At 33.7% G+C, this 72089-nt stretch overlaps 6 protein-coding genes across 11 annotated transcripts; 4 read left to right on the top strand and 2 right to left on the bottom strand.

Annotated features, from left to right (window-relative positions):
- The first annotated feature begins 14350 nt into the window (after nt 1–14350).
- On the top strand, nt 14351–15454 carry LOC105774496 (ethylene-responsive transcription factor SHINE 2). Its single transcript, XM_012597002.2, has 2 exons — nt 14351–14524; nt 14637–15454. The coding sequence occupies exons 1-2, from the start codon at nt 14445–14447 to the stop codon at nt 15178–15180; spliced, it is 624 nt and encodes a 207-aa protein (XP_012452456.1). The 5' UTR covers nt 14351–14444; the 3' UTR covers nt 15181–15454.
- A 10490-nt stretch (nt 15455–25944) lies between these two features.
- LOC105772431 (uncharacterized) lies at nt 25945–28121 on the top strand. The gene is made up of 5 exons (XM_012593691.2): nt 25945–25997; nt 26149–26262; nt 27537–27616; nt 27755–27879; nt 27966–28121. The coding sequence occupies exons 1-5, from the start codon at nt 25945–25947 to the stop codon at nt 28041–28043; spliced, it is 450 nt and encodes a 149-aa protein (XP_012449145.1). The 3' UTR covers nt 28044–28121.
- A 7562-nt stretch (nt 28122–35683) lies between these two features.
- Nucleotides 35684–38281, top strand: LOC105773593 (SPX domain-containing protein 2). Of its 2 annotated transcripts, XM_052633002.1 has the most exons (4): nt 35684–35788; nt 35889–36246; nt 37251–37377; nt 37696–38281. In XM_052633002.1, exons 2-4 carry the CDS (start codon nt 35953–35955, stop codon nt 38130–38132), a joined length of 858 nt encoding a protein of 285 aa, XP_052488962.1. In that variant the 5' UTR covers nt 35684–35788; nt 35889–35952; the 3' UTR covers nt 38133–38281. The 2 variants fall into 2 exon arrangements, with proteins under 2 accessions (XP_052488962.1, XP_052488963.1); XM_052633003.1 differs by lacking the exon at nt 35684–35788 and having other exon boundaries at nt 36040–36246; nt 37142–37377.
- Nucleotides 38282–38424: 143 nt separating this feature from the next.
- Nucleotides 38425–39511, top strand: LOC105773592 (probable carboxylesterase 17). The gene has a single exon (XM_012595600.2). The coding sequence runs from the start codon at nt 38579–38581 to the stop codon at nt 39509–39511; it is 933 nt and encodes a 310-aa protein (XP_012451054.1). The 5' UTR covers nt 38425–38578.
- A 44-nt stretch (nt 39512–39555) lies between these two features.
- On the bottom strand, nt 39556–41078 carry LOC105773595 (hypothetical protein). Of its 3 annotated transcripts, none has more exons than XM_012595604.2 (5): nt 40850–41078; nt 40662–40768; nt 40488–40551; nt 39935–40031; nt 39556–39854 (listed from the first exon to the last, which is right to left on the bottom strand). In XM_012595604.2, exons 1-5 carry the CDS (start codon nt 40905–40907, stop codon nt 39782–39784), a joined length of 399 nt encoding a protein of 132 aa, XP_012451058.1. In that variant the 5' UTR covers nt 40908–41078; the 3' UTR covers nt 39556–39781. The 3 variants fall into 3 exon arrangements, with proteins under 3 accessions (XP_012451058.1, XP_012451056.1, XP_012451057.1); XM_012595602.2 differs by having other exon boundaries at nt 39556–39860; nt 40850–41070; XM_012595603.2 differs by having other exon boundaries at nt 39556–39860; nt 40662–40765; nt 40850–41066.
- Nucleotides 41079–41983: 905 nt separating this feature from the next.
- Nucleotides 41984–46716, bottom strand: LOC105773658 (DEAD-box ATP-dependent RNA helicase 15). Of its 3 annotated transcripts, none has more exons than XM_012595726.2 (12): nt 46548–46716; nt 46308–46427; nt 45674–45774; nt 45155–45327; nt 44807–45038; nt 44586–44704; nt 43952–44008; nt 43678–43862; nt 42867–43011; nt 42686–42769; nt 42543–42606; nt 41984–42328 (listed from the first exon to the last, which is right to left on the bottom strand). In XM_012595726.2, the coding sequence occupies exons 2-12, from the start codon at nt 46421–46423 to the stop codon at nt 42318–42320; spliced, it is 1287 nt and encodes a 428-aa protein (XP_012451180.1). In that variant the 5' UTR covers nt 46424–46427; nt 46548–46716; the 3' UTR covers nt 41984–42317. The 3 variants fall into 3 exon arrangements, with proteins under 3 accessions (XP_012451180.1, XP_012451181.1, XP_012451182.1); XM_012595727.2 differs by having other exon boundaries at nt 46308–46424; nt 46548–46711; XM_012595728.2 differs by lacking the exons at nt 46308–46427; nt 46548–46716 and having other exon boundaries at nt 45155–45424.
- Nucleotides 46717–72089: the final 25373 nt, after the last annotated feature.

The raw sequence follows: 72089 nt of genomic DNA, 5'->3' as shown, positions 1-72089 counted from the left end.
TCAAAATGATATTACTACTTGCCATCAGCTAGATGATGAAAATCTGTACACCACATGGGAACGTTATAAGTCTTGGCTTCGACGTTGTCCCATGCACGTCATTTAACTAGAAACACAAATTGAGATTTTTTATAGTGGTTTGAATTCACATACAAGGAATCTTATCGACAAATCAGCCAATGGACCGTTGCTGGATTGTACTTACAATAATGTTGTGAGAATTCTTGAAGAATTGCTCAAAATGATTACCAATATCCCATCTCTAGAGCTGCACAAGCAAAGGCTACTCTAGGAGTCATTGAATTGGATGCAATATCCGCGTTAAGTGCCCAAGTCTCTTCGCTCATAAACATGATTAAAAATATGCAATGGACGAGTGACGTTGCACCTATATAGGTTGCTCAACAATTGGATATTCCTACCTTTTGTGGCAAAATTTGTGGTGACAAGCATAGTTATGAAGATTGTCCGCAACGAGCAGAAAGTGCATGTTATGTCAGTATTAATTGCAACAACTCTTATGGCAAATCTTCCAACAACTCTGCACGCAACGAACAGTTGAGACAATTGTTCAAGGAAATTCATCTTCTATTCAAGCATTGGAGGCACAATTGGGACAGCTTGCTTCAAATCAGAATACTCAACCATAAGGCTCCTTACTAAGTGACACCGAAAACCCCAGCCCGAGGGGAAAGAGCATTGTAAAGCTATCACTCTTAGGAGTGGTAAACAAACTGGTGAGCCGGCTATTGATTCTATTGTAACATCCCCAGATATTGATGCTGAAGAGCTTATTGATATACCAAACAAAGAAGTACCACCATCTGTCGCTCATATGCCTTATATTCAACCCTCAAAATTGTGGACGCAACCAAAGGTATCGCCACAACTGGATGCCCTTCCACCTGTACCATTTCCACAAAGATTCAAGAGGAATGAAAATGATAAACAGTATCAACAGTTTCTGGATACCCTGAAACAACTGCAGATCAATATTCCTTTAGCGGATGCTCTGGTACAAATTCCGAGTTATGAGAAATTTATGAAAGACTTCTTGTCCAAAAAGAAAAACTCACTGATGTTGAAACTATTACACTCACAGAAGGCTATAGTGTTGTCTTGACTAACAAGTTACCCCCTAAATTGAGAGATCCTGACAGCTTTACCATTCCATATTTGATTGGCAATCAATATTTAGGCAAAGTTTTATACAATTTTGGAGCTAGCATCAACCTCATGTCACTATCTACTTTTAGAAAGTTAAGAATTGGTCATATGAAACCCATTGCAGTGACATTACAATTGGCTGATCGATTTTTACCTCAACCTAAAGTGCAAATCAAAGATGTTTTATTTCATGTGGATGAATTCATTTTTCCAGCTGATTTTATCATACTTGACTGCGAAGCAGACAATGAGGTTTCCATAATCTTGGGATGACCATTTTTAGCCACCAGCCAAACTCTCATTGATGTTTATAAATGAGAACTCGCCATGTGACTGAATGATGAGCAAGTTACCTTCAATGTCTTTAAATCTGTTCATCAAAAAGATAAAGCAGAGTGTCATACTCTCGATGTGCTCAATGATTTGATTGAGAAAGAATTCAACAACCAAAGCACAGTCATTGCTGAAGAAATTGCAGTGGCATCTGAGGCTGAATCCGTAGACAATTGTGATAGCACGGTTGACGCTAGTACTATTGAAGCCAATCATAGATGGCAAATTAAGTCCTTAGACCTAACCAATAGAACCACTCCAATTTTCAAACCATCAATTGTAGAAGCTCCTACTCTAGAATTGAAACCACTACCTCCTCATCTTAAATATATCTTCTTGGGTGATCACAATACTCTTTTAGTTATTGTCTCGCAGATCCAATGCAAGAAAATAAATTGTCTCACATTCTCAAGCAGCACAAACGAGCTATTGTCTGGATAAGTCTAGTGCAATGCGTCTAAAAAAAGAGTGGCATCACAGTGGTTCGCAATGATAAGGATGAACTACTACCAACACGCATCTCCATGGGATGATAAGTTTGTATGGACAATCATAAATTAAATGCGGCCACAATAAAAGGTCATTTTCCACATCCCTTCATTGACCAAATGTTAGATCGGCTTGCTGGAAAAGCTTATTATTGCTTCCTAGACGGCTATTCCAGGTACAACCAAATTGCTATTGCACCTGAGGATTAGGAGAAAACAACTTTCCCCTGCCCCTTTGGTACTTTTGCTTTTCGTCGTATGCTTTTTGGTCTTTGCAATGCACAAGCCACATTTCAAAGGTATATGATGATAATATTCTCCTTAGAGGTTTTTATGGATTACTTTTCAGTTTATGGGGATGATATTGATCATTGCGCTAACAATTTGGATAAAGTACTACAACGATGTGAAGACACTCATCTTGTCTTGAATTGGGAAAAACATCATTTTATGGAAACTGAAGGCATTGTGTTGGGCCATCATATCTCTAATCAAGGTACTCAAGTAGATAAAGCTAAGGTAGAAATCATCGAGAAATTGCCCCCACCGATAAATGTGAAAGGTATTCGTAGCTTTCTTGGACATGTAGGATTTTACCAATAGTTTATTAGGGATTTTTCAAAGATTGCAAAACCATTGTGCTCATTGCTAGAACAGAATCAAAAATTCCTCTTTGATGAAGCATGTTTGGATGCCTTTATTCAGTTAAAGAAGCAGCTGGTCAATGTCCTGATTGTGGTTGCACTCGATTGGTCTCAGCCTTTTGAAGTTATGTACGATGCAAGTGATTTCGCTGTGAGTGTAGTTCTAGGACAACGCAAAGAAAAAAATTTGCATGCCATCTATTATGCTAGCAGGACTCTTACAAAAACTCAATTCAATTATACCACCACAGAAAAAGAATGGCTAGCCTTCGTCTTTGTTTTTGACAAGTTTTGTTCTTATCTTGTCGGTGCAAAAGTTACGTATTCACTAATCATTTGGTGTTGTGATAGCTCTTTGTGAAAAAAGATGCCAAACTAAGACTAATACGATGAATTTATTATTGCAAGAATTTGAAATTGAGATAAAAGACCGCAATGGGTCAGAGAATCAAGTTGATGATCATTTGTCTAAATTGGAAGTTGGCAGTGAAGATAGGAAAATACTTCAAATTATCAACACATTCCCAGATGAGATGTTATTTGCTATCAATGTAACTCTTTGGTTAATTACTTGGTGTGTGGTAAGCTCCCATTAAGTATCAAGGGTCATCAAAAATAAAGATTTCTTCATGACGTAGTAAATTACAATTGGAACGAGCCGTATTTATTCAAAGTATGCAATGACAACATCATTTGGCGTTGTGTTTTGAAAGAAGAGATGTTTTCAATCCTAAAGCACTGTCATGGTGCTTCTTGTAGAAGCCATCTCAGTGGTATGAGAACTGATGCTAAGGTTCTACAATTAGGATTCTACTGGCCATCATTGTTCAAAGATGCTCATAATTTTGTGAATCAATGCGATAAATGTTAGCGCACCATTTCTATTTCCTGGCGTAATGAAATGTTGCAACAGTCAATTATGGAAGTTGAATTGTTCGATGTTTGGGGAATGGATTTTATGGGACCGTTTCCAAGTTCATTTGGAAATCTTTACATATTAGTCGCTGTTGACTATGTTTTGAAGTGGGTAGAGGCTATTACTGTCCCAAAGGATGATGCAAGGACAGTGCTCAAATTTTTTTCACAAGCATATACTCACCCATTTCGGAACACCAAAGGCCTTGATTACTGATCAGGGTACTCATTTCCATTGCAACCAAGTGACAGCAGCATTAAAGAGATATGGAGTCAATCATTGAATGGCCACTACTTATCATCCACAAACCAATGGACAAACTGAAATTTCAAATCGACAAATTAAGAACATTCTTGAGAAGGTTGTGAACCCTTCGAGAAAAGATTGGTCTTCCCGATTGGATGACACTCTATGGGCGTTAAAGACATCATACAAGACTTCTTTGGGGATGTCACCATATCAATTGGTTTTTGGGAAAGCATGTCACTTGCTAGTTGAACTGGAACACAAAGCGATGTGGGCAATTAAACGAGTGAACATGGACTATGATGCTATTGGAAAGAAAAGGCTATTGGACATCACCGAGCTAGAAGAGATCCTACTTATAAGGAAAAGACGTGAACATGGACATGAACAAGTGAACATGTATAAGGAAAAGACCAAATGATGGCATGACAAGATTATTTTGCAACAACAATTTATCGCAGGACAATCGATTTTATTATTCAACTCTCGAAATAAATTGCACCTAGGTAAATTGCGTTCACGTTGGTCCAGTGCGTTCGAAGTTGTCAACGTATTTCCCCATGGTGCAGTCCCAATTTGAGATTTACGTTATGGACATCAGTTCAAAGTCAATGGACAGAGATTGAAACACTATTTTGGAAATAAAAATCAAGAGCAGGCAGAGACCATTAATTTGGTCCAAACATTTTAAATTCTTAATTTATTATTCTAAGATTTCACCTTATTTTATTCTTGTTTTGTAAGGCTTATTTTTTTCCTTTTTGTAGACTAATAAGGTACCAATGTCGACACAACAAGATTTGGTTGTCAACGCATTTCGTACCACTGTGTTACCATTAATTAGAATTAAAGGAACTTCAATCTTCATCATTGGATTAAAACCCACCCAACCATCTGATCCATGTGAGCAGGCACAATTCTTATTGGACGCTACTCTTTTTGCTAGTTTGTATCTCTCCACCAAACATCACGACTCTACATCTTCCTCTTTGCCAGCTGCAAAACATTCCAAAAAAATATATTTAATAGTTGAGAATAAATTCTCTTTATCTTTTGGTAGAGTAACAATATCTTTAAAGTTGTGTTAATAGCCCTACAGTCCTATCTATTTATAGAAAGAGAAGGTTGATCCCTTGTTGAATTGTAGAAGTTCATTTCAACTAGAAAAACAAACTCCTAGTCTAACTAGAAGTACAGGTTGCGGCATGTAACCTCCCAAACCCGACCTAGACATTATGTCTAGGTTGAGAAGGCTACATTAGCCACCAAAATTGCTAAGCTAACTTACGTTACTTTTGATGACCTTAAATAAACTCATTTTAGAGAAAACTGAACTTGTACTTTGAGTTAGCTTAAAAACATTCATTCATTAGGTCGTGTATACTTAGGATTCATTTTATTGTTGATCGTGTTGTTTTAGAAAAACCGTTTGCTTGTCGCTCTTCTTTTAAAAAAACTTGATGTTAAACTAATGTAGTAGAAAAACCAATATTTCTAGTCATTTTGGAAATTTAGTTGCCTTATCGATTTGTTTTTTCAAAAACAGTTCTTTTGCAATGCAGTGGAAACTAGGAAACAATATCAAATTTTACTTAAGCCCGATATCATGCATTATCCGGTTATTATGCTTGAGTAATACATGCATACAAAAATCCCAAAATAAAAGTTACCAAGCCACAGACCAGAAGTCATTAAAAATTACAAACCAAAACCAATAGAGACTGATTAATACTTTTAAAAAATAATTTGAGGTTTAAGGTGATTCTCCGAATGCCGAGTCCGGTCCTAATTTCGAGATTTACTTGAAAAGTTAAACACTACTGGGGGTGAGCTTATGGAAAGCTCAGTGTGAGTCGAACCATTATTTAAACAAACATGAATATCGAATATAGTGAAACATATTAGCATCAACAAAAGAAAACAGAACCATCATAGGAATTTCATATCATTACATAGCCATTACCAAATTGATGTCAAACGGTGTATGAGTATAAGTCATCATTCATTCGAGTAACAATCATTAATTTCGATCCCATTTAATGCAACAAAATACAATACGTAGCATAAATAAATAACATTCGAATATGTCATGCAGATGATGCAATGCAAAAAGGTTCCTACTCCACGGAACTCCTCCGTCAACCAAAAAATCCCAACCTAATGCATATGCAATATGTCACACAATCTCGTACATAATTATATCTCAATACTTTTCACATTCATTTGACATGCTCAACATGTCCTCAATAATCACATAATTTCAATAAATGGAAATAGTGTTCCAATCTTTCAAATTACCATTGTATTGGTATCAATCAATATCGTTCAATTTCACATACTTTACGGATTTTCATTATGCATAAATAGCACCCTTTTCAGTACACAATATAACAAATCTCTCATGCGTTTAAATCATACATAATCTTAATATCTCAACACATTATATTGTCCAATCAAACATTCTCATATCTCATAACTCAAATATGCAATTACAAACTCAATTAAACATTCATAGTATTAAACTAGCAATTTTGCCAAAATATCAATCTTTTAAGGTCCGAAACATACATGGTTCGACCACTCAAAAAATCAATAATTTGGATATTAATTCAATCCAATCAGCAAGCTAATTTATCAAATATAATATGATATTTAACATTTCCAAACAATTTTATAAGTTTAGGACCCATACCTTATTTTTTTCTTCCTCCCAACACACTAACAAATCTTCTAATTTTCCTTAATAATTCCTTAAACGAACCTAAACCAAAATTCAATATAAATTAAATCAATTTACCATTAAACCAGCCACCAAACACCCACTTATGATTTCAAACCAATTGTTGAAATTATAACTATTTTATGAATCCAAACTAGTTAGATTCCTACACTGTATCGATGTGACTCGTATGTACAATCGTTCTTCACCTTTACGGATGATTTGGAGCGTTTGGGTCAGCACCTAATTCAATAATATACTGAAAAATATAGCTAATTAATAATTAAATTCCTTCATTTAATCAATTCATAACTTTTACCCGACAACTGTGTCGAAATAACAAATTAGTTATCCTTATTTGCACTTACGCTTCACGATTTGTGGGTTCCGGTTGGCTGATTGATCAAGAACGTCTCTTCCTAGTTAACATGTGATTCAATAACACAACTTAATTCTGGGAAAATATGGGCAAGACCCAAGAAACAAAATAGCCCCCTTTCTTGCACATAGGCGCACACACCACCACCCATGATGGCCAAAATTGGGGCTGAATCTTAAAATGGTTTGAGGTGTCATTAAAATCTAGAAAAAATAACTTTAAAAACATTTAAATCCCCCAATTTCCAGATTTGGAATTTTTTTAATTGACAAGATTAATCAAGAAATTGAAGAGAAAAGAGATTTTACCCAAGCTAGTTAAGAGAAACGGCAATGACACTTTCTTGGAAATGTTCGGGATCGATCTTGGGGTTCAAGATTTCAAATTTGGGGTTGGTTTAGATGGTGATAAATGACAGTAATAGATTAAAGGAGATGGTGCACAATCTTGATGCAAAAAGAAGAAGAAAGATATGGTAAAATGGGAGGGGTAGGTGACGAAAATAATGGGAGAAAGAAAGAAAATTAAAGAGAAAAGAGGAAATGAAGAGGGTGAACGACTAGAGTAGAGAAAAATTGAATTAAAGGCTGAAAATACAATAAAAATTGTATTTATACTTAGGGTTCAAGGGTATGAATGGCACATACATTAAAAAAACATGAGATTTTGCAAAATTTAATTATTTCGCAAGAAAAAGGATTCAAACTTAGGACCTCATTTAATTTTCATACTTTCTCATATTTCTTTTCCATTAGGATTTTTCCTCATTCTTGAAATAATATTGCAATATTTATTTTAAAAACAAGGCATGTCACATACTAGTGTTTAAGGCAAAATTTGCAAAATAATAAACCAATAAACCAACACCTCTTTTTATTCCTAAAAACGCATAGATAATCTCAAAAATTATGGCTTGATCACTCTCTCTAGATTCACAAACCTGATTCTACTAACCCCCGATTTTTGGGATGTTACACGGCAACCCTAGTTAATATTAACTAGGGTTAGTCGTCCATCCATATTAAGATAAGGGGCTTTGGGGCCTCTTCCATATCGTTTCCAAATAAAAATACTTTCTGGGCTTTTAACCCAATACTTATTTTTCTATTTCTCAAAAATAAACTTCAATATATTTATAATCAATTAAATAATTTTCTCATTTCAATTTTACCCTAGTAAAATTATTACAATTTTCCTCTAGTAAAATTTTTGAAAAATATATTTGATTTTTCACAATTCAACTTGTTCACTATGATCAAATTATTTATTTTCATTTTGGGCTTTAAAATAACTCAAAATATAAACTAGTTTTCCGATCATTTTAACTAATTCATCTACATTTGCAAATAAAGCATTTCTCATTTTCATTTCCATTTCCATTTCCATTTCAATTTTGATAAAACCACATTTATTTTCAAATGATTAAATTTCTCCATTTCGAAGAAAATCATGATCATTTCTGAATGTTTTTCATTTCTCCAGTTCTATTCATTCTGTTCATTTAGATTCAAACAAGCAATCCATTTCTGGTTTCAACAAACTAGCGGAGGGACCGATTGAACATATATAAATAGGGCTCAAATTATTTATAATTAAGTTATGACTTTTTGCCTATTAATTATTAACTCATTAGTCACGAAGCCATTCTACTATAGTATCGTGACTAAGCTCTCCGTAATGACATACCGTTACTAAAGTAACTACTCAGTACTCATCCAATGACCTTGTTATAGTCTGTTACCCTCATATGATATCCTTAATCTCTTTAGGATAATATTTGTTCTCTCAATATGATCCTATTTTCTCTCATGGTAACAATTACATCTTCCTTCATGAAAAGCTGATTACTATCAAATAATAATCAAGTCATTCATGACAAAGATGAACGACCTGTGACCATGTTTACTTTTCATCAACCATGTAATTCAATGAGAGGATATCATTTACTCATGTCTCAAACTATGGATTCCACTGTTGTAAATGACACTACATACTGCATAAGTCCTACACCCAACACACCAACTTTCAGTTCCTTATCTACTCAAATTCATGCTTTTACTTACATCAAGGTGTATGAGTCCCACATACATAGTCCATCATCCACTCAGGATTTAGGTATGCCACACTATGAACATGACAAGTGAATAAATCCATAAACAAATCCATGATCTATTCATCTTGGGTCCTATTTGATGTACTGTTAGTCCAGTCAGTCACATCTATCTCTCTATATTTTAGGAGTCATTTTTTTTCGATGCTTAAGACAAAACATCTATCCAATTGGACTTGATAGATGACATATTAGTCTTTCAATCGGTTTTCTCATTTCCTATTAAACTAAGGATATTTTTAGATTCGTCTACTAATACAAGTTGTCTTTTCATACTACGATCTGACCACGTAATACCTCTTAGTATTAGTTAAACATTAGTGAGCAACATTTGCTTTCATTTTGCTTTACGTGCAAAAATCATTTGAAGACAATAATACAAAGTATTTATGTGCTTCACGAATAATTTTATTAACCAATCTGTTCGAAAAATTACAAGTGTACTTAAATGAAAATGCTACACTTAGGGCACCAGATCCAACAGCAAATCCTATCAGATATACAATTTTGACTTCCAAACATGTTGGGATTCAATGATATTAACATCGAGCAGTGTTTTTGTCCTAGACGGTGGAGTCATAATGTGGGGAAGTGTCAAGTTGGATTGTACTGAAAACTTCACTATTGAAGTCTAATATGTGGCTACTTCTGAAGCAATAAAAGAAGCAATATGGCTTCGGAAGTTACTCATGAATCTAAAAGTTGTTCCTGGTATGAAAAAAGCTATAACACTATATTGTGACAATAATATGACAATAGCTAACATCAAAGAAACTAGAAACCACAAGCGGACAAAACACAATAATAGAAAATATCACATCATATAAGAGGCGGTAGTGGATGAGATAGTGGATGTAGTCAAATTTGCATCAGAGGACCACCTTGCAGATTTTTTTATCAAGAATCTAGTGGATAGGAGTTTTGAGAAACAAGTAGGGGCCATAAAAATGCAAAATATGACTCATCTACTACACTAGAGAAAATGGGAGGCTATTGGAATTTAGTGCCCTTAGTGTAGTGATTACGTCTATGTATTTGAAATTTTTTGAACAAATTGGTTTAATAAAAATTCATTATTATCATTAATATCTTTTTATATATTTTCTTCAAATAGTTTTTTCACGCAAAGTAAAATGAATGCAAATATTGTCTCATTGAGCAAGTTGGTTGAAAGGCTAAAATGTCGTCTATCAAGTCCAAATGAGGAGATACCTTGTCTTGGGCATTGGGGCAGACGATTCCCAAAAGATAGAGACATAGGTGTGATTGTCTAGACTAACACTACATTGGACATGACCTAAACAGAATAAATCCTAGATCCATTTATGGATTTCTTTTTTTTTTCACTTGTGACATTCATAGTGTAACTTACATTAATCTTGAGTAAGTGATAGGCTATGTATGCGTGACTTGTATGCTTTGATGTATTGATAGCTTGAGTTCAATTGGTAATAGAGCCAAAAGACAAAACATTGGGTATACGACATTTGCATGATATAGCTTCACTTACAATAGTTGAATTTATAGACCAATAAAGGGTAAATGATATTCTCTCATCAACATTATATGATAGATGAAAGGTAACATTGCAACAAATCATTTGTCCTGATTTAATTACTAATTATTAGTAATTGACTTTTCATGAAAGAAGGTGTAATGGTTACCATGAGATAAAGTAGGATCATATTAGGAGGAAAGATTTATCCCAAAGAGATTAAGGATATCTTATGAGAGTAGAACACATATGACAAGGTCATTTGGAAAGCACTTGATAACGTAGCTTTTGTAATGTTATATAATAGGGAAAGCTCAGTTATGGTTCTTTAGTGGAATGACTCTATGTCTAAATAATGTTATAATTAATAGATGAAGAGTCAGAACTTAATTGAAAATTATTTGAGCCTTAATTATATATGTTCAATCTATCCATCCTTTAACCCGGTATAACCTTAATGGTTTGCATTAACTAATGAAATAGAAAAGGTGAAATGAAAACTAGAGAAACTCATGTATCACTATCCGTAGTGAATACATTTTCTCGCTATAAACAAAAGATAGCTTCAATTAATTAATTTCTTCAAATTATTATTTAATCAATTGGTGATTGAATAATTGAAGTTTGAAGAGGAAATTAAATTAGTTAAGTCATCATAGTTTCATGATAATTAGTTAATTAAATTAACTTGCTCGTAGACTTTAACACAATAAAGTCATCATGATTTTACAAAATTAGAATTAGGATTGAGGAAATAACTTAAATAAATAAGTAAATAATATTTTGGGCAAAGGAAATATATCAATCGAGATTGGATAAATTATATCAATTGGTTTAAAGACCTGATAACACATATAATTGACCTAGTATATTACAAGGCCCGATAGGCTCGATTTAATAAGAGTGGTGGCAAACCCTAGTCCCAAAGAGGGATTGTTTTCGCCCCTAGCTTGTATTCTCCTGGTAAGAGTCGTGTTTCCTATTAAAATATTATTATTGGGTTATTTCTTGTTATACCAACACTCTTGTTATTTTCTCTATAAATAAAGACTAATCGCTAGGTCAAAAACACACCTCTAGTACATCAATATTTTGTCAAAATATAGAAAAACTATTTCCAAATAAATTCTTTCTTTTGATGGAATTCGTCTTTCAGTTTCTAGCCATTAAAGTTTCACTAAAGTTTTCATCGATTTGCTAATAGAGCCCATACTTTGGCGACCTGAGGTTGAGGATAGTGGAAAAGATCGAGTGGTTGAAAGCCAGGAACGACTTAGTCTACCTCATCCAAAAACAAAAGTATAATCTAGTTAACAAAGCTTATTGCTATGAACATTACAATCGGTCAGTTATAAGAAAATTTTCAAAATTCCACTGTACATTATTGCTCTATTTTCAAACTGAATTTTTCAACAAGAGAAGATATTAGTCAATGTCAAACCTATTTATGCTCAAATCAAAGGCAAAGCAAACTGCACACCAAAAGAGAGGCAAGACAAAAACTAGCATTTCCTTGATACTAATATACCAATCATACTTGCAGATATTTTAAAAGCTAAGCTAATTCGATAAACTAAGATAAAATGACATGAAAATTTCAATTGAGTAAATGAACCAAATTATCGCAAAGTGTCATCTTTTGATTAGCCAATCTATTGAGAAGTGTTTTGTTTCCAAAGACAAATCACATGCCTCTATGAAGAAGGAAAAACGAGTTTGAAAAAGAACCAACTTCATCAAATTTGACACTAATCATCATGGTCTTTCAATCTAATATGTTGGATAAAACTATAAATTTCAACTCATTTGATCCTATTATATTGGTTTTAAGCACAAAAATAGCGGATCTCCCAGGGAATAGAGGCAATTGTCTTCTTTAAAGATATCAGAATCAGAATAGGTGGACTTCATTTATATGTTAATGAGGTCAACAAAAAAACGTCACTCATATGCTTGAGTTTAAAAGGTTATATTGTGCTCTTAAACACAAGTTTAAATTGTTTATCTCAAAGGGGAAAAAAAATGATATTGCTCCTAAGCACAAACTTAAACTATTCATCTAAATTCCAAAAATACGATGCTCCTAAGTATTATCTTAAATTGTTCATCTAATAAATGATATTCCTAAGCATAAGTTTAAATTATTGTATCACTTTTAAACATGAGATTAAATTGTACATCTAAAACAAATGAACTACCTCATGACTTGACCTTTAAAAAATGATTATACACATGCAATATAGTTTTATTGCATGTTCATTCCAAATGAAAAGAAAAGTTGTTGATGGCACCAAAAATATTAAAAGATGAAAATTTTCGGTATTAAAAGAAAATTAAGTTTCAAGGCTTGTCTATGTTCTACACTCAACACACACTACACTCAACACACACTATTTGTGTGACTAAGTCTTGAAAGGCAATTTATAGATTAAGAAAATTTTGGATGAATCAAAATTATTTATTATTTATCTTTAATTAAATTAAATTAATTTAAGAAAAGATAAACTAAGAAATTAAATATTTTTAGAAATCTTTTATAAACATATCATATTCTTTAAGAATTATTTTATATATATTTATTTTAAACTAATATGAGATAAATAATAAATTAAAAAGGTTTAATCCTTGTATATCACTCAAATTAATAAGTTATAGTCTATAGGAACTCTCTTTTACTTAATTGATTAGCATTATAAAAGGAGATAACTTACAAATCATTCAACATGACTTCATAATTTCAAAAGTTTAAAAATCAAAACCTTAAGAGAAGATTTTGAACACTAGAGACTTTCTCCAAATCTCTGAAGAAATTGAGAACTCAAAAATTTTGAAGAATGTCGCATCAATTCTTGAAAAAGCTATTTTCCAATCTTGTACAAGTGTACAAAGAAGTTTAAACTCGTTCTTCAAGATCAAGTCTAGAAGGCTTTTAAGTGGAATCATCTATCCAAAATCAAGTCCTAAAGATCCTTGGAGCAAAGCTCTCCCTAATTTGATTGCATCAACATAAAGGAGATAAAAATCATTCTTCGGAATCAAGTCTTGGGAACTTTTGAAGTGAACCTCGTTGACTTAAGATCAAGTTTCAAAGACTCTTAGATCAATTCTCAAGCAAACAACTATCCAAACTTGTTTTCAAAATCAAGTTTAAACAACCTTTGGATCGAAGCTTCATTAAACAGAGGAATAAAATGATTTCTTTGTATTCAAGAAACTTCCAAAAATTTTAACTCAAATTTTGTAAATAAAATTATTTTATTTGTTTTAGTTTTTAAGTCTTAACTTTTACTCCAAATTGTGTGTAAAAATTGTGATTTTTTTATAATATAAAATTCAAATTAGATACAAAATTGTTTAGGTATTTAGAATGGTTTAAAAGTAATGTAAATTAAGTAATAAAATATTTAAAATGTAAGATCCATAATAATTTCTCAAACTTATTAGATTCCTCGTTAGTAGTAATTTTAAATTCTTAACATTTTTAGATTTAATATATTCATATTTTTATACTTTTCAAATTTATGTGGATAATATATGCATTGTATTCTTATCATGAATTTTCAAATCTATATTTCATAGAGGTTGTATTATTTTATCACCGGTTTTTTTCTTTTTTCTTTTGAAATCCAATTAATTCGATTACCTAGCTAGTGAACATTATTAGTTCTTACTAGTATAATGAAGAAGATAGTCAAAATGTTATCTAGCTGTTTTTTCTTTCTTTTTCTGTTTTGGAACCTAGTTCTTTCCTGGTGTGTAGGTGGAAATCTTTATTGCAGCAAAGGAGTATACTAATTACCTCGAGACTTTTCCATTAAATACATCTAGACAGCTCACAGCCTCATATATAATTTTTTTCACATTTCCCCCCTCTTAAAAACTGCAACCGCATCACCTTCCATATTTATGATATCTCTGCACTCAAGTCTTTCTCCCCATCACAAGACATGGTACAATCAAAGAAGTTCAGAGGTGTTCGGCAGCGTCAGTGGGGCTCTTGGGTTTCCGAAATTCGCCACCCTTTGCTGTAATTACCACACCCACCCACTCACATTATCACCCCATTAATTGCCATACATATAATGTATATGCTTGTCTGGTTTTATGCTGTGATTTTGATGGTGTTTTTATATTTGCAGGAAGAGAAGGGTATGGCTAGGGACATTCGAGACAGCTGAGGCTGCTGCAAGGGCATATGACCAAGCTGCTATTTTGATGAACGGCCAAAATGCAAAGACCAATTTCCCCAAGGCTGCTCACCCGGCTGAACAAAATGCTCGTGGTGGTGGTGATGATGATGATGATGATCGGTCTCCATTGCCCCCTAAGGCCTTGGCCGAGCTTTTGAATGCTAAGCTGAGGAAGTGTTGCAAAGACCAATCTCCTTCTTTGACTTGCCTCAGGCTCGATACCGATAATGCTCATATAGGGGTGTGGCAAAAGCGTGCAGGGAATCGATCGAGTTCCAATTGGGTCATGAGGGTTGAGCTTGGGAATAAGAAGGTTGATACCCCGGCGTCCGGAGACAGAAGGACACTGTCGCCGGGGTCGTCAACTACGGCGGATGAGATCGAAGCCGGGAACCTAATGGGAGAAGAAGATAGGATTGCACTGCAGATGATAGAAGAATTACTCAATTGGAATTGTCCCGTGACTTCTTCAACTTCTCTAATTGGAGTTTAAGTGTGTTATAGCTACTTAAAACATATATGATATTGTGAACAGCGCAGTGGTGAAGTCCCATTGCTAGATATAAAAAGGAATCTCTACTCAAAAGTCCTTCTAGCATTTTACCCTTTCAAGGTCATAAGTCTTTGTTCTACCATCCCCGCATGTAAAACTGGTGCAGTATGTTGCTAATAGTGAAATTTTACAATATGAAAGCAAATGTAGATCACCACCTACATAACTGTTTAACCTTGGAATTTAATCCAAGCTTTAATGTCTGTTTATCTGTCATAGATTCTACAACCTTAAAAACTGGTCGACTTGCTCCAGTAACTTAGAATTAGCCGTCTTTTTACCGTCTGCTTTTAGTCCATCTATTGTAATCTATCACCTCCCAACATTGTATATTAAAAGGCAGAAAACTTTTAATTGGTATATAATTAAAAGGGCACTCTATCTTTTGGTTTTTTTTCTTTGGTGTATATGAAATCTATAAAATTTCTATGAGATCTTTCAAACCTCAATTTTACTATTTCAATCCAACCTTTCATTTAATTTATACATTTACATATGTGAAGTCAAGTTCACCCTTTTTCCCCATACATTTGTCGCTAACAGGTGTCCGCCATATACATTAAACAACAAGGTCCCTCAAGTTCAATCCAAACTTTATCCTTATCATGAACATGAGCATCTCTTTAACATATAAGATCCCAAATACTGCATAAATATAGGCTCAAAGTCGCGAAATAAAATTTAAACTAACTTAAATTAAATTATTAATTTTTCAAAACGGCTAGTTGTTTTTCCATTTAACAACACTATTTGGAGTAAGAGTGCAATTGAACCATTTAAGTAAGGTCAAGGCCCTATCCTAGATTTCCCTATGAATCAATTAAGTTAATTTCCATTCGTTGACAATAAAATAATTTGTGGAGCATAAAATCATACAAAATTATTGGATGGCATATTGTTGAAAGCTACTTACACTGAGTAATAATCTAATTAATTGAGATTTGTATTCGTTTTCAGTATAAAATTGAGAATGATGTTTTAAGAGTTATGATAAACTCCCTTTTAATTCCCCTATCCTATATACGTATGCCTACCCCAATATTTGTCTCTCAAAACACCAGAAAACGAGTCAAAAAGGCAAGGAAAAAGATATGCAATTCATGCTTTAGTTTCGAAAATATCGAAAATCAATTCCTTTAGTTTAACTTTATTAAATCCTTTTCGATTTTAATTTGATTCAATTTTAGTGTTTATTTTTTATTCACAAAATATACAATTATTATTATTATTCGAATTAAACTAATTATATTTTTATTTAATTTATAATTTTTATGACATATAAATTAGAGAAAATAACCTTAAAATTTATATAAATTTTTCTCAAGATTTTTAAAATTAATTAAGACTTCAACATTATACCATAAGATAACTGTAATTAAAAAAATCCAAACCAATTACCATCCTACTCTACTCGTAATCAATAATTTTTATAAAAAGATATTGAAAAATATTGCTTAATGAAAATGAAATACACTGACTATTTTAATATATGATTAAAAACGATTAGAGCCTGCCTTTACATTGAAACCTTAGCTACTTAAATACTATAGCCAATGGTATGGAAACAACAAACAATATATGTGAAGATAACGACATCCATCTTCTCATCAATTAAACAATTCAAACCTTTATTAAAAGCATTTGGGTTAATTGCACTAAACCTCTGCCATTTATTGCTCCCATTCTAATTCGACTCTAAATTTCAAACCTTTCTAATTAATTCCTTATTCTATTAATCAAGCCTTTCAATTAGTCGAGTAGTTGTCAATTTAGGTGTTAAATGCCGGTTCAAATTTTAACATAAAATGTATTTAAAACATGTGGACCATTTATAAACATCTCTATACCATATAGATAGCTTGGGTTTAACATTTAAAAAGCCATTCAATGCCATTAAAATTTAGGATGGATATATATATATATATATATATATATATATATATATATATTACTTTTAACACTTTAATTCTAGTTGTCCATGTAATAGGTATACATATGTTTACAATTTAACACGGGTGTTCTAAACACACTCCACATCATATTTGAGCTAGCATTTAACGCCAAATGAGGATGCTGGCAAGGGGAAAGCATAGGCCTACCCTCTCTCCCTCAAATGGTAAAATTTCTTTTAGCACCTTTAAGAAATTCTAAAATTGTAAGTTAATACAATCATAAAAAATACAATTTGACTCTCAAATTGATAAAATTTTAATTCAATCCCTATTAATATTATGAAATGATAAGTTAATACAATCACAATTTTATATTTCAATTTTGGCCCCCTAAAATATTTGTTTGGCCTTGTCCTTGCATCAAAGCTAATGGCTAGGCTAATAGATAGATTTGATTGGTACGATACTAATATTTTGAAGACTCGATTAGAATATTTTGAAGTTCAGGAACCATTTACAATTAGACCATGGTTTAAGGACGTATGGTGCAATTAACCCAAAGATTTTATGGTCTCTAATAAGTCAAACTAACCTTAAACAGTAGGCACCTCACTACCAACATGTGTTTGGTGTAGCACATTGTAGGTCCAGAGAAATAATTCAGGTTCAAGCCCTAAAGATAACATTATTAAAAGAAACAACCATGAACTCCAGAAAAATTAATCTTCAACAATTATTAATAAAAAAAAAAGTTTTTATATATACTTACATATACAGGAAGGAAGAAAGGGCATCTCTCAGTCTCAAAGCAGTTGGATGAGAGTTAATGCACTTCGTACAAAGGGAGTGATGTACCTTGTGATGTCGGGGTTTCAGCGTATTGGTTAAATTAGGTGCATAGCTTTTAAGCATGTGATTAAGGGTGAATACTTGATTGAGTCAAGTTGAATCGAATCGAATTAAAAAATTTCGAGTTAGTCGAGTTGGCGGATCATTTTTAGCAATCGAACTCAATTTGAATTTTTTTCGAATCGATTCGAGTCGAGTCAAAAAATTTCGAGTCAAGTCAAGTCTAGTTAACAAATCATATTATTTATACTCAATGTTGCGTTTACATGGATTGATTATTTAACTAGTAGACAAAGTACAAGATTATTTAACTACATAAACAATATAATAGTTTTGTCTTTTAACTTAATGGGTAAACAATTATCAAAACAACGTAGTTTTGCCTTATAAGTTATTGGTTTTGACTTTTAACTTTAGAAAAGGTAAATATTTATCAAAACGACGTATTTTTGCCCTTTTTTTATTCGGATTTTTGGATAACTAGAATTGTGTAATTCATATTCAAGTTAAACCAAAAAAATTAATTTTTAATTCAAATTGATCCGAATAACTCAATTAACTCAAATAATTTAAACTACTTAATTCAAAATTTGAAATTTTTATCAAACTTTTTAAATCGAATCAGATTTTGCTCACCCATAGATGTGATGTTGATATCTTGTTAGTTTTCCAATATCGTTTAAGTGAGGAGTGAGGATCGATGGTTTGTCAGTTATTGTCGACCGTCCATCCATGTGTGGTATTGTAGAAATGGAATGGACCCTTGCCTTCGGCCGGCATAACTTGCATGCATGGCCATAAAATTAAGCTCAAATTCTAGTTTTTGTCCCTCTACCATATTCAATTTGAGGATCTAGTCTATGCACTTTAGTTTGACATAGTTTGATCTTTTCATTATTATTAGTATTTTTTTAATAGAGGTGTTCATGACTCGGGTCGGATTAAGTTCAAACTAGGTTTAGGGATGATATTAACATAATTCATACTTGCTCAAACTGAAATATAGGCATAAAATTTTGTCTAAACCCACCTAAATTTGTAAATGGCTAGCCCAAGCCCATTTTAGTCATACCTATATAATTTTTTAAATTTTTTTGAAAAATATTTATATTACTTTTAATTTAATACATCTAATACTTTTATATATTTTTCATCTATTAAAATTTTATATATAGGTACCTTAGCATTTTTTAATGATGATATTATTATAGACTTAATTTTAATGTGTTATTAATTACATAATATATAAAAATAACATAATATAATATATTGTAAACTTGGAAAATAAGCTGCTCGAGCCCGACCCATAATTTAAACGAGACTAATTTTTTGCCTAAGCATATTTTTCGGATCTAATATTTTTACCCCAAACATTTTCAAATTTTAGGCAGACCTTCAAGTTTGGACGGATAGCCCGGCTTATGAACAAGTCTATTTATTTATCCAAATCGCTAATATTGTTAAAAAATACTATTAGTTGGTTGAACTTTTTAAAATGATATATTTTAAAAAAATATCTATTTTGATAATCATAAATTTATTTTTAAATGACAAGAAATTTCGAGTTTAGTCTTTAAAAAATTCACATCAATCAATTAATCAAATCCTTTTTAACGGTGTTAGTGAATTGAATGATGGTATAACATTAGTAAGATTAGGAGAAGAAAATTATGTATGGGCTAAACTCTCATGTTGAATATATTTTAGGGACTAAAATTTTAATTTGGTCATAACATAATAATTGAACAATTTTTTCGAGTTATGGGTTTTCGTTCCTATATAAATTTAACTCTTGGATTGCCGACAATCTAAATAAGTGCTAAATGAGTAAGTGGTTAAGAGTTCTACGTTGGGGTTTGAAGTCCTAGCAATATCATATTCCTCCCCCAATTTCTAAGGTACCAAAAAAAAATTAGATTTAGTTGATATATTTTAATTTCGTATAATTTAATTTTTTTTATTAATATTATTTCTAGATCCAAATCATTAATATCATTAAAACATTTTGTTTGATGAATAATGTGGAACATTTTTAAAAATCTAAAGTCAGAATTTTATATGTCATTTAAAAAGTGAAATTATAGTTAACCAAATAGTTATTTGTCACTAAAATATCATTTACAAAAATTCAGCTCAACTCTAATTTGAACTCTCTTTTTCTTTCTGTTAAAAAGACAGTTCATAACAGTAATTTTTAAATGGTGTTAGGGTGAGTTTGGATGGGCGGTGCGTTTACCTGCGATTAGTGTAAAAACAGCGGTGGCGGTGAGATTAGATACTGTAGTGATACTGTAGCATGAGACAAAAAGTAAGCTAAACGCACCGCACTGCACCCAATTGTCCATCCAAACTCACCCTTAGTGATTTGGACTAAGTTGTAACATTAATAATAGTAGAAAGACCAAATCCTCAAGTTGAATATAATATGGGGACTAAACCATAATTTGATCATAAGATAATAATTGACCAATTCTTCACATTAAACATATCTCTTGAGAAATTGATCTTTGAGCAGACCTCAAAGCTAAACGTGGGTCTTTTCCCGTTACTTCGCTACCAACCGGGGCCTCAATAACTTCGTGTCTTTATGTCCATGAATTGATGGATGTACTTGTGACGTGTGTATATGTATATATATACATACACATTTTATTTAATTTACAACTAACTATATCAACAGTTCCGATCAGTTTGATTTAACTTTAGATCAATTGTTTTCGTTGCTATTGCAATAATTAGGAATATGTAAGTTTCGAGTGCATTCAAACCCGTATTATCTTCCGATTTAAGGTCGGGGTTTATAGGTAATTTAGGACTTGTATAAAGAACAATTTCACTTAAAATCAATCATTACAAGCATTGTACTAAATAATTTAAACTTACTAAGCTCAATATAACTAACTAATTAGCTCATCGTAGAAAGAGAATTTTGGACTAATCAAAATTCATCATGTGTCATTATTATTTATCTCTATTTAGATTGAATTAATTAATAAGATATAAACCAATAAATTAACTCCTTGTAGTACTCTTTTATAAAGATATCATATTCTTTAAAGATTATTGTATCTTTAGATATTAAATTAATATGACATAAATTATAAATAAAATAGTTTAGTCCTTATAAATCACTCAAAAAATGACTAAGTTATATTCTATTAGAGCCCTCTTTTACTTGATTGATTGACAAAATAAAAGGAGATCACCTTCAAACTATTCAACATAGCTTGAAAAGTTCAAAAGTCTAAAAGGTGAAGCTTGAAGAGAAAATTTTGAACAATAGAAGTTTTCTCCAAAATCTCAAGAAATCTCTTAAGAAGTTGAAGAAATTCTAAAGCACAATTTATCAATTCTAAAAAAAAAAACCAACTCTTCAATCTTGTTCAACTGATAGAGAAAAGGCTAAACTCATTTTTCAAAATCAAGTCTAGAAGGCCCTTGAAATAAAATCATCTATCCAAGATCAATTCTTGAAGACTCTAGGATCAAAGCTCTCCCGAATCTAGTTATATCAACATAAATAAGATAAAATCTAATTTTTAGGAACAAGTCTTGATGACTCCTAAAAAAACCTTTATCGATTCTAAAATCAAGTCTCGAAGACACTTGGATAATTCTCAAGCATTTAACTCTTCAAATTGTTAGTATTGGCTTGTTGAAATCCCACATGGAGAAGGGCATTAATTATGTCGTCTCTCCATCTATATATATTAAGGCCTTAGGCATTCAATTAAAAGCACCCCAACATTAGTTTTTCTCACACTCATTATACTTTTAAGTATATTTTGAGAACTTTTCTAATTAATATTTTCATTAGTTTGTAAACTTTTTGGTGAAAGTGAAGTTATCATTCGATGTTGGTGCCTAAGGATGTAGGCAATTTGTCGAACTTTGTAAATTTGGTGTGTTCTATCCATTATTTTTATGTGCATCTATTGGTTTTTCTGTCATATTTAATATTCAATAGTAATTTTTTGGGTTAATCCACTACCTTGGGTAATTTTAATTTGGCATTGGTGTTCTCAATTCGATTTTGGTGTTCAGTATTGAAGCTACATTTGGTTAGGATATTACTCGATGTCCCCAATAATTGATATCAAAGCCTCAGTGAAGGAGTGTTAATTTTCTTTGTATGATCTATGGTTACAACATTGTCTGATCTTCCACATCATAATAGAAATTTTCACTATTCGAAATTATATGTGACTCCTTGGTTACTGGATAAAAGTATAGTTATGTAAAAGTGCATGTCTAAGAGAAGTTTTGGCTAGAAAAGACTTAGTATTTAAGGGTGTCTTATGTAAAATGCACTATTCTTGAACTACACTCACCATACTAGATCAAGTGCTTATAATTTAATATTATTAATTGGTGTTGAAAAGACATTGAGAAGAAAAACCTAAAGAAATTGAGAAGAAATAATGGAATATTATCAATCACTTGGCATGTGGTACGATTCGATCTTGGGCAACAAGAAATCTTCTCCCGTATGAGTCAGCCTACTTTGACACTTTTTGGGTCACTTTAATGCGCATTTATGTATTCTAGACTCCTAATTAATTTTGGTTTACCTAATTAAATAATTTATACAAGCCCTAGTTTAATCCCGTTAAATTAATGATGACTTTACCATATTAAAATGCAAGTGTGACTAAATTAACCTCAAATCAATTCTAATCATTTAATCAAGAAAACTTTTATTATTCCAATGAATAAATCCAGCGAACCATTTCCCCTAATTCAATCATTTATAGTTCCATACAAGTTTTCATGTTAAACATAATCTGTTAAAGAGATGCGTTGAACTAGTGGAGGGATCAATTGGACATATATGTTTAGGCCTTAAATAATTTGTAATTAAGTTCTGATTCTTCATCTATTAATAAAAAAATATTTAGTCAGAGAGCCATTCCACTAAAGTATCATGGTTGAACTCTCTATTATATACCATTACAAAAGCTATTAATTTCAAGCTTTTGTCCAACGACCTTGTCATATGTGTGTTACCCTCATAGGATATCCATGATCCTTTTAGGTTAAATTCATTCACCTAATTTGATAAATTTATCTTATGGTAATCATTGTATCTTTTGGAATGAAATGATCATTACTCATATTAAAATCATTTGTCCCAAACAAATGATTCTTGGTCAGGTTCCATTTTTATAATCCATACAATGCTAATAAGAGGATATCATTTACTCTTGTCGAGTTATGAATTCCACTATTGTAAGTGATGTCATGCTATGCACAAGTCATGTACCTAGCATACCAACCGTCGGGCTTAATACTATATCAAAACACATGAGTTGCACACACATGGTCATTCACTTACTCTGGATTTAGGTAAGTCACACAATGAATGTCACAGGTGAATAAATCCATAAACGAATCTAAGATTAATTCAACTTGGGTGTTGTCCAATGTATTATTAACCTAGGCAATCACATCTATGCCTCTATCTTTAGGAGTCATCCTGCTCCAATAGACAAAACAAGTTACCTCTCCAATTGAACTTATAGATAACATAATAATCCCCTATTATTTGAAACATTTGCTCAATCTGATTCTATGGACTATGGACAATTTAAATTACCTACTAATATAAGTTGTCTTCTCGCGTTATAATTTTTCTATACATGAAACTTAATATTTGTTAACCTTAGATAATCGATTAGTCAATATTTTTTTATACATTTTAATTTACTTGCAAAAATCATTGAGGTCAATACAAAATAGAGATAATGAATAACATTTGTTTATTTCCATGAATAATCAATTTTGTCATTTCAATAATTTATTAAATATGATGAAATTACTACACTAAGAGCACAAAATCTCAAGACAAGAAAATGAATCTTCAACAAGCAATTATATGTTTCCAAAATATCAAAATGATCATGGTTGGACTTTGGTTATATGTCAAAAAGGCCAATGAAAAACATCTCTTCTAGGCATGAACTTAAATTGCCACCTTGCTCCTAAAGATGAGTTTAAATTGTTCATCTCAAAGAAAAAAAAATGATGCTCCTTAACATGAACTTAAACTATTCATCCAAGATATAATGCTCCTAAACATGAGCTTAAATTGTCCATCCAAAATATGATCTCTTAAGCACAAACTTAAATTGTTTATCCAAAAAATGAAGCTCCTAAATACAAGCTTAAATTGTTGTATCACTCCTAAGCACAATATTAAAGTGCACGTCTAAAAAAATTGAACTACGTTAAGACTTTATCTTTCAAAAAACGAGGTTACATACGCAACATGGTCTCATTGTCAAGTTTAGTTCAAATGAAAAAAAAAAACTTGACGATTTGAAAATTGTAAATATTATCAAGAAACTTTAAATATGAAGAAATTCTCAGCATTGGAAGCAAATCAAGTTTCACGATTTGCCTACTTTTACACTCAACAAAATTCATGTACGTGACCAAATCATGAGGGACATTTGTAGAAGGAGAATTTTTTACCAATCAAAATTCATTACGGGCCATTATTATTTATCTCTAATTAAATTAAATAATAAGATATTAATCAAGAAATTAAAAATTTAAAACTCTTTTATAAAGTTATCATATAATCTCCTTGTGAGCGAGCTTATGAGAATATTTTTAACCAAACAATTGGAAGCAACCAATTCCAATTGACAAAAAACACAATAATTAGGGAAACACCATACAAATTTTTATTTCTAGTTGTATTTGGATATTATTTATTATTTTAGTTTACTTTAGATTTAAGAATATTATTTTATTTCATTTTATTAATTTAATAAATTTAATGAATATTTAAAGTATTATTTTATCTCTAATTAATTTCAATTATATGAGATAAATTATAAATGAAATATTTTAATCCTTACCGATCATTCAAATAAAGAAGTTATGTTTTACAATAACTCTCACTTACTTGATTGGCTAGCACTATAAAAAAGGATCACTTCTAACTCATTCAACACAACTTATAAGTTCATAAGTCTAAAAATTCATAATTTAAAGCTAGAAGAGAAGTTTTTGAAGCCTAGAGGCTTTTGCTAAAACCCCCTAAGAAAACTCTGAAGAATATTACATCAGTTCTAAAGAAAACTATTATATGATATTGTTCAATCGGTAGAACGGAGCCTAAACTGTTCTTCAAGATTAAGCCTAGAAGGAAATTTAAGCAAAATCATCCATCCAAAATCAATCTTAAAGACCTTTGATCAAAACTCTCCCTATTTGGTTGCATCAAATTAAAAGAGATAAAAATCCATTTTGCAATATAAAGTCTTGACAACCTTAGAAGCAAGTCACATTGATCCAATATCAAGTATTGAAAACCCTTTAAGAAAATTGCATCAATTCAAGATCAAATCTAGATGGCATTTGCACCAAAACTCCATAAAATAGAAGAATCAAAGTATTTATCCAAAGATTTTAATTCAATTTTATTAATTATTTTTATTTGTTTAAACTTTTATGTCTTATTTTAACTAAAAAATTTATGTGTACACTAACACAAAATTTTCACAAAGTATACGCACTCAAAGTCATTGACATTCATATACAATATTTTTTAATTTGAAAATTTACATTATTATCTCTTAGTATGATAATGATCTTATGTATATACTATGCCTTAAAAATTTGGTTCTTTTTACAATTGAAGTTCATCCAAGAAAAGCCCATCTTTCTATAATAACCTCAAAAATATATATTAAATTTATGCAATTTATTAGGACCTTTATCGGGAAAGAACCTGTTTGAATTGGTCTAACACTGTATTCCTCACATTTTCTAGGGTTATTAGCTAACGATGATGAGTAAAATCATTTCTATAGAGGTGGTTTTTTAGGCATATCAAAAAAAAATTTAACTCATTCTTTGTGTTATTGCATATTTAATTCAACATAATAACAGTGGTAAAACCAAAAGAAAAAAAATTATATTCAAACACACATTTACATCGACAAACTAGATCATGTTGCTGGCAATACTCATCTCTAACTTTGCTGGAAACTTTCTCCTAGAGAGGTACCTTCAAATGTGTTTATATGTATGTATGTTTGTTTGTTTACTTTCTAGTGTGAGAATATATATATAACTCTAAAGAAATTACATTGAAATTCTGGATTTTTTTTTCCTTTGTACTTTGATTTGATAATGCATATTTTTGGTACCACAGGTTCAATGGAGTTCCATCTGAAGAAAGATTACACTGGAAAACTTTCTTGGTTAAATTGGGAGCTGATAATCTCAAGGGTGCAAGAAATGAAGAGCTTTTTGTTTCTTCACAAAAGTATGTTAAAAAGAAATTTTCCCATAATTTTTGTTTGATTAGTTCCATTATCAAGCTGGTGTAGTGAAAAAACTTACGTGGGTTCAAATTATTGATGTTATGTTAATTGTGTTTGCAACTCATTCCCTTTTGTTATTGCATTTACTTGTACCTAAAAAAGAAAATTCAATTATCATAAGATAATCTTGCATTTGATTAAGCAAACTCATTTCATTATCAGATTGTTTGAAATATGAAATTGAAATATTTATTGTCACATTAATGATAAAGTGAAATAAGGGTAGACAATAGCCAATAGCCAAGGCCAATAACAAATGGGAGGGTAAATGGCTACACCTTTTTTTCCTTTCATTTTCATCTTCTTAATACTGACATTAGTTGTTTTAGTCCTCCCTCATAAAAGACAAAAAGCTTTATTTGGTATGCACATTAATTTGTTTTTGTTGAAAAAACTAAGATATTAGTTTAGTTTTTGGTAAACACAAGAATTTGAATTTTTTATGTTTGTTAATTTATTGTGTATAAATTACTAAATCGTAGATTTTGTTGTGTCTTGTATATAAAATGATAAACTGTTGAGTTCTAAATTTGTAATTTAACGACAAAGTCTAATTATGTTATCGAAATTAGACTAAATTCTCAATTTTTGTAAAGTATAATGACTAAATTTTAACAAAGTAAAATAGAGAAATTAAATTATTAATGTTCATAAAGTGGAGGATGACATTCATAGTGAAACTAATTCTTGACTTCCTACCTAATTAACTATAAGGCCTACATCTTTAATTACTATAAGTTGTTAAAAGTTTTGGTCTTAAAAAGTGAACATAGTCAAGTATATAATGTATATAGGGTTAATATAATTTTAGTCCCTAAATTTAGTAATTAGGTATATTTTGATACTTGTATTTTTTTTGTCTATTTTGATTTTGAACTTACTAATTAGGTTCATTTTGGTACTTGAACATGATAAATATAAAGTTTAATGACTTGACATTCTAAGATTGTGTCACACCTAAAAAATTAAGTAATAATGTGCACAATCTTAGAATGTCACGCCAACATATTTTGATAGAATCTAAAATCAATTACAAGTATGAACTTAGTTGTCAAATTTAAGAATCGAAGTGGACAAAAAATGCAAGTATTAAAATAGGCCTAATTACCAAATTCAATGAATAAAAGTTATATTTAGCCATATATATGTTCAATTATGGATGATTGAACCCCTTTTTATGAACATTGACTTTTGCTTATTGGTTTGATTTTATTAGGTCAGTTTACATTGTTTACACAGTGCTGGGAGGTGTCTGTATATACATTGTCGGCAAGGATGAGTATGATGAACTTGCTCGTAAGGGCTTTTTGTCCTCTTAGTGCATGTAAACTCTGTACAATAGACCAAAGAAAAAGAGATAAATTCTACTAAAAAAAAGATTAAGAAAAATATGTTAAATGATGAACTAATTATGGGTTTTAAATGTTGGTGTAGTGACTGAGGTGATGTTTGTAATAACCTCTTCAATAAAGGATGCCTGTGGGAAATCTCCAAGTGAACGTTTGTTTCTTGATAAATATGGAAAGATCTGTTTATGTCTTGATGAAATTGTTTGGAAGGTATGGGATTTTTTTCGTTTGTTTGGTTTCATTTTTAACCAATGTTTGGTTCTGAAACACATTTTTTTAATAATGTTGTTGTCAAGGGAATCCTGGAAAACACAGAGAAAGATAGAATCAAAAGGCTGATAGGATTAAAGCCTCCAAATCCAACAGAGATTTGATCAGTTCTTGTCTCCGGTTGAAGGCTGTGGTTCTTGACATTCCCCTTTCTCTTAGAAGATGGGACAATAAACTTTCTGCAAATGGGATATTTGAATGCTTTGATCTTTCCATTTGTTAAAAGCTTTTTTTTTTGATCAAATTAAATTTTTTTAAAACAAATTTTTTGGTCAAAGTTGTCACCTTCGGAATAAAGAAAAATATGGAGCGGTGAAATCAAGAAAAGATTGTATACTAGTTTAGTATTTGAAAAGCACCTAGCAGTTAGCTTCGAAATCAAGAGCAAATTATATACTAGTCAATATACTTAATTCCTTATGAATGCATTACAGTTGCGATTGAAAAGTGTTGTATGCTTAGTTCCTTATAAAAGGCTAATTTAGCATTACTGTTGCAGTTCAAAATTGATGTTGAAAAGCATTTAGCTGTCAATTTCTTTGTTTGGTTCCAAAAGTAAAACGTGTTTTGGATGGCAAAAGCCTTTGTTTAACATTGCTTTTGTTGTCAAAAAGTGCTATTAGATAGCCAAAAGGCAATGTTCTGGTTCAAATCCCTTTGTTATCATACCAGAAGAAAAGGAATATTTGATGTAAATACTTTTATGGTAAATGTCTCCAAAAGCTTCAATTGAAAGCAGTAAACCGCATAGTCTTAGTGGTAGTTCAGGTCAGAGGACTCTCTATTCAGGCCAGCACGAACATATATTTATGGCTCATAGCTTAGTTTTCTTAAACGTAAAAGGCTAAGCTTCAACTTCAAAGGTGTTGGAACATTGGCATTAAAACAAAAGCAAAAACAGAAAAACAAAAGCAATGAAATCGAAGCAAAAAGGAAAGAAAAACAGCAGCTAAAGATTGTAACTGAAGAACTACTTTTTTTCATTTAAAAATTGAAAATATACATAATTTACAAGATTAACTTGACAGTTACCTAATGGCTTAACTGCTCCCACTAATACATGACTAATTAATAACTTGAATTACACACAAAAGGAGCTGACATAACAGCCATTACATCAAAGATCAATCCTACCAACTTACTTGCATAAGTCACAAGTAAACTAAGCAAAATTACATTGAAACAAAATGGACCAAGCTACTGTTGCATTCGTTTCAGCTTCAATGCTGCACTTCAAGCTGCTTTGCTGTTGCTGATCTTGTTGTGAGCTAGCTGTTGGTTCCATGTTGCATTGCAGGCCAAAGTTTAACACTCTTTCTTGGACTGTATGCAACAAACACCAATTGCCCTTCTCAAAATTTCAAATCTGGTAGCTCCCAATGGCTTGGTCAATATATCAACCAATTGAGCTTTTGAGCTACAATGAACAAAGCTGACTTCCTTCGATTGTTCAGCTTCTCGAACAAAATGGAATTTAATCTTAAAGTGTTTTGTCTTACCATGAAACACAGGGTTCTTAGCTATGACAATTGCAAATTGATTGTCTACCCAAATCTCAGTTGCTTCAGCTTGATCTTCATTGAGATCATGTAGGAGCTTCCTAAGCCATATAGCCTGATTAACCGCTGTAGCAACTGCAATATACTCCGCATCAGCTGTGGACTGAGTAACAATTTGTTGCTTCTTTGAACTCCAGCAAAAAACATTTGATCCAAGTGTAAAAAAGTAACCAGAGGTGCTCTTCATGTCATCAACAGAACCAGCCCAATCACTATCTGAATATCCTGCTAGCTTGAGCTCCCTTGCTTTCTCAAACTTAACTCCATAATTTAAAGTTCCTTTAACATATCTAAAGATCCTTTTTGCTGCTTTGAAATGAACCACATCACAGCAATGCATAAACCTTGATAAAAGACTAACACCAAACATGATATCCGATATAGTTGCTGTTAGATAGAGCAGACAGCCTACCAAGCTTCGATATTGCTTCTCATCAACCCTTTCCTGATCTCCACTACTGGTCAGCTTCTCCCCTTGAGCCACAGGTGTGCTAACTGTTTTGCAGTTCTACATACAGAATTTATTGAGAATTTTCAAGGCAAAAACATGTTGGCTGATGAATATGCCTTGATCAGATTGATGCACTTCCATGCCAAGGAAGTATGTCATGACTCCCAAGTCTGTCATTTCAAACACTTCCTGCTTTTGAACTTTGAATTCATCAATGAGCTCACTCTTGCTTCCAGTCACAAGTAAATCATCCACATAGAGAGAAACAATCAACAATGTCTCACATTCCAACCTCTTCACATAAAGTGTAGCTTCACTGACACTTTTTTCAAACTCAAGCCTTGACAAGTATGTGTCAACCCTATCATACCAGGCCCTTAGTGCCTACTTCAGGCCATAAAGTGCCTTTCTCATTCTGTACACTATGTCTTCCTCTCCTGCAGCTTTGAATCCTTCAGGTTGCTCGATGAAAATCTCTTCCTTGAGGAAACCATTCAGAAATGTTGACTTGACATCTAACTGGTGAATTTTCCATTGCTTTTGAGCTGCTAAAGCAAACAGAAGTTTGATTGTGTCCAACCTTGCCACTAGAGCAAATGTCTCCATGAAATCGATCCCATACTGCTGACTATAGCCTTTCACCACAAGCATTGCCTTGTGTTTGTTCAATGAGCCATCAGCATTGTATTTGGCCCTAAACACCCACTTAACACCAATGACCTTCTTGTGATCAGACCTGTTCACCAATTCCCAAGTCTGATTTTTATTAATCATCTCCAATTTTGCTTCCATTGCCTTCTTCCAGTACTTATCTCTGGCAACTTCTTCATAGTCAGTGGGCTCAACTACTGCAACATTTCACCTTTGGTAAATGTCAGCAATGGTTCTGGTACCTCTTACAGGAGCATCATCAACAACTTCATTATTTGGTTCCTCTTCTGTAGGTTCAATAACAAAGTCCAACCAATCCTTTTCAATTAAGCCTGCTTCAGCACCATTCCAGCTCCAAACCTTCTCTTCATCAAATCTCACATCCCTGCTCACCAGAATTTTCTTTGTTGAAGGATCAAACACCCTATATCCCTTCTTAGTACTACTATAGCCAACAAAGATCCCTGAAATAGATCTGTTTTTAAGCTTGGTTCTCTTTTCAACTGGAATGTGGGCATAACAGACACAACTAAACACTTTTAAGTGTGATACCACTGGTTTGAGTCCATACCATGCTTCAAAAGGAGTCTTGTCCTTGACAGCTCGAGTTGGCAACCTATTGAGCAAATACACTGAGGTATTGACACCCTCAGCCCAAAATATACTTGGAAGTTTGCTTTGAAATTGCAAACACCTAGTCATATTCATCATTGTCCTGTTCTTCCTCTCACATACCTCATTTTGTTAAGGAGTATACACTATAGTTAACTGATGATAGATTCCAGACTGCTCACATAGCTTTTGAAATCTTTCAGACAAGTATTCAGTGCCATTATCTGTCCTCAAAGCTTTAATCTTGCAGCTTGCTTGATTCTCAACTAAAGCTTTGAATTTTCCAAAAGCCTCAAACACTTCTGACTTCTGTTTTAAAAAGTAAACCCAGCAAAATCTGGTCAAATCATATATAAACAGTACAAAGTACTTACTGCCATTTAGTGAAGGGGTCTTCATTGGTCCACAACATCAGAATGTACCAATTCGAGCTTCTCTCGAGCTCTCCATGCATTGTTTGCTGGAAAAGGCAATCTAGCTTGCTTACCAAGCTGACAAACTTCACAAACAGTATCACTGACTTCAACCTTGGACATGTCATCAACCAAGTTCAGCCTGTGCAGTAGATCGAGTGATCTGAAGTTGGCATGTCCTAATCTCCTATGCCAAAGACCAGTGCTATCAACAAGACTAGTGTAAGCCTTTCTCTCAATTTGACTCACATCTAGCTTGAAGGACCTATCAATCATAGCTACTGTGACTAACTCATGACCAAGTGAGTCTTCAACAATGCAAGAACCATTTCTAAAGACCAAAGTGTATCATTTTTCCACTAACTGACCAACACTAAGTAGGTTCTGGACTATGTCAGGCACAAAAAGCACATCAGAAATTATTTTGTTACCTGAACAAGTGTTGCTCATCACATTGCCTTTGCCTTTGGCTTCAATCAAGTTCCCATCTCCAATCTTGATTTTTGAAGCAAAAGTTTTGTCAAGATCTTTAAACAGCTTCTCATCAGATGCCATGTGGTGTGAGCAGCCACTGTCCACTAACCAATCACTTCTGACTTTACTTGTGCTAACAAAATAGGAAGCTGTAAAAACATGCTCCTCCTAAGCTTGAAGGTCCTCAACAATTCGAGCTTGTTGATGAGTAGCTTCATTTCCTTTGCCTTTACACACTTTCTCAACATGACCAAACTGTTTACATCTTCTGCATTGAATGTCTGGCCTATACCAACAATATCTTTCTGAATGTGTGGTCTTCTTGCAGTGAATGCATGGTGGAAATACTCTTTTGCCTTCTTCATTCCTTGGTTTTTCCCTTCTGTTGTGCTAAGGCTTCTTGCCTTTTTTATTTGAACTTGAGCCTTCATTGGTCGTTGCCTGGAAAGCACCTTCAGGATGATCTTCCTGCCTATTTGCTCTCCTTTGCTCAAGTGCATACAAAGAGTTGATCAATTCAGACAGTGAAATGGCTGACAAATCTCTCGATTCCTCAAATGATGAAATCTTTGACTCGAATTTCTCAGGGAGAGTAGTGATGACTTTTTCAACAACTCTGCTCTCACTGAAGTCCACTCCAAGGAGCCTTATGCTGTTGACAGTGGCCATGATTTTGTCTGAGTACTACTTAATGGTCTCAGACTCTTTCATCTTCAAATTCTCAAAGTCTCTCCTGAGATTGATCACTTGATGCTGCCTTGTTTTGTCTGACCCCATGAACTCCTCCTTCAACTTCTCTCATGCCTGCTTAGGTGAATCACTGGTCATTATCCTAGTGAAGATTACATCTGATACTCCATTCTGCAAGTAGGACATTGCTTTATGCTTCTTGGAGCATTCTTCACTATGGTGCCTCATCTGAGCAATAGTGGGATTGGTCCTCAATGGAGGTGGTTCTGTTTCGTTTTCAATCACATTCCACAGATCGTGCCCCTGAAGGTAAGTTTTCATCTTGACTACCCAAATGTGGTAGTTCTCTCCAGTAAACACAGGTGGTGGAGGTGGTGTGAAACTCATCCTGCTGAACCAAGTTCAAAGGCTTCGATTTCTCTTTTTTAAGCTTTGTTTTGACTGAAAAACACGACCAACAATAGAGGCCCTCAAAGAAAAACAGCAGCTAAAGATTGTAACTGAAGAACTACTTTTTTTCATTCAAAAATTGAAAATATACATAAGTTACAAGCTTAACTTGACAGTTACCTAATGGCTTAACTGCTCCCACTAATACATGACTAATTAATAACTTGAATTACACACAAAAGGAGATGACATAACAGCCATTACATCAAAGTTCAATCCTACCAACTTACTTGCATAAGTCACAAGTAAACTAAGCAAAATTACATTGAAACAAAATGGACCAAGCTACTGTTGCATTCGGTTCAGCTTCAATGCTGCACTTCAAGCTGCTTTGCTATTGCTGATCTTGTTGTGAGCTAGTTGCTGGTTCCATGTTGCATTGCAGGCCAAAGTTTAACAAAAGGCTTCAAAACATTAAATATTTACCTTACAATCTACCTATGAGCTAAATTTGAATGTGGATCACCATCAGCTTGTCCATGTTGTTATAATGGGGAAAAACATAATGAATATAGCCGGTAAGGACCATTTTAACAAAAGATTCATCTCATACAAGACAAACCAAACTTGTTCTGCATTGGACCATCTATGCCTAGATTCAAGAACTAATCTAACACCATATACGCAATAAATGCAGTCAAGAGTTGAGAGGCCAAAAATATCTACCATGCATATAATACAATAAGGGAGAAATTTCAGTAACATAATTCCTAGCAAGCATGGAAATCAATTTTAAAGAATAAAATAGGTCATATAGCTAGCAGTAGAAATGAAGTAACATAAGAAATCAACATTACAATTTATGTTTCAACAAATTGTACTAGACAAAAGGGTCCGAATGCCACTCGTACTCAATCAGCTAGGTAGCTCACAAGAGAGTCAAGTTAACGTTTCCCATTCTCCGATGCCTTACTTTTTATTGTAGCAAGCTATTCCATTCCAGCGTTGCATAGGTTGATGAGAAGTAGTGCCCCATCATCCTGGCACCACATTGAGCAACATTTGGGTTTCAAAAACTTCTCCATCCAGCCTCTTCTAGGCATTATAAACTGGACGCTATGTTGACATTCTCTTGATTGGTGTGTCTCAGCAGGTTAAAGACAAAGTCCACTGATAACTGACATATGCCTTGGTTGGTGTGCATTACAGCATTCACCAGAAACTGAACCCTTTGGTTTTGATGACTATAATGCAAGGGATTCGGCATGGACGCCCCCGGAATTAGGCTCATCGCTGATCCGAAGTGGCAATCTAAGGTAGTCCACTCCACTGCCACTCTTTGTTGGCATTTGAACCATAAGCAGCATAAATTATGACTCTGTATGTATTACATCCACCGATAGCTCCATCAAGGGAGAAATCTGTGGTTAAGATCCACTAATCATCATCGTCTTCAGCAGTTCTATACCAGACCCAAGGTGAGCTTGAAGTCCCATTTTATCCTCAGTTGTATCTCTGAGAAACAAAATTTGCACCATTGTTCTAATCTCCAGTGAGACATGAGCTAAATTAATAGGTGTGGTAGTCCTTCTCCGATGATTCAAGTAGTAAGGATCTTGAAGCCCCAATCTAAACCTTCAATGGTTCTTTATCCAAAACACTAACTTGTCTCACCATTCCATGATCTCCTTTTCACGTCCTTCTCAACTCCATATATTTCAGGAATTTAAGCATTTTCCCTCTAACACTCAACATAATCATGAAAAAACTTGATTCTAAGAAAATAACGCTATGATTAACTTTGCATGAAAACTTCTGCAATATTTATTCTTTACATCTGCACTTTATCTCAAATTAAACTTTGAGATTATGTGAAGAAATGGAGAAAAGTTATCAATTTTCGAGATTAACATAGATAAAAAATTTAAAGATGAAAGGGAAAAATTGTCAAATTCAGTCACTAATTATTATTTTATCAAAAAAAACCTGTAAAAGTAATAAAGGTGATTTTACTTTATTTTTTAAGAAGTAAATCTTGTTTCTTTTTGTCTAATTAAATTAACATTCAATGACACTAAATTTAGAAAAAAATTAGGTTAACTAGATTGGGTGTTAAAATTTTAAGTTAATTAAATTAAATGGTACACTGTTGGTAGAAGATTTTATTAAAATTTATGTAAGAATTATATGAAGTTTAAATCAAATTGGTAAAGCTAAAATTTAAAAAAAATCATGTTGCCTTAGGTTTGAAAAACACGTGTAAATTTTATTAATTTTATAAATATTTAGAAAAAGAAACTGACAAGTAAAATAACATTTTTTACTATTTTCAATAATATAACTTACTCTGTAAAAATGTTTTTAATTGTTTTTGATGTTTTACAAATCAGATTGACTATCAATTGATTTAGTCATAATCAAATAATAATTAAATAAAAATTTATAAATTAATTTATCTATGGATTTTTTTAATTTCGAATAATTTATCTAAAAATCAATTCCAATTAATGGGGTTGGATTGTAGTAACATGGTTTTAATTGTAGATAATTTCACTAAATGTGTGAGAACTGCAAAACCCAAAAATCTCGTCTCCTAGCAGGAACAGAGAGTAAGTAATAATATAATCCAATTTTCGAATATTCTAAGAAAAAGATGACTCTCACTTTTCCTTCTCTTTTATTCTCTATTATAAACATCGCTGGCCGCAGAATTTACTCTATTCACAAAAAGAAAAAAGGTGGTTTTGATCTTTGATCAGCTGAGTGGAGTAGCATGAAGTTTTGTAAGAGCTTAAGCATATTGATCGAAGAAGCGTTGCCTGATTGGAGAGATAAGTTTTTGCCTTACAAGGATTTGAAGAAGCAGTTGAAGTTGATATACCCCAAAGATGGGAGCGAGAAGCAGCCTAACAAACGGCCCAGATTAGATTCAATGGACGGTGGGGATGGGAAGGACAGCGAGGTTTCCAAGGAGGTGATGGATTTTGTTTTGTTGTTGGAAAATGAAGTGGAGAAATTCAATACCTTTTTCGTTGAGAAAGAAGAGGATTATGTTATCAAATGGAGGGTAAATTTTCGAAAAATTCCCCTTATATTTTTATGCAAAAGTTTCAGTTTTTTTTTTTTTTTTTTTTTTTGGGGGGGGGGGATTCCATTAGGTATTCTGGGATTAATTGTTGGTTAAATAAAGGGGCTTTGTCTCTTTTTTTTTGCTGTTTATAGAGGATTATTTTGGAGCTTTGCTGTGAATTTAGTGATGGGTTTGTTGAAATTTTGAAGTTAATGAAGTAAAAAATGCATCTTTTCCCTCATTCAGAGAGCTCTATTTGTAGAATTCTCTACTGAATTGCCTGTTTCAATGTGAAAAATGGATGAATTTGATACTTTGTGGTGAATTTAGTGATGGGTTTGTTGAAAATTTTGAAGTTAATTAATTTAAAAAAAAAAAAGAATCTTTTCCCCCATTCTTCAGTGTGAGAGATGGATGAAAGGCATATCTGTTTTAGTACTTTGTGGTGAATTTAGTGATGGGTTTGTTGAATTTTTGAAGCTAATGAAGTAAAGAAAGAATCTTTTCCCTCTTATTTTTGTTATTATGTCCTTTATTATGAATTCAGAGAGCTTTGTTAATAGAATTCTCCGCTGTAATGTTTTTGTTACTTTTGAGATGTTATGTTTGAGTCTCCAACCATTTATGTTTCCCTCTCACAGTCTAGAGTCCATTCCTGTTTGAATCTTTAAAGTCCACACTATTTCAGCCCAGTCCTTTGGGAGATGTAGCATGTTTTCCTTTGAAAATAGAAAATTACAGCAATATTCATGGTTTGAAAATACGTTTTCATGTCCACTGCCACTAACAAAGAAGCTTCAATATGAAAAACGATATTACAATGGCAAAGCCCACCTTGTAAAATGCCTTGTCACAAAAGGAAAACTCACCAGAGTTCTCATGTTTCCCACAGTCGGATGCAAGTCGAGTTGGCGGCGTTGGATGCTTGGCTTCTTTGGCACTTCCGACAGATTTCCTTTTCCCTGCAGCGTGTTTTATTGCTTTCTCCTTGTGACTTGCAGGAACTGCAAGATAGAGCAGAAAAGGCCAAAGCATCAGATGGAGGGTTGATGAATGTTGGGAGGGAGATTGTGGATTTTCACGGAGAGATGGTTCTGTTGGAGAATTACAGTGCCCTTAACTATACAGGTACTAATCTGTTTTCTTTTCACCTTAGTCCATCTTGTCAGCAAATGACTTAAAGCATAGCTGGAACTAATTGATGTTCCGACCTCAGTCGTGCCTTACGTTTTTCAAAATTTGAGAATGTTATTTGTGGAATTCAATCTTCTCAGTAATTAGCAGTATTTGTGCTTTGCTAATGTTAGCTACTTGCAATCTTGATGGCTTATATGGTCTAAAAGGACTGTATGAAATTCATACGACCTTTCATAGATTCGAGAGTTGGTTGAGACTGCATTCTATTACGATGTGTGAAAACTTTTGAACCTACATGATGTTACACAGGACTAGTGAAGATAATAAAGAAATACGACAAGCGAAGCGGTGCTCTTGTTCGCTTGCCCTTCATTCAAAAGGTCTTGCAACAACCGTTCTACCGGACCGATGTTCTTAATGAGCTTGTGAAGGAGTGTGAGATGGTACTTGATCGTCTTTTCTCCACGAATGAACCATCGGCGTTACCTGATGTAACCAACGAGAAAGACCACAAACCTGATACTTCTAGCAGAAGTAATGAAAACTTGCTCAAAGTTCCAAAAGAACTTGCAGAAATCAAGGATATGGAGAACATGTATATGAAGCAAACTTTGTCAGCACTACACGTCTTGAAAGAGATCCGGAGCGGAAGCTCAACCGTGAGCGTGTTCTCACTGCCGCCTTTGCAAAATCGTGCATTGGATGATCAGAAGAAAATTACTGTGTTAGAACAGGCAGCCAAATAAGCTCCCACCTTTTCTTTTCTTTTTTTTTTTTTTTTAACATATACTGCTGCAAGATACTCACAAAGCTTTGTATCCTAAATCCAATTTCTGTTTGGAACTTGTATGACACCTTTTCATAGTTAAAAACCAAAACATAAGTGCTAGTTTAACGTTGTTGTTGCGGTTTTGATTTTTTTTTGGTTCTAAAAGTATTCCCATGTGTTTTTGGATGGCAAAATCTCTTTGTTTTAAAAGTGGTTTTGAAAAACAATGCTAAAAACGCTCTAATCTGAGACCTTAAAAGCAGATATCCAATGCACTTTACATGAATGAGCTAACATTCAAGAACCCTTTTTTTAACTTTCCCATGAAAATCTTCTGTGAGCCTGTGATTTTTAAACCTTTAAACCCCCCCCCCCACAAACCTTTCCAATGGTTCAATCTGCAACCCACCATTCCCAGTGAAAATGTCTATAGTAGCAGAAGCACCCAATTACCTTCAGGTCTTTTCTGATGGTTCAGTAAAACGGTTTGCACCCGAAGTAGCTCCCACCTCTGAAGAATCCTCTGGTGGATACAAGTCTAAGGACGTGATCATCGATCCGCCAAAAGCTATAACTGGGAGGATTTTCCTTCCTGATATCCCAGGACCATGCACCTCATCACTTCCGGTTCTTGTCTATTTTCATGGTGGTGGGTTTTGCATCGGCTCAACCACGTGGCTCGGCTACCATCATTTCCTTGGAGATTTTTCCGTCGTGTCACATTCCATTGTCCTTTCGGTTGACTACCGTTTGGCACCTGAACATCGCCTCCCTATAGCTTACGATGACTGTTATAGCTCCCTGGAATGGCTGTGCAGCCAAGTTAGTAATGAACCATGGTTGAAGCAAGCTGATATCTCTCGTGTGTTTCTCTCCGGAGACAGTGCCGGTGGGAACATCGTTCATCAGGTTGCTATTAAAGCAATGAGAAAAGAAACTTTACGTGTTAAGGTTAAAGGGTTATTGTTGATACATACATTTTTTGGCAGTGAAGAAAGGACTGAGAAAGAGAGGGCAGATGGTGCAACTGGCTATGTAGCAATGAATGACATGTTTTGGAAACTAAGCATACCCGATGGTTCAAACCGTGATTACTTCGGATGTAACTTCAAGAAGCAAGAGGTTTCCGAAGCCGAATGGAGAGAATTTCCTGCAGTGACGGTTTACGTGGCTGGTTTGGATTTCTTGAAGGAAAGAGGAGTGATGTATGCTAAGTTTTTCCAGAGGAAAGAAGTGAAAAGGATGAAACTCGTCGAAACCGAAAACAAGTCCCATGTCTTCCATGTGTTTCATCCGAAATCAGAGGCGACTTGTTCACTCCAGCGACAGATGAGTGAGTTCATGAAGAACAATTAACTTCATTGGCTAGGCTAGGTAGCATTGCAGGTTCAAGCATCAAATTAAATGCGTACAAGTATTCCATTATGTATATAGGATGGTAAAATATACATAGATGGTGATAGCCTTGTCTTGCATGAAAGTTTAACGAATGGGGTATGAGATGGGTTGGTCAAGCATCAAATTCCGCAAAGCCTAAGAACATACATACATATATACATACATCTTATTCAAAAGCTCTGGAAGAATCTATGGCTGCTACGCTAACTTTTTGAATGCGGGGGAACCCTACTCATCATCAGTGCTCATAAACCCCCCAATGAAGCCAGCACCATTGCAATTTCCACATAACATCTCCTTTCTGCCCCTGCAAAACGATCATATATTACCAAGTGATTCATGGTATAAGTACATGAACATCGAGGTTTAGGTTTCATCTACCCGCAAAGCCAACAGGAATCACCGGCTTTGAATTGTCCATTAAAGAAATCAACAGGGTTGACTCCACTGCCTTTGCATTGAGAGCAAACAACTGCACCTGCCAAATTAAATACAAGGAAATATAACACGACCTAACTTTGGTCTTAACCAGATACTTTGGTATTTTAGTCTTTTCGAGTTCATTCAAATTTAAAGCTATGATTTTTCGTGTCGGTCATTATATGTTTGAATCATTTCGGGTTCTAGTTGCTTCAGGTCAATTCCAAGTTGCTTATTTGGATCGTTTTGAGCCTAAATATTTTGGGTTTAGATCTATAGGTTTGGGGTTCTCATTAAATAACACTCTTAGACCTTACCATTAAATCACTGGTGCAACAATTTATGTAAAAAAAATAACAATAATTTATAAGCAACAAATTAGAAAAAAAAATCATCTGATCAATTCATGTTATGTATATATAAGAGGAGAGTTGAAAATCATGTGTTTACCAACAAGGACAGCAACAACTGAATTTCCCGTGAAGTAGAAGGAGCAGATTTATAATGAGCTTACCATTTCCATCGCAATCACCACAGATGACACTATTGGGTTTGGTGTTTCGGTTACTTGGGGCAGCCTATTACCAAAAAACACACACAAATAAGAAAAGAAAAAAAAGCAATACAAGAACATGGAAACAGAAGAAGCATCTATGTGAAGGGGAAGGGGTTATAAATAAGCTCTAACCTTGGCTTTTATCACAGATTGAAGTTTAGCAGCGGAGCAGTCTCGAAAGGCACCATGATAAGGAAAAACTTTGGAATTGCAAGCAGTACAACTGAATATTGTCCCTGCTATCACGTTCCACGATATGTTTTAAAAAGAAAAATAAAAGTAAATATCAGTTACAAGAAAATGAGAGAGAGAGGAAGTACTTGGTTTTTGTGTGGATGGAAAGGGTAGTAAATGTGGCGAGTATGAAGCAGAGGCCATTGGGTTTGCAGACTGATTATTGGAGTTGCAATGTGAGAAGAAGCATTGGTTTTTGCTTGCTGCTATGGTTGGTTGGTTGGCAATCGAAGGACAAACAAAATGGATTAGATATTTAGCCCAACATGTTGTTAGATGGGTTGCCAGATTACAGTGGCATTCTTTACTTCCTCAAAGTGTAGTTATAATCCTTCTATTACGCTCAAATTACAATCCACCCATATATCCTTTAATTACCGGTCTTCGATTGTTACAAACCAATACAACCAGTATCAGCTTGTATCGGAACGCATCAATTCGTAGTTCTTGGTATCATTCTTTAATATTTTGTTTGTTTCAACCATTTTCACTTTTTAAAATTACATTAAAAGTAAAATTTATTCATTAAACTAATTAATAATTTAAAATCTATGTTTATAATACATTTTGTTTTTTAGTCAATGCATATAACCATATTTAATCATACACAAGTAATTTAAATATATAAAAATATTTTTTGAGTAATACTAATAAACCCAAAACGATAAATATAGACACCAAATCGATGTGTTCTGCCACTCTTCCGTCTCCTTCCGCTTACCGTCATCTCCTTTCTGACACCACCACCTTCCCATCCCCAATATTTTTCCCTGCTTCTTCCCCACCCGACTGCCTCATCGCCACCCAGACCCTGCTGTTTGGGCCTTTTTACGCCTCTCCAATCTTTTCACCAGAAGCAGCACGACCATCCTCGATGGAATCAACATACTAGTTCTTTGACTTCAACCTGATGTCTGACACCAAACGATTTGGCTTGCTACCGTGATGTTTCTGATCAGATCATCATTTTTTTCATGCTATAGCAGTGCTATAAGGTTGAGTGTTCTTCGATCAACCATTCATACCGTTGCTACGATAAGAATAGCTTAGAGCTTTAAGATAATATTTATAGGGCCATTTCAATCTCCTTTCTTGATTATAAAGCTTGCAGTGCCTCAAAACAAAAAAAAACAAAAAAAAACAATATAAATATGATACGCCCATGGATACCATAATACATTCCAATAAAAACATCACCATATAAATCCCAAACCAGTGAATTGATTAAACTCCAACTCTACCAAATGAAAATTTTATTTAATGAAAGATCAACAAAATGGAAAAGAATGGAACCTACTCCACAATTACTACCACTAAATATAAGGAAACAGATTTAAAAGAAGTTAAGCTCCAAATTATATCTTATGACATGCAATTCTCTGGAATAGCGGCAAAAAGATGTCCTCAAAAAGGTAATTTACCCTTAGAGATTGATTGACATCAAATCCTAATAGGCTACAACACTCTTTTAAACAGCAGTCAGAAGCCACATGGCCTCTGGAAACCCCGCAAATTTAGGCCTGACTCCAGTATTGCCGACTGTAAGCAACTTCATTATGATGGCACTACCAAAAAGAAAACAAATTGTCAATACAGAAGAAAATTTGGACACCAACCTAGTATAGTGAGAAAATCAAATTAGAAAGCACATATTATTGCCAATATATCAAACAAAAATAATTTAAGACAAAAAGGGACAAACCAAAACCAAATATCCTACTTATGCATGGAAGCAGGTTATTAGTATGTAGATATGGTAGGGCATAAAAAGAATCATACTGTATGTAGATGTATCAATCTGCTCAGGAAGCTCCTTTATATCCACCTCAAACCTCTCCTGGACCTACAATGGATCGTGAAATTTTGATTAGAGGTTGACACGTCATAGGACAAAATGATGCTAGAAAGGTTTAAACCCAAACCTGATTGAGCACATCAGAATCTGAAGCAGATGAAACAAATGTAATTGCAAGACCCTTGGTACCAAACCTACCAGCCCTACCAACCTGCCAATAAACCAAGACACAACAGTAGTCAGTTTACATGCATAAAACAGAAGCAATATATAAAGATAATTCACTTTAAACATTAAACAAAACCCACCCTGTGCAGGTATGTATCAGCAGAATCTGGCATATCGTAGTTGATGACAATGTTAACACGTTCAATGTCAATTCCCCTTCCAACCAAATCTGTGGCCACTAGAATTCTTTTATGCCCCTCCTTGAAACCCTTGTACCGAGTCAGCCTACAATCATCAGTTTTAAAACAAAATACAAGATTAGATACTTCTATTATTAAATATCAGCTAAAGCTAATTAGAGAAGCTAAACCATGTAATATTTAAGCAAGGAGCATTATACTACTGGAACAGAAAAGAAACCCAAACTTCTAAAAATATATAGCAAGTAAATAACAGTTTCTAGAAAGAAGACATAAGACGCACAAGCCAAACCCTAAAACAAGGGACCAAAATATGGGATCATGAGCAAGATAATGTTACAAAGTTAACTGAAAACTATAAATCAAGTAAAGAAAAGCATTATTTTCTCTTCATATATGTTCTCTATGAGAGGAAAAAATATAACCCAAAAAATAAATAACCATACTGCATAACCCAACTCAACCAAATCATGTTCATACTAAAGACTCCATGGTTCCAAGTGCACAAAACCACCACAACATCCAGTGTAGCAGAATACACAAAATAAGCAACTGAACGACCATACTTGGTGCATTAAGAAAACATGATAAAGAAATGCCTCAAAAACCTTTGAAAGAAGATCTTTAAAAGTATATTAAGGTCCTTGAGACATATATAGTATAAGAAAATATAAAGTATCCTAAGCCCTTTTAATTTAAAATAAAAAGGGGACAATGTATAAAGAACGAATGAAGCATGATAAGTACAAACCTTTCCTCCTGGGACATGCCAGAGTGGATGCATATAGAAGGAAAATTACACTCTACAAGTAACTTGTTTAACTCAGCAGCTCGGTTCACACTTTTGACAAAGATAACAACTTGGTTGAAGTCCAATGCATCAAGGAGGTCATTCAACTTGCGGTTTTTCTCCAGCTCACTCAATTTGATGTAGTGCTGCCATTGGAACCATTTTGGTGATTAGTTCTAGAATTATCTTTAAAAATAAGAAGTTCAAGAGGGAGAACTACGCTCATGAAACAAACCTGCACAAGACCATGAAGGGTCAACTTGGCCTCGTCGTCCACATAAATTTCCATTGGCTGAAAGGAATAAATGTGACAGTAAGTCATATTAGCGAGCTTCCTCAAGCAAATGGAATCCAGTACGAAATGAATTATGGATGCACATCGCTTGATTTGAGATTCTGGTCCATCTGACTTGCCTCCTTGCAGATTCATTACTTAATCACAGCAAGTACGTGCTATTCTCCTCAAAAGCAATGATTCTATTACAAAACAACACAGCACCCAAACAAGGAAACATCCAACCCCTCTTAATGCCCCCAGCCTAAAGCCCAAACCCATAGCCTTAATTGAAAACAACTAAGAAATCAAGCCTAAATTTAAAAAAAAAAAAAAAAAAAAAAAGAGATCACAAAGATCCACCACTTCAAAAGCCTAAACACTGCAAACCTATCACTTCACTACTAACCTTTCCCAATCAATCTGCATAACCCAGAAATGATTAGTTGAAGAAACTGCACCCAAGCAACACCAGTAGAAAGCATATAGTGATGGACCCACCAAGATTAAAATTTTACATAACTCTTGTTGAGAGCTGGGAATGAATTAAAAAGATACTTTCTAAATTCAAGTAGTATTGGCCACGGAATATTACATCTTGCATAAATTTCTTGCAAACCGGGCGAATTTCTTTGCTGAGCGTAGCAGAAAACATCATAACTTGCTTATCATGGGGGGTCATCTTGAAAATTTCCTGCACATCTCTCCTCATGTCTGCAGGAGATAAATAAAATAAATACCAGAGGGAATGGCATAAGTAAAAGAAGCATTAAAAAAGTTGTACATTTATCTAGCTTCAGGTAAAGAAAACCATACCAAGTGATTCAAGCATCTTGTCACATTCATCAAGAATGAAATGCCTGACATTCTTCAATGAAAGGTCCTTGTCTCTAGCCAGAGCCAATATCCTTCCAGGTGTCCCAACAACAATGTGGGGGCATTCATTTTTCAGCAGATCTTTGTGTACTTTGACATTGACACCACCATAGAAGACAGCAACCTTAATATCAGGCAGGTAAGTACTGAACCTCTCGAACTCATGACAAATCTACAAGTTACGGGGATAACTAAAATGAGATGACATATATCATATAACCTCAAGAAAGTAGAAAGAAATTTTATGACCAGAAAGCTTACAGAAAAAGATGCAGAACATGTTCTAACCTGATAAGCTAACTCTCTTGTATGGCATAAAACGAGAGCAATAACTTGTCCCGGAGTTGGCTCAATCTGCTGTAATGATGACAAAACAAAAACCGCAGTCTTTCCCATCCCTGATTTAGCTTGGCAAATGACATCCATACCCAGTATAGCTTGGGGAATACATTCATGTTGCACTGATGAACCAAAGAAAAGAGCATCAAGGAATCCAGGGTAAGTAAAATTTAACCTCCGTGATCCTTTTAATTTAACTTTATGATAGTTGCATATTACCTGCAAAAACAATGCATCAAAATAGAGGTTTTAAGCTGAACAAGAAATTCACATTAAACATACACAAAAGGGGCTACAAATCTAATTTGGACATTTTGAGTAGAATCACAAGCTTGAGAAAATAACAATAAAACTGCCAAAGAGCAAGCCATCAATGTAATTTAAATTGCAATTTTGGTTCTAGGAACGGAACTACATATATGTTTTAACAAATATATAGAAAGGAAAGAGTAAGAGTCAGAAACTTGCCTTCGGAAGGGTGCTCAAACCCAGAGTCAACAATTGCCCGAAGAAGCTCTGGCTTCAAAAGGAAGTCTCTGAATCCTGAACTGTGAATCCCAACATAGCCCCTACAGAAGAAAAGGAGAATATATTAATTACCATCATTTACGAAAGCAAAATAAAATCATTTGAGACCAAAGAAAAATAAAATTGACGCAACTAGTATATGTTCTAACCTTCTGTTACCAGAAATCGCTCTCTCCCTAACGATTCTCAAATTCGGCATGCAAGTTCACAATCAGAGATCACTAACGATCCAATTCAGTAAAACTAATGTTCCCATTAGCATATAGTTTATTATAAAATTATTGATTAAAAGAAACAATTCACAAAAAAATTATTTATATAGAATTATGTATTTATATAAACACAAAAACTACATATATTTAAGTTCCAATAAATCGTAATCCATTCTACTAAAAGAATCTATCGAATTTAATTTTTTAGTAGTGAATTGTACTCTAGTTTTCATTCCCGGTACTGAACCGATCCGCATTACACGTAACTTGTTCTAACCAAAGTTCGTTCGTTCTCATATGAGAACTAATATAATTTAAATAGGAAATGAAAAGGGAGTAATAAAGAGAAAGTAAAAACTCACTTCTTCCCGGCCTCGCCGTTGACTTTAGCAGTGACGGAGTCAGGTGCTTTCTCTTCTTCTTCCTCGTAGTCGAGAAGCTCTTCCTCGTAAGCATCGTTGTCCCTCGTTTCTCCCATTCTTCTACAAATCCCAATAACAAATAATTAGGGTTTTAGCAAAGTAGGAGATCGAAGAGTAACTGAAAACAAGGTCCTCATAAAATCAAATTTCAAAGAAAGATTGTAGATTTGGAAGACTTACCTGAGAAGTTAATTGAAAGAGGAGGAAAATTTGGGGTTTAGGGTTAGGGTTCAAAGAGATTCTGCAAAGGAAAAAGGTTAGCCCTTAAAGTGGAAGAAAGAAGAGATTTAGATTTGAAAAATAGAGAGAGAAAATAGGGTTTTCGGGTTCGACTATCGATCCTCAATATTGCCGGAAATGACCTCGCTTCTTCTCAGTATTTACCATCTTCTACTGCTCTCCCTAGTTGGACATTGCGTTCGAATTTTGAACATCTTTACCCTTAATTAAAAATATGGAAATTAAATTCATTTTGATATTTATATTTTCATTTTCATATAAATTTGGTAATTAAGTCTATTTTAATTTTAAATTTGATAAATAAAAAATTTAATGACACTCTTAAATCGTATTGTGTCATTATTTGAAATTTTAAAATATATATTTTATTAAAATTTTAGGTGTTGCGTTATTAAATTTTGATGAAATATAATTTAATGATTAAAATGAATCTAATTATCAATATTAAATATCAAAGTAGATAAAAGAATACAAATATTAAAGTGGGACTAGAAGTTATATCAACCCTTTTAGATTTTTAAGTATTTTGCATTGTTATAAAAAGTACTTTCAAAAGTGAAAAGGATTACTTAGATATTATATTTCAAAGTAAAAATAAGTTAATATTTAAATCATATTTTTAAACCATTAATATAAAATATTTAAAACTTTTAGTTTGAATGTATAAACCATATTTATAATTTATCATTTATAATCTATAATTTTGTAATGTGAAACTCAAATTAGCTTTTGAAAAATCAAAAGATAGAATTTTCATTTTTTATTTTAGTTTGAAAATATAATTTTAAATAAAAACTTATTATTTACAGCATTATTTAAAGGATAAGAATTTGGTTTGGCTTGAAAAACCCCATTTGAAAAGAAATGCTAAATGCAATCTAAATTTTATTTCGATAAAAATTTGATGGCCTTTTACCAATTTCATGCAATATAGTTAGTAGTAGCGCTGTGCAAGAAAAATTGAAAATCATCAAAATTAAAGTATTTGACTAGTTTATAGAATACAAATTTGAAAATTATAATTATTCGAACCCGAATTAAATTTTATTTTATTTAATATATAATTAATGTATATTTTTATTATATAAAATGAATATTTTATATTTAAAATAGTGAAAATAATTTAAAAGTTCTTGAAATATTATTGATTTTAGAAATATTTATGAAAAAAATTTTAAAATTTTGTATAATAATATTCAAAAGTCATAAAAAATTTATTTTGTTTAAATAAGTCAAAATTAAAAATTAAAATGAAAAAAAATGAGAACCAAATCGAATTATGACAAATGGTTCAAAAAATCTATAAAAAAAATTCGACCAAATTGAGCTAATATCACTCCTAATTAGAGGTGTCCATGGGTCGGACCAAGTCCAACAAAAAATTAAGGCCTGTTTGTTAGGCCTGAGCCTGGCCCAAAAATGGGCCTAAAATATTGCCCAAGTCCGACCCGGATAAAAATGTTAAAACTCAAGCTTGGCCTAACTATATTAATTTTTTTTAAAAATATAATACATCAAAAATACTAAAAGCATTAAAATAAATATTTCCCCACAAATTGAAAATAAATTTAAAAAGTATGTATACTTAAATAACACTCAGATATGTGTAATTTAACAAATAAATGTCTCTAAAATAATAACAAATTTAACAATAAAATAAGAGTTATACAGTATCTAAATAATAATAACAAAATAGTAACAACATAATTATAAAATTGTAGCAAATAGTGAAAAAAAAACAAGAAAATAGCAAGAAAATAATAATAAAAAGCAAGAAAATAATAAACAAACATCTTTCTTTTTTTGCATATTCGGGCCAGGCCAGATCGGGCTCGGGTCAAAAAAATCTTACCCGAGACCTGACTCATTTTCTAAATGGGTCTTATTTTTTTGCCCAAGTCCATTTTTCAGTCTTATATTTTTACTCAAACCCTCTCACTTTTTTGGTAGGCCTTCAGACTTGACCCGGTCCATAGATAAGTCTACTCCTTGTCTGTACTTATGCATACAAGTTGATTTCAATTAATACAAAATTTTGATATTTTAAATAATTTTTTTAATTTTATCATTTTTTAATAATTACATAAAATTAAACATAATTAATAAATTAAGTATTAAACCTAATTATTATTTTTAAAATTTATATTTACATAAAAACATATTTATACGTTATGTTAATATAACATTTGGTACTTGATTTTAGGGGTGTTCATACTTCGGTTAAAATCGAATTAACCGACCGAACCGGTTTAATTCGATTAATCGGTCGATGGACGAATTTAGTTCGACCGGAAGTCAGTTAATGATTTTTTAGAATTTCGGTTATCGGTTAATTTGGTCTGAAATTGGACAATTAATCGAATTAACTGAAATATTTGTTGTTTTCAAGACTTATATAGTGCTTGGTTGTTAACTTTCAAGACTTATGTAATGTTTCTAATGTCTTATTTATTGTTTTCACCTCCATTTAAAGTTTCTTGAATTATTAAATAAAAGAAATAAACATTAGTAATGTATTTTTATATGTTTTATACTTATTTTAACCAAAAGACAAAAACATATAAATTTCGGTTTGGTTAATGTATTTTAAAAAATTCGGTTCGATTAACGATTAAAGATTTTTACATTTCGGATAATTCGATTAATAGTAATTTAGTTCAAGTATTAACCGAACCGACTATTTAAACTTGACTTGACTTTAACGTTTAATTTTGGTACCTAAATTTTTTATCCAAATAAACACAAAATTTAATTTTCGCCACATTTTAGCCCATTTTTGTAATACAATTAAAATGAGATTACATGACCAATTAGGTTTGTCCAAATAGAATGTACTTACCACATCAGCAAACACCTTAAAAAATCTAAACAACTAGGAAATTTTGAAAAATTAAAATATATATAATCAACCACTTTGATAAATTTTGAAAAAATAATTAAAATTTTAGAAAATTTAAAATATATAAAAATCATGAAAATGTATAAAAAATTATAATATATGTAAATTAAAAATGGATCAAAATGTGTGAAAAAATTAAATTTGAATACCAATTTGGATTGAAAAAGTTAGTTATCAAATTAAATATTGAAGCCAAAGTCAAGTATTAATTTCTATCCTTTTACATACTTAATTGATATACATATATTTTATTATATTTAAGTTTTTGATTGAGTTGGTATTACAAGTTAACTGGATACTATCTCAATTGGTGTTATTAGTGTATTTTATCTTTTAATATCTTTATAAATTAATAAAAGTTACATATAGTAACTATTTGAATCAAAGCTTCATTTTGTGTTTATTATAAATTTTAATAAATATTTTTATTACATTTTTACTCCTATATGTAGACTATAATCTAATATTTCAATAAAAATAAAAATTAATCTATAAAATAATTTTTTAAAGTATTGATAAACCTAAAATAATAAATCAAATCACACTAATACAAATACTTATATAAGTACGAAAAAAAAAACAAAAACGTTTCGCCTCCTAAACCGGTATTGACAACCTTGTACTCAAAAAAGAGGGAAAATTACGTAAAGTGAAGGGAATGATTCATTTGGATAACACGTTTTAATAGGGAAGAGAAAGTAAGAAAAGAATTAATAATCTCTCCATTTTCTTTATGTTACTATGTATGATTCATATGGATAACAAGTTTTAATAGGGAAGAGAAAGTAAAAAAGAATTGATAATCTCTTTTTTTTTCTTTATGTTATTATGTTTTTATTTCGATAGAAAATAATAGTATACAATGAAACATCAACCAATTAAATTTTAACTCGGCATCGACTGAATTAGATTAGCTAACAATAAACTTTTCACCGTATATGGGGGATCGTCGTACACTTGCAAACTTGAAATTTCAGAATTAGAACATTTAGCCATATGACCGGTAACTTCATTATGAATTATTGGAATATGATGAATCCTTACTCTCCAACTTCTTCTCAGGATTTGATGCAGTAAACATAACTTTACCAAACTGTTATTGTCTCCCCTACTAGCCAAAACTAATTCCACCAGTAGTGCATTATCACATTCAACATTTATCTGTCTAAAACCTTCTCCCAGGCCATAAGTAGACCTTCCAAAACTACCCTTGCCTCTACTTTGAAGACAGAATCCTTGCCAAAAGCCAAGAAACCACAGAACCAGTTAGCATCTGAGTTTCTAAACACACCTCCAATGGATGAAGAAAGACTAGTGGCTGAGGCTGCACCATCCGTATTAAGTTTTATCCAACCCTTCTTTGGACGAGACCAATGCAACAACATGCGCATAGAACTTGGATGAAACAAACTCAAACCAAATTCTGCAAAACTCCTCGCCCAAGAATAGCTTATAACCATAATAGCTTGAACACAACTATGGTTGTTAGAAAAAAAAAATGAGTTTCGGTCTTTCCAAAGCAACCAACATATTATAGAAAATAGAGTCTGCCAATTCGCATTCCCTATACCATAATTCCCTATATTTTGCATATTCTAAAGAAACCACTTATCAAAAAGAAGAGAGAAAAAAACCCTAAACTCGCTTTGGAATTACTAATAGCCATACTGATCTAGCAAATGAGCAACCTTGGATCACATGGGACCCCATTTCTAACACATTACTACATCTAGGAAAACTACCATCACTTTTCATGTGTCTTCTCACCCGCTCACCATTCGTCAATAACTCATTTTGCCACAAAAGCCAAAGAAAAACCCAAACCTTCTAAGGTGTCTTCTCTTTCCAAATCATCTTCCAAACTGTAGGAGAAACCATGTCATCAAGAGAATGCATATTCCTATAAGTTTCAGCTGTTGAAAAATCATCTTTCCTCATCCATTTCCATGCTAAACGATCTTGACCTGCATTAGGAGAATGAGGTAAGACATCTGCGATATGTGTGACGATATGATCCAGTACAAGATAACTCAGACGAGACCAATCCCAACTTCCACTTTTCGTAACCAACTTGCAAACTTGTAGTGTATCATCCGACTATCTAACACATTTATAAAACATATGAAGGGGCCCTAATTGCTGAATCCACACATCATTCCAAAAATTTGTATGCCAGCTATCCCTAATAAACAAATAAATGTTAGCAATCACTTTAGGCCAGAACTTCATCAGTGATCTCCAAAGAAATGAATAGTTACTTCTGACAATAGACCTTAGCAGTAGGCCCTGTACATTGTATTTATTCCTCAACACTTTAACCCATAGAACATCTGTTTTCGAAAGAAACTGAAACCCAAACTTCAAAAGGAAAATTTTATTCTGATAAGCTAACCTCCTCAATCCGTGCCCTCCAACATCGAGAGGACGGAAATAGTCATCCCAGGATACTAATGCAAGTTTCTAGATACTGAATTGAGCCCCAAAAGAAATTTTGAGCAATCTGTTCAATTTCCCTACAAATAGATACAAGGATACAATTTGTATTCATGAAGTAGTTAGGAATAACCAAGAGAATTGCCCTTAACAATGTTAAACGATTTACTAATGATAATTTCTTTGCCTCCCAACCAGACAACTTCTTTCTTACTTTATCCACCACAAATGTAAAAGTACCTATCATAACTCTAGTATAGAATAAAAGCATTCCAAGGTAGTCACCCAAATCTTCCACATAGGTAAACTTCACACCAACACAAATAACATCATCTAGAGTTCTAGGCATATCAGGGGAGAAAAAGACTTGTGATTTGCTTCTGTTCACTTTTTGACTCGAGTAGTAACAAAATGTATCCAAAATATTGTTAACAACTCTCGTCTGAATCCTACTAGCCTCGTGGAACAGAATAAGATCATTTGCAAAGAAGAGATGAGAGATATATTCAGACCCCTCCTTGACAGAAATAGTGGTTTCCAAGCACCCTGTTCAATTGATTCTCCAATAAGGTGCCTCGGCCTTTTTATGTAAAGAACAAATAAATACGAGAAAAGTGGGTCACATTGCCTTATTCCACGTATAGGCTAAAAAGAATCCGTCATAGCATCATTTCATAGAATCTGAAAAGTCGACGATGAAACACAATTTAAAATCACAGATACTAGTAATAGAGGAAATCTGACTTCTAAAAGGGAATATTTTAAAAAGTCTCATCTAATTTTATCATATGCCTTCTCTAGGTCAATTTTCAACATCATCCCATACTTATTACCTTTAAAACCTTTCATCGAGTGCACTACTTCTTGCGCCACCACAATTTTATCAGTTATATATCTCCCTGGAATAAAACTTGCTTGATTCTAACAAATAAGTTTCACCATCGAGGTCTCAACCTGTTCACTAGCGTTTTTGTAATGAACTTGTAAAGTACCATACACAAGCTAATTGATCTAAATTGAGAAATCCTCTCAGGACTTTTAGTCTTAGGTAATAAAACTAATAAGGTCCTATTCAGTCTAGGATCCAGTAATTGTCCTCTCAAAACCTATTTTACAAGAGAACATACTGACGAACCAATAACATCCCATTACGACTGAAAGAATTTTTCCTAAAATCCATCAACCCTTGGAGATTTTAGCGAAGCCATACCAAAAACTCCTTTACAAACCTCATTATTAGAAACCGCCATTAACAACCTATCTAACTCATCAAAAGGAACATATGGGAATTTACCATGGTACACCACTAATCAAATAATCCATAGTATAAAGGTCTTTGAAAAAATCCACAACATGATTCTTCAACTCCTCATCCTCAAAACACTATTCATTTCCAATAATAAGACCTTCTATTCTGTTTTTCTTTCGCTTGGCCAATGTATGACTATGGAAGTAACTAGTATTCTTATCGCCATTCATAAGCCACATGGATCGAGATTTCTGAAACCACAACTCCTCATGCTGTAAGACTTTTTCTATCTCCTACCGAAGTGCCAATTCACAAGACTGGAGTTTAGAAGAACTTCTCCATTCCAAAACTTTTTGAATTCAATTTAATTTAGAAATCAATTCCCCTTTGCAAACAAAAATGTTGCTATAAACCTTTTTATTCCACTCCTGAAACACTTTTTTAATCTACTCTAAGTTCATGCCAATGTCCCCCTCGTTAATCCAACTCTCCTTAACAAGGTGTTTAAAATCAACATGTACCATTCAACTAGCAAGACAATGAAATGACCTATGACCTCTACTGAGCAATAGCTAAAACTAGATTAGAATTTGTTTGTGATCGGATTTTAGTCTATATAAATTCCTAACGAAACATTTAGGTGCAAAGGAATCTCAAACCTCATTACAAATAGCTCTATCCAACCTCTAAAATAAGCTCCCTCTGCACCAAGTAAATTGAGATATGTTGGCTCCCGAATCCTACATTCCATTATTAAACAAAAACTTGCAGAATTGTCTACACTCGACTCTTGAAACAGTAGTACCACCCGTTATCTCAGAACTATCGATGATCGAATTAAAATCCCCAGCTAACATTCAAGGCCTAACCACTGATACTGATAGAGTATCCAAAAACTGCTAAAGTTTTCACCGCTTAGTTAGTTGTGGGCTAGCATATATAGCCGAGCAAAGGAAACTATTGCTGGAAAATCGTGTTTGGAAAAATAAACACTTAATAAAAAACTAGAGTTTTAAAATTTTTCCAAGACAAGTACTTAGTTGAGATATCTAAAGTAATAAAAATTTAATCAAAATTATACCTTTTCGATTCGTCTAGGATGAACACTTCAACCGAATAGTCTTCTCCGCTATCCTCAAGTTCATGTCTCCCAAGTGTGGGCTCGCTTCTAATCAAAAAAAATTCACAAAAATTACCAGTGGGTAATTTCGTAATTTATCTAAATTTTTGGGTCAAGTTGTAAATAAGAAAACATCTCTAGAAATTTTCTTAAATAATTTCTTCAGAGAATTTTCTCTCTACAACTTTCTATTGAATTCAAGTGTGTGTAAATAATGACCCAAGATTTTCTTTATATAGGGAGAGTTTAGAGAGTTTCACTATGATTAAACCTAATCACTTTAATATTAAATTTAATTTAATACAAGATAAATATGAAATTAAATTTAATATTAAGATAATCACTTTAATATTAAATTAATAAAATACTATTAAGATAATATTAAATTAAATTTAATATTAAATCTATTAAAATAATATTATTTTTGGAATAGCTAATCTGAAATCAACTTCTCTAGTAAAGTTTCAGTAGGAGTGTAATTCTTCCACTGCTCAACCATCAAAGAACCATCACCGTCAAAAATGTTAAGGTCATCGGAATGCCGCCGTTGGCACCCCGAGCTGGTCCGATTTCTGCCGATTTAGTCCTGACCAGCAATGGGCCGATCGGTTCGGTCCGGCCATCTATTAGACCGTCGGCCCAGTTTCACATACCAGGCCCGATTCAACCAGTTTTTGGTTTTGGTCTCAGTTTTGGATTCCCGAGCTCAATTTACGATCTCAAGTCCAATTTTCAAGTTTTATTACCCATTGGGCCAATTGTCTGACTTGAAAATTAATTTCCAAAAATATCATATTAATTTTAATTAATTTGATTAATTTAATTTTAATTTATCAAAATTAATTTTCCCAAAATAACTTAGATTTTTCAAATTAATTTTTCAAGAAAATTCCTTAATCAAATTATCTAGTTGAACAATTCTTACTTAATCAAATTCTCTAGTTGAATAATTATTATGTCCGTGTAATTTAATTTCACATCGAATAAATTAACTCAATTAAATTATTTCCAAAGTCGTAGAATTTTCTTCTGATTCAAATGCAGTCCGATTGAGCTTTTGTTGAGTTAGCGGAGGGACCAATCACACATATACAATTAGGCTCTGGTAATTGCAATTATGTCTAGAAGAGTCGTTCTGATAATTCACAATTACTTAATCATGGAGTCAATTCACAAGAAGTACCATGATTGAAAACTCCTTATTGTATACTCTTTAGGAAAGCAATTCATCCAACTGCTTTGTCCAATGACCTCGTCCTGTGTGTGCTAACCTCATATGATATCATTGATTCCTTTAAGTTAAATCTGTTCACTCAATACAATCTTATTTTATCTCATTGTCACAATAGTGTTTTCTTAATGATTAATATGATCACTGTCAACAAATGACTGTGATAAATTGCTCGTTCAAGAACAAGCAACCCATGGCCACGTTCCATATTTATCAATCCACACAATGCCAATGAGAGGATATCATTAACTTTTTAATTGAGTTATAAATTCCACTACTGCTAGTAAAGCCATGCCATATACAAGTCATGTACCTAACATTCTAGCTATGGGCTCGATCATCTTTAGAGCATAAGCCTCCACTTATATAAAAATACATGAGTTACATACGTATTCTCAGTGACTAACTTAAGATTTAAGTAAATCACACCATGAATGTCACAAGTGAATTAATTCACAAACGAATTCAAAATTAATTCATCTTGAGTCTAGTCCAATGTATCATTTTGCCAATGAATACATATATGTCTCTACCCATGGAGTTAATTGCTCTGATAGCCAAGACTAGACATCTCCTTAATTGGAATTGTAGACAACATAATAATCCTTCTCAATATTTGAATAAAACGCTCATTTTGATTCTTTTATAGGATTACAGACTCGTTTAGATTGTCTACTGAAGTAAGTTGTCTTCCTCGCAATGTAAACATTATTAGAATGCCACTTATTATCAGTTTGAACTTAGATAATAAATGAGCTAATATTTGCTTGTCACATTTTCGCTATGCATGCAAAATATGAAAGACAGAAATACAAAAGAAATAACATGAAATGTGAAATTTATTTATTCGTCGTTCAAATACATAGAAAACAATTGAATGTTTACTAAAATATGAGCACATTTCCCGACAACTATCTGAACCTTGCTTGTTGTGAACCCTTAAATGGACAACTTGCGAATGAACAATCAACACATCCACCAGAAAATCCTCATTCCAGCAAATCCAAATACCACCAGCAAACGCATTAGCTTCAACTTGAAACGATTAGGATACCCAATTTTAGAAATAATACCATCTACTCTTGCTCCACTAACCCGGATTTCAAACAAACAAATTAAATCAGGAGAAAACTCCTTCCTATATTCCTTCAAAATATTACAGAATCGGGGATGCTCGACTCCTTGACAATTCCAACAACAAAAATTTTGTATCCATAAAATAAATAAAATAGTAAAAAAACCAACCCCAAAATCAAGTAGACATCTCAACAACTAACCTTATCATTATAGGTGCTCTCGTCTTTCATAACCTCCCTTCTTAAAAACTCATCATCCTCCACCGACATTCATTCAGCTCATTGTTCCAAATCACTAACAAGGTCTGCCATTGCCTCCGAGAAAACCACTATATTATGAGCTAACCCTCCAAAATCATCATTTAATGGTTTGTCCCGTAACCTTCCCCGTGTATTATCTTCTTTAGATAAAGAACACGAAATAATTTTGCTTGATTACCTGAAGTTAAAAATTCCGTTCTATTTCCCTTTAACTGAATCTAAGCTTGGGTTTTCCACTACATGAACTACCATGTGTTTCCCTTTGTCCAATTTAGTTGACACATTAAAAAATTGAAAAACCAATTTATCCAAAATTTCCCCATCTAATTTTGGGCCCATAATTGCACCATCATCAAAGGACCTTTGCCCAGAAATGGGTTGAATATTATTATTTCCATTTGTTAGCCTTAATGGCCTATTTCCTTTCTTCGGCCCACTTGCAATCACTATAGTTTTGCCTTTGGCTCGCTGACCCACTTTAGAAGGACCTACAAGCCTTTTAACATTAAACCCACTAGCAAACCCTAGTGTCCATAACTAGCATCCACGACCCAAAAGCTTCATCCTCTACCCTCTGATTTAAACTCGAAACCTTTTATACAGTTTTAGGCTGACCTGCTCCATTTTCTGGTGGTGGCATTTCAGCTCCCAAACAGACATTCACACTGTGACCATATCGGCCGCACTTGAAGCAAACGTTTTGTAGAGACTCATACTCTACATGCTTCAATTATCCGTTGATTTTTACCTTTAACACTAGCGGCTTTCTCAAACCCATGCACACCGCTAGCCATACAAACCTTCCCCGACGAGCACTAGTAGTACGTACGTCCAGTTTCATCATTTGAACGATTTTCTGCCCAATCGCTCGAAGTAGGCAATCGGAGTAGTACCCTTCAGGTAAACCCAAGAGTCTAATTCACACCACCTGTTGCTCAACTTTGATCTGGGTCATCGAGAACTCTGACAACCATAGTCGGGCAGATAAGTAATGACCATAGATTTCCCACGGTCCCTCAGCTAAACCCTATTATAATTCTCCTTATCTTGAAACCTAACTGGAAAAAAAATAATTTTCTAGGTCCATCATTCGAATCGAGTGTCTAGGATTTCACAGTAACAAAACCCTATTCAATAGTACGTTAAAACCAATTCTTTTGCCCAATAATTTAACCACGATTGTCCTCACCATCCTACGTTCAATGAATTCTTGTACCTGATTTGAAAAAGTGATCAACAGAACACTATCAACAACCTTCGTTACCATATTCCCATCTAGAAGTGCAAAATCCTCCTCCATGGATACATTATGCACAAGGGTCGACGAGTCCCCTACCAACATCGATTTATACGATGCCTTAGTGAATCTCAAAATCTGTTTCTGTTGTCCATTACTGTCCACTGTCGAATCATCCTTGTCTAATGTTAAATTTAGTCTTGTATAAACTTTCTTGGTTGCTCGACCAAAGCCGCTATTCGACCCCATTGCAAATTCCACCATAGGTAGAGTATCATCGTTGTTCATGACAGTGTAACTTCTTTATTATAGGGAAAGTAAGAGTAAAAGAAATATTAATAAATTTGTAACATTTAAAATATCAATTACCCTTCAAATATTTTAGTATTAACTTTTTTAAAAAGATTGTAACATTTAAGAATCTATCTTATTTGAAAATCGTAAAAATAGCAAAAAGAAAATCTAACTTGGATGAATACTATAAAAATATCTCATGACAATAAAAAGAATATAATGGCGGGATTTAATACATTTTCATTAAAATCTAGAACAAAAATGTGTTGAAGATGATAATAGACAATCCTAAAATAAAATAAAATGGAATAAATAGATACTCTTGGATTATTAGGATTTCATATTTTAAACTTGTTTTGAAAAGTTAACAATCATATATTTCGTCGATTGAGTTTTATCTCGATTGGCATAGACCTTGTTGTCATTGTAGGAGAACGTGGGTTCAAGTGTGTTGAAGCATATTATCCTCCTGTTTTGAGCCAGTGAGGGGTTATGGGTAATTTTAAACATTGTGTCAATTTCAAAAGAAAGTCAAATATGATTTAAACCTATCGTAAGATTGTTAAAAATAAATCATATATTTCTTTTCAAACTCTTTATTTTTTAAAATTTGTTTTTAAAAATTAACCACGATTTTATTCTTGGTTTAAGTATTATGATTTCATGAACATTGATTTTTTTTAAATTTTAACTTAATTTAATTATAGGTTATTTAAAATTGGAAAGTTAATTTAAAATAACTCATTTTTTTTACTTTTAACCAAACAAGAGATGGTAGAATACATGTACTTTATTTTATTAATTTTAACTATCCAAAGAAGAAATAAATATATCATGGGATAATGTCATATTTGGTATATGTACTTTCATAAAATATCTAATTTGACACATGAACTATCAATTTGTGTATTATTTGGTACATATACTTTCATAAAATGTCCATTGTGGTACTTATACTTTGAAAAGGTTCAATGTGGTACTTGAACTATCAATATTTGTATTATTATGGTACCGGAGTTAGCAACCTTAGTAAATACTAAATCAACCAATGAAAATTCGACATGTGAATTTTTTCCAATCAATTCCATGTGGATAATATAACTTTATATAGAAAGATAAACAAAACAAATGGAATTAAATTAAATTAAATTAAATTAAATTAAATTTTTTAAAATAACTAAACCTATAACTTTAACTTTTAAAAAAAATTAAATTTTAACTCAAACTTTCTTCAATTTTTTAAAACCCAAAATTTTCTGAAATTTATACAAGCTAAAATTCCCAAAATTTCTCTTGTTTAACTTATTGAGCTTAAATATGAGGCTAAATAACTTGATTTCGTCTACCATTTCTTCTTCTTCTTTTTATTATTTGCATTATTTATATTGTCATGTAATATTATATTATCTATGTGGAATTGATGATTTGGAAAAATAATTAGTCAAAATTTCATTGGTTGGTTTAGCATTTAATATGAGTGTTAATTGTAAGTACCATAATAATACATGATTGATAATTCAAGGTGCCACATTAAATACTTTCAAAGTATAAGTACCACATTGGACATTTTATGAAAATACATGTACCAAATAATACACAAATTGATAGCTCAGTACTATAGGAAATTTCAAAGTATAGATACCACGTTGAATATTTTATGAGGGTACAAGTACCAAATAATACATAAATTGATAGTTCAAGTATCACAATAAAAATTTTAAAATACAAATACTACATTGGACATTTTATAAAAGAGCAAGTTCCAAATATGACATTTTCTTATATATCATTAACTTTCTTTTCCTTTCATTTCCTTTTATTTTCATTTAATAAACTTTATGCATATGATTGTGTTACAGGGCTAAATCTTTAGTCTAGCAATCCATGCAACCTTAGGTGATTCCTTTGCTTCAAATATGCCTAAGTCAACCTAACTCCCGAAATTGAGAATTCTCTTAGAACTCTCTAAGGCGCCAATGCAAAGCGGAAGCAGCTCACTAAAAGAACTCAAAAGATGAGAAAAGCCACAGAAAAGAAAAATCATAAGAGTTTAAGTGAATGCTCTTAAAGAATTCTATTACTCAATAATGAAGTGATTACAATGAGGGAGAGCGGCCTCTATTTATACTTGAGCTTCCCCAAATCCAATGGTATAGATTAAAGCACATAAATGGCCAAGATTAAAAGCAATCTACAAAATCAAATCTATAAGATTTACAGAATCAAATCTACTAAGATTAAAAATCTTCTAAGATTGCATATATTTAAAAGTTACTTGCCGTGCTCTATAGATGGGCCTTTAATCTTTCCAAGAAACGGGCTAATCTTGTTGGGCCATGTGTCCCCTTACGAACAAGATGGATCATTTAAATGTGCCATGGTTTTGGCCTCCCTTGCACAACTTGTGACATTCTCTCCCACCTGTTTTAGCGACGCCCTCGTCGCATCCTTCGAATGGAACTGTTCTATCTTAAATTGAAACTGTCATAATACTTCAACAAGGTCCCAACTAGCTTCACTTTTGGGAAGTCCCTTATATCGAACTAAGTATTCATGCCTTGGCTTATAGTACTTTTGTCAAATCACTCAGTCTACCGTGATATATTCAACTTCATGATCATAGGAGACTTTTACCCTTATCAGTGCTTGTTCGGGCTTGCCTCGATTTGGATATTCTTGATCCTCATGGAATAACTTAAGCATGCTGACATGAAACACCGAGTGAACTTTGAGTTTTGCAAGTAACTCAAGTTTGTAAGCCACCTTGCCTACTCTCTTCAAACTCGAAGGGGTCCCTCATACTGTCGCACAAGCCCTTTGTGCAAGCCATTATGGTGTAAAACCAAGTATAATTTCACAAGAATCGAATCACTAACCTGAAATTACACATTACTGTGATTCTGATAAGCCCGCTTCTTATTGCGTTTACTTGCCTTGTGTAGGAAAGTTCTGGCTAAGTTATTTTGCTTTTTCCAATCATTCGCAAAACGATAAATAAGTTCTGCATAATGAGTCGCAACAGCATTGCGCTTGAGTGACTGTTGCCCAATCACTATTTCAAACGAACTTTGATTCGTACTCTACTTCACTGTAAGTTATAAGAAAATTGAGCTACATCTAAAAGCTTTGGCTTGTCCTCCTAGGTGGCACTCACATAGTGCCGAAGGTATGTCTCAAACAAAGCATTCAGTCTCCCAGTTTGCCCATTAGTTTGCAGATGCGTGTTAGTGGAAACGTTTAAGTTTGAGCCCATCAACTTGAATAACTCAGTCCAAAATTGGCCCGTGAATCACCCGTCTCGATCACTGATAATAGACTGCGGTAGTCCCTAATATTTCACCACATGTCTAAGGAACAAACGAGCTGCCTCCTCAGCAGGGCACTCCATGGACGTTGGAATAAAAGTTTTGTACTTGGAAAACATGTCCACCACAAAAAAATACTCACAAACCCATCAAATTTAGGCAAATCCACAAATATGCCCATGGATACACTCTTCTATAGGCGCTCCGAAATGGACAAAGGTTGTAATAATCCAGTTGAAGTCTTCAACTCTACTTTGTCTTGTTGGCACACCAGATAAGTTTTTATATAGGTCTCCATTCATCACCCATGTGAGGCAAATGATAACGATCCTCCAAAGGAGTTATAGTGTAGTGCATACCTAGATGGTCAACCCATCTTGAATCATGAGACTCATTCATAACTTCTTTACACAAGTTCCCATATTGAAGCACATAAAGATGATTCCCCAAAGTATACAACAATTCTCCCCCAACCCAAAATCACATTATTTTTCCCTCATTGGAAACCTTGATCAAATTTTTGACTGTGGGATCCTGGGACAATCCCCCTCGAATGTGCTCTAATATAGAGCTATCAATTGACTGATTATTGTAAACTCCACCTTTCAACTAAGTACATCAGCCACAGTATAGGCCAACTTATATTCCATGCCAAATCAAACTCTGCTAGGAGAACCTACCAACAAGCCTGCTTGGGAGACAAATTTTTTTGGGTTAGAAAATAACTATTTGCAACATTATCCGTAAATACCATGAACCTAAAACCTAGGAAATAATGTCTCAATGTACCAAACAATGCACCACAGTGGTAATCTCTTTCTCTTGGATTGTATATCGTTGTTCCTTTTCGTTAAGCTTCTAACTCTCGAAAGTAACCAGATGCCCATGTTGCATCAATACTCCCCCAATTGCATAATCTGATACATCTGTGCGTACCTCATACGATTTCAAATAATCTGGTAAAGCAGTATGAGCTCCGTCATCATTTTTTACTTCATTTGTTTAAAGGCATTCTCGCACTAAGGATCTCAATCCTACACTTTACCCTTCTTCAACAATTTCGTCAAGGGTGCATTGATTTTAGAGTAGCCTTCAATGAAGCATTAGTTACATTTCACCAAATCAAGGAAAGACCGCAACTTCGTTACATTGGTTGGTAGTTCCTAATCAACAATTGTAACACCTCTAACTAGTATCTGTCGCCGGAATAGGGTTATGGACCATTACTGGAGTATACAGATTAAATACAAACATTTTATATTATTTAACATTTATGCCAGGAATTATTTATAAAGTCCCTTATATGAGTCATTGAGGACCAAAACATGCTTTAAAAATAAGACGGGACTAAACCGGGTACTTAGAGAATTTTTCGTAAAATTTTAAAATTTTTAAAGGTGTAGGGGTCAAGTGCTCGTGTGGTCAGGCCATGTGGGCATTTGAAATAGGGCACAGAGCCGTGTTTCAGCCTGTGTCAATACCTGTGTAACTCTCTGATTTAGGTCACACGAGCAAGTCACACGCCCGTGTGCTAGGCCGTGTGTAGGTGCAGAGGTCACACGGCCAAGCCACACGCCCGTGTGCCAGGCCATGTGATCAATTTTGAGCATTATATTTTTAAATTTTAAAGATACAGGGGACACATGGCCAAGATACACACCCATGTGCTAGGCCATGTGTCACACACGGCTGAGACACACGCCCGTGTCTCTGCAAGTGTAGACGAAATAATGCCATTTCCAAGCCATATTTCTCACCCAAACTTGCCTTGCACCTATATTAACATTTCAACACATTCACAAGGCAATACCAATCATTCAAATCAAGCTAAAACCAAGTTTAGTACATATTATAACATCCCATATATCCAAGTAGTCAGTTTCCCCTAATTGAACCAATTCACATACATGCATATCTTACAAATTATACTAACTCAAATCAAATAATAATGAGCCTATATACTTTCCATCATTTAACCAATTCAAAGACTCATCAAACATATTAAGACCATACATAAACTCAACAAAATATGTTATTCACAAGCCATTCCAATGGCTAGTTACAACCAAACACTTACATTGCCATCATTGGTCATATTTAGCCTATACATGCCATTATAACTAAAATTAGTTTGCTATATATATATCGAAGAGTCTGAGGGATAGTGTGATGTAGCTCCGACCAGCTTCCAACTGTTACGAGCCTCCGAGTACTATAAGACAAAGAAAATGAAACAGAGTAAGCATTTAATGCTTAGTAAGTTCGTATAACAAGGAATTAACTTACTGTAAAGGCCAAAATTTGCCCGGTCCCATAAAAAATAAACCAGAATTAAAAAAGTCCAAGTTCACATGCCCAAAAATTGAAAAACCTAGGCCCAAACTTAACAGCCCACAAACTAAAAATTTTTAGCAAAAAAACCCTAGGTCAGCCTCCTAGTCGCATGCTTCTGCCTAGTCCCAGCACCGCATGCTGCCAGGTTCCCTCATGCATGCCAACGCCGTTGCTCACGTATCGCTGGCCCTCCATGTGTGTCAGACACCTACAAAACAAAGATTACATGCAACATGCAAGATGCAATAAATCGGTAAAGCAGAAAACAAAAAATGAGGACAATCCAAACTCAAAAACGACAAAAAATAGACTTAGGAGTTTGAAATCGGCTATAAAGGCCAAAACTTATCACTGTTCTTGGTTCTTCCGGATTGTTCTTTGAAAAATCGAAATAAAAAAGAGAAAAACAAATTTTAAGGTGACATTGCATTTTCTATTTTGGATTTAATACATTATGTTTATTTGGTTCCTTTATTTTTTTTATTTATGGAAAAAAAATAAAAAAACGAAAACTGAAAATTTACCTGGGGCCGTCCGCAAAGTCCGTCGCCGGGGTCGTCTTGGTCGCTGAAATCGAGACCAAAAGGGAGGCCATGGGGTTTCTCTTTCTTACGGTCTTCAGGCTCAGAAGTTTAAGCCTTCGTGCGTTTGGAAGATGGGCCAAAAGCGCGACCTTCGCGTCGCTCCGACCACCGATGACGGCGGAGTAATAGCAACGCAGGCGACGACCCTATTGGCCGGATTTGGGGGCTGAGAGAAAGGGTGTTTGAAAGCCCTCTGTTTTTTTTTGAATGGGGGTTAAACTGATTTTTTTCTGATTTTTGATATTTACATTGGGAATAAAACGACGCCGTTTTGGGTTTAGGCAACAATGGCCAAAACGACGTCGTTTCACATGGGACCTGAACACCCGACCCGAGTATGGCCCGTATCCGCGTGTTTTGGCTTGGAAGGGCTAATTGCATGTTCAACCCCTCCGCTTTTGCACCTTAATGCAGCCTGGTCTCTATTGTTTTTTTTATTCTGGCCCCATAAATTTTACATTTGTTTCATTTTGACCCGCGTTGAAACGCTGCATTGCGGGGCCAGAAAATTTCCCAGTAAGTCCCTTGCCATCTGAGCACGTTTCAGTTCTGTCCCCTAGCAATCCTCTTTTATTTATTTACGATTCGAGCCCCAAATTTTGTGTCTGTTTTCAATTCAGTCCCTAGTCGGTTTAATTGTTATTTATTTATTTATTTACTCACAGAAAAATAGTTTATTTAATATTTCATTTAATTTTTATTTATTTACTTAATTTTGATCAAACTTACATTAGGTTTTATTTTATTTTATTTATTAACTATTCTAAATATTGATTTTGTTAATTTTAATTCTTGCCATTATTATTGCAATTTCATTCTATTAATTATTTATTTGTTATCCTCACATGATTTCAAATTTAGATATATTTGGATTGTATTTGTTTTGTTATTATATTAATGTTATTGTTATATTGTTTCTTACATTATTATTCATGCATTTCGATTTATTTGTATCAATGTTATGAGTATATTTTATGATTCATATTATGTTATGGATTTTAAATGTATGTTGTATATTCATTATAGGTCGTGTACGACATTCTTTCCGTTTTAAGCAATTTCTTTTCAAGTATAATCAAAATTGCACGCATTTTTTTTTAAAATTCCATTAATTCATACTCAAAATTCAAAAGGGGAAATTTCGGAAATTAAGGCAATATTCCGTATTTAGAAAATTCGAGAAGTCGTGCCCTAACTTATTGGGTTTCGATTTTTTCTCGCATTGATTCTAAATAACCGAATATCCTTTTATAATTAAAACAAATGAGGTTTAAAATGAAACGCAAACTTACTCTCAAAATACGAGGTACCGTGTCCTAACTTACTGGGTGTGATATCTTGTTACTTCGAGATAAGGAGGCATTTTACATTTTGATTTATTCGAGTAATTTTGAAATAACACAATATAAAGAAGGATCGTATTTTTAAAATTCTTTTCGAGTTTTTAATTTTCGACACCAAGACACTAATTAATCAACTAGGTACCAATTTTGGGCGCATCGAGGGTGCTAATCCTTCCTCGTGCGTAACCGACTCCCGAACTCATTTTCTAGATTTTTGTAGACCGTAAAATAATGTTTTAATAAATCAAACTATTAAAATGATCAAATTGCGAGGTGGTCCAATCACACCTTATTAAAAAAGATTTATGGCGACTCGCGTTTTCAAAATCCAAGTCGACCCATTTTTCACAAACAAATGGTGTCAACAGCTTGGTGACTCTACTGGGGACTGTAAAATAAGAGAGTCGAGCCATGAGTTGATTAATTTTTTTTCAGTTTGTCGAAAATTGAAAATTTGATTTAAATGTACGATCCTTTCGTTGCATTTTGTCCGTTGTTTTTGTGGTCTTTGATATGCTTACTTTTTTGGTTCAAGCCTTTTGATATCTTTACATATTGCATTGCATGACCGTGGGTCACACCCTTTTAAGTGGGAGTGAGAAGCTACTCCTTCGTGAGATTTTCACCTCCGTGCAGGATAGCGGATCACTTTCGGGATACATCCGTACCTATGTCTTCGTGAGATTTCCATCTCCGTGCAGCCATAGGGAAATGTATTCCCCTAAACCGAACTCGGTCCGTATGAGCCTATAATGGGTGAGGATTGAGGAATCTGCTGGTTCAGGTACGTTTACTTTAGAGCTGAACCGCATGTAGTGAACCTAAGACTAGGTAGAACCACTTCAAACCTCTAGTGGTCACCTGAATGGATGTTCTATTTATTCTTGCTTGCTTTTGCTTTGTACTAATCTGTTTTCTTTTTGGTTATGGTTGCATTGCATTTTCATCATAAAAAAAAGAGATGTTGATTCACGTTCAGTTGCTAAATAGAGAGCTTGTCATAAGAAAATGAGTTTCTTGATAAAGTGGATGACAATACGGTTGTCCGAATATGGTCCAAGAAAAAGTGATAAGAGAAGGATGATAGTTTAATGGAGGACTACACTTCTTTGCTTTGTTGCCCGAGGATTCAAGATGACAAAGATTATTCGAGAGCCACTGAACCTTCTTAAAGAAAAACCAATGAGCATCACGAGAATGAGTGAGCAACGAGTCGCGGCCCTGATCAAGCAAAAAGGAAATAGAAGAAACGTCCCTTTTGAAGAATTCATGAAATTTATCTTAACGCTCGAATGAAGAAAAGGATCGAATGTCTCAGCATATGAGGGCAAAGCCGTATATATATCCGCTTTAAGAAAAGAGATTTGTTTCCTAGTAAAGTTGTTCTAATAGAATTGAACCAAGAATCAATGTCTCTTTTTTGCATTCATCTCATACATTTGCATTACATCATATGCATTAAGTTTCATAAAATGACCCTAATAAATTAAAATTATGACAGTTACCCTGGAAATAGAGGTGTTCATGGGCCGGGTTCGGGCCGGCCCAAAAAAATTTTTCGCCCGCTTACTAGGCCCGGGCCCGGCCCAGCCCAAAATATGGGCTTGAGATGTAACCCAAGCCCGACCCGTAGAAAAAATATGAAGCCCGAGCCAGGCCCGGCCCGACCCTTTTTTTTACCTAAAAGTTACAACTAATTGTTATTAAAGTTATATCAAATATCAAATTATATCAAACCACACATCATTTATGAAAAGATCTGAGTTTGATAGTTTCGAAGGAAAGGGTGTGATAGCAACCTCTAAGTGATAGCAACTCGATTGGGCTCTTGCTTTTTTTGCCTCAATAGCTTGTTTCGCAATAAAACAAAGCAAAAACAAAAAAGATGAGATTAAAATTATGAAAACATGTACAAAATACAATGGGAAATGTTACTACCGCAAGAAGTGAAGTAATAATGGAATGAGCAAAGAGTTGCAAGATCTACGCCCTAGAAGATATAATGTAGCTCTCATTTCTCCCGTTGTCGGATTGGTGTTCCATAGGATAGGAGACAAGACAAAATTAGACCCATGTGAATGCTAGTTAAACGACCTTTGCTATAATAAAAGACTCGATTTTTCAAAGAGTCGGTATGGGATTGTCATGATCATTACAGAGGGTTGGTTGTTTGTTTTTTTGGACCAGTAGTGAACATGTTCTTAGACGTATCAAAATCATTTCATTATCAAAGTCCTATTTCTCTTATGTTCATTAAAACTTGCTTGGTCTGTTTTCATACAAGAAGAAATAACATATGGATATAAATGTAGATAGGCTCCTTATTAGAGAATTTAAAACAGTGTTGTACTAAGAGAATTTAAAACAGTGTTCGAGAGCTCATTAGGTTCACTAAATTTAAGGAATACCTCGACCAATAGAGATATGATCTGTAAATTCACAAGAAATATCAATATTATACATAATATTAATTATAGATATTGATCCCATGAGCTTACAAAATGTATTTTTACTAACCGAAACTCTACGAAAAACAAAACCCTGCCACAGTACAATCCTTTATAGATTGACTTTTCCTCAACAAGACCCCAAAAAAATAAAGTTGGATGTAATTTAAATATAAAATTTGTCTTTGTAAAGTTAAATGGACAATTTAGGCTTACTCAATTGTTCCATATCATTTTAAAATATATACTTAATAATTTTTATTTAAACTTTAAATGCTTTTTCTTTTAATTTGAAATTAAACAATTTATCTAAAATCGATTTTTTTCTTGAAGTACTAACTTCATTAAAAATGGAAATCGAAGTACGATTGAAGTCATTTCCACTACATATAATCAAGCTTGATCCACGTAATAATATATATAATATTATTATTGAATTTAAATAAAATAAATTTGAAAGATAAAGGTAGAAAGGACATGCCAAAATCTGGAAAATGACCATCTAGACAATTTTTACAGAAAAGCACTAGCAAATGACTTCAAAGTTCAAAGAGAACATGGCAACAACGCAACCGTATATTAAAAATCGAAGCATGTCACCATCACTAAACTCAGCAATAAAGAGCAGCCTTCTCTTAAGTACATGATTAAAATGAAAACTAAAGTGAAGAAGAATCGAAACATGTTACCTTGAACTTGATGATTTGAAGGGTTTGGGTCGGAAGTTGCAGAAGGATCGAAGTGAAGAGAATAACAATGCCACCTAGTGTCGTGGAGTGGAGGTGGAGTGCTGGAGGACCAGAGACCGGAGGTGGGATGGTGGATCGGTGGGGACTGGAGGTGGGTTTTCGATTTGGGGAAAAAAAGGGAGGAGGGAAGGAAAGGGGTTAGGGATTTCTATCTAAAGTTTAACGGGGTTGGGGAAATGGGGAGGGGAAATGGGAGAGGTCAAATGTAAAATGTAATAATAAAATTAAAAAATATATATTACTTATATAGGTTGGTGGTTGGGCTGGCCTGCCAAAAAATTTTGCCCGAGGCCCGGCCCGTTTTTAAAATGGGCCTCAATTTTTGCCCAAACCCATATTTCGGGCCTAAATTTTTACCCAAACCCTCTCATTTTTCGGGCGGGCCGTCGGGTCGGGTCGGGTCGCCCGGCCCATGAACACCTCTACCTGGAAACCAACAAAAATCCACCAACCAAATATCACTATGGTACTCATCGCCAAACAAAAGCAATGGATCAGAGGTTAGAAAGATTGGAACAATTGCAAAAGGAGATGCAAGATCAGATACAGGAACGACTGGATAAGATCCAGCAAGACATGCTAGAATCCCACACAACTATGATGAACAAACTGGCGCAGTTATTGGCTGGAGGGAATGATAAAGGAAAAAGCCCTATAGTTGATTCTGGGGTTGATCATGATGACCCTATTTACCCGCCATGTTTCACCCCAACAAGCACCCAGGCACAACCAGATATGTGCCCGCAAAGAGTACCTGTCACTATCAGACCTCAATATCAGGGTGGCGTCTCGGTACCAATGCACTTTTAAACAGGCTCGAGTTCTAATCCGGGAGATAATCCAACCAACCCCGTTATTCCTAATCTTGACGACGTGGCAGAAGTGGAAAAAGCAAGAGTGGATCTACCGAAGCAACTTGAGGATCGGTGTAGGTGGCTGGAGGAAAAGTTTAAAGAAATGGAGAATACTGATTACCATTGTAGGATCGACGCCAAATATCTCAGCTTGGTCCCAGATCTAGTACTTCTGTCGAAATTCAAGGCTTCGAAATTCGAAAAATATAATGGGACTAGTTGTCCTGAAGCTCACATCACGATGTTCTGCTGAAGAATGACGGGATATGTTAATAACGAGCAACTGTTAATTCATTGTTTCCAAGATAGTCTGATTGGATCAGCTGCCAAATGGTACAACCAACTAAGCCGTGCCAACATCCACTCATGGAAGGACTTGGCGTAAGCTTTCATGAAGCAGTACAACCATGTAACAGACATGACACCCGATAGAATCACATTGCAGAACATGAAAAAAAAAAACAAAGTGAGAGCTTTAGGCAGTATGCCCAAAGATGGAGAGAGGTAGCGACACAAGTCCAACCATCTCTTCTGGAGAAAGAAACCACAATGCTTTTCATCAACACTCTGAAAGCCCTATTCATTAACCACATGTTAGGAAGCATTACTATGAGCTTCTTAGATATGGTAATGTTTGGCAAGATGATTGAAAATGCCATAAGAAGTGGGAAGATAGATGCGGGGGAAAGTGCCAAAAGATCAACCCCAAAGGACAAAGAAAATGAAATGAGTAATCTGAGCTTGTATAATAAAGGGTATTCAAAGCAGTCACTGTAGGTCAGCCCAGGATGGTAACAGCTAGCTATTAAGACCCCTCAAAGCAAGAATCCAACTCGAGGCCAAACACAAAAAAACTCCAGTTCACACCCGTCCCGGTGACATATAAGGAGTTATATCAGAATCTGTTTGATGCGCATGTAGTAGCTCCGTTCTACTTAAAACCCATGCAACCTCCATACCCCAAATGGTACGACGCGAATGCCAAATGTGAGTATCACGCAGGAACTACGGGGCATTCGATTGAAAACTGCACTACATTTAAAAAGTTAGTCGAAAGGTTCATTAACATGGGCATCGTGAAGTTTGACAATCCAACTGGACCTAATGTGGCAGGAAATTCATTTCCTAGTCATCCAGACCCAGGAGTAAACACGATAGCTAAGAATGGAGGAAAAAGAACCAAAACCAATGTTGCAGAAGTAAAAACCTCACTAAAATCGGTTTTGAAACAAATGATAGACATGGGATTAATCATTCAGAATTTGGGGAAGGGACCAAAAGGGATGAGGAGCTACTGTGAGTTCCACGTTGAAGAAGGCCATGAAATCCAAGAGTGTGCTGAATTCAAATCCTTGGTGCAAAGTCTAATGGATAATAAAGAGTTGGAATTCTTTGAAGAAGTCAAAGGCCCGGAAAGAATGATGGGAAATTTGGATGTTAACGCCGTATCTGAAGAAGGAGCTGGAGAAGAGAATTTATGAGGCGTCTATGTAACACCCCTTACCCGTATTCAATTCCAAAATAGGGTATGAGGCATTACTAGAACACTTACACATGTAAACGTATTAAACCGAGTTACAAAATTTCATTCAAATTTAAACTCTTCAAATTTTTAACATGCTTTTATTATTCTTTACAACATATCCTCAAAATATTATATTCATAACAAATAGGGCATACGAGACCCGATACTTACTCATGTAATTCAAAGCTCCATTTCCATTTTATTCAGTTTACAATCTTTCATGTTCACAATTCAAATCAATTTCTCAATCCAATATATATATATTTCAATACCACACTCTCATACTATGAAACTTTATTTTCCCATATGAGCGTAAACCATGATCATCACATATCAAACACATATGTTCTTGACATTTCCATCACATAAACCAAATTAATCAATGCAACTCAATGATATAATCATCCATATATCATTATTATCACATATATATATGTCATGACTAAATTTCTTAAACATTTGATCAATTGCTTTTCAATACCGCAATAGTTCCTTCAGTACCATTATGTATTTACCATTCAATATAACATTTACCGATTAT

The sequence above is a fragment of the Gossypium raimondii genome, chromosome 6 (assembly GCF_025698545.1).
Source record: "Gossypium raimondii isolate GPD5lz chromosome 6, ASM2569854v1, whole genome shotgun sequence".
NCBI lineage: Eukaryota > Viridiplantae > Streptophyta > Magnoliopsida > Malvales > Malvaceae > Gossypium > Gossypium raimondii.
The sequence above is the reverse complement of the archived record's forward strand: the minus strand, read 5'-3'. Positions and strand labels throughout refer to the sequence as shown.

Bases quoted from the DNA above. Each gene is read 5' to 3' on its own strand.
- LOC105774496 (XM_012597002.2), top strand. From the start codon at position 14,445: ATGGTACAATCAAAGAAGTTCAGAGGTGTTCGGCAGCGTCAGTGGGGC. The intron at 14,525-14,636 runs GTAATTACCACA...TTATATTTGCAG, and splicing joins GAAATTCGCCACCCTTTGCT to GAAGAGAAGGGTATGGCTAG.
- LOC105772431 (XM_012593691.2), top strand. From the start codon at position 25,945: ATGTTGCTGGCAATACTCATCTCTAACTTTGCTGGAAACTTTCTCCTA. The intron at 26,263-27,536 runs GTATGTTAAAAA...TGATTTTATTAG, and splicing joins CTTTTTGTTTCTTCACAAAA to GTCAGTTTACATTGTTTACA. The intron at 27,880-27,965 runs GTATGGGATTTT...GTTGTTGTCAAG, and splicing joins TTGATGAAATTGTTTGGAAG to GGAATCCTGGAAAACACAGA.
- LOC105773593 (XM_052633002.1), top strand. From the start codon at position 35,953: ATGAAGTTTTGTAAGAGCTTAAGCATATTGATCGAAGAAGCGTTGCCT. The intron at 36,247-37,250 runs GTAAATTTTCGA...TGTGACTTGCAG, and splicing joins ATTATGTTATCAAATGGAGG to GAACTGCAAGATAGAGCAGA. The intron at 37,378-37,695 runs GTACTAATCTGT...GATGTTACACAG, and splicing joins CAGTGCCCTTAACTATACAG to GACTAGTGAAGATAATAAAG.
- LOC105773592 (XM_012595600.2), top strand. From the start codon at position 38,579: ATGTCTATAGTAGCAGAAGCACCCAATTACCTTCAGGTCTTTTCTGAT.
- LOC105773595 (XM_012595602.2), bottom strand. From the start codon at position 40,907: ATGGCCTCTGCTTCATACTCGCCACATTTACTACCCTTTCCATCCACA. The intron at 40,552-40,661 runs GTTAGAGCTTAT...TTTTGGTAATAG, and splicing joins AATCTGTGATAAAAGCCAAG to GCTGCCCCAAGTAACCGAAA. The intron at 40,032-40,487 runs GTAAGCTCATTA...TTAATTTGGCAG, and splicing joins TGGTGATTGCGATGGAAATG to GTGCAGTTGTTTGCTCTCAA.
- LOC105773658 (XM_012595726.2), bottom strand. From the start codon at position 46,423: ATGGGAGAAACGAGGGACAACGATGCTTACGAGGAAGAGCTTCTCGAC. The intron at 45,775-46,307 runs GTGAGTTTTTAC...TTTCTTCTGTAG, and splicing joins AACGGCGAGGCCGGGAAGAA to GGGCTATGTTGGGATTCACA. The intron at 45,039-45,154 runs GTTAGAACATGT...CGTAACTTGTAG, and splicing joins CAAGAGAGTTAGCTTATCAG to ATTTGTCATGAGTTCGAGAG.